This window comes from Osmerus eperlanus, chromosome 26, assembly GCF_963692335.1.
Source record: "Osmerus eperlanus chromosome 26, fOsmEpe2.1, whole genome shotgun sequence".
NCBI classification, from domain to species: domain Eukaryota; kingdom Metazoa; phylum Chordata; class Actinopteri; order Osmeriformes; family Osmeridae; genus Osmerus; species Osmerus eperlanus.
In genome coordinates this window covers 10,585,213-10,653,192 of record NC_085043.1, presented here as the reverse complement: position 1 = coordinate 10,653,192, position 67,980 = coordinate 10,585,213, and the positions used below count along the sequence as shown (strand labels likewise).

Genomic DNA, 67,980 nt, shown 5'->3' with positions numbered 1-67,980 from the left:
AGAGAGAGACACATGCCGTGTGTGAGAAAGAGAGGGAGAGAGAGACATGCCCTGTGTGTGTGTGAGAGAGTGAGACGGAGAGAGTGAGGGAGAGATGGAAAGAGAGTCCATGTGCTGATCATGTCTCCTGTGTACTAGAGGTCTTTGATCAGGCTGAGGTCAGGAGGACATCATCACCCCAGCTGCGCGCTTTCTCTCACTCACTCACACAGCTGAGATTCTGGGTGAGTTTATGAGTGTATAAAGTTGTGGTGTAGCAGGCTGTTGGCCTTAGAGATGGTGATCATCATAAATAATCTGGAAAGCACACACACTCTAGACTACACACCTCCACAGACTTAGATTACATACTGATCTGAAAAAAGTTTCTAAAGGTTAGAATTGTTTTTCTACAAAAGTTTCGAAAGGTGAAAAAAACATTTTCGAATAAAAGTTTTGAAAGGTTGTAAAAATATTTGCGATCAAAAAAAATTATAATAGGGTTTGCATCATTGATGAATACTTGATGAGGACTCTACTGTATTCTATTGTACTCTGCTCTACTCTACTCTGTTTTAGGCTTCTCTGTGTTGTCCTCTAACTTTGTGAAAAAGAGTTTAAAAGATATTTTCTACAAAAAGTGAAAAGTGAAAACAAAGTTGTTGAAAAAAGTTTTGGATGCAAAGTGAATAAAGGGGGATTTGAACCTGCAACCTTTTGATAAGCAGTGGAACGCTCTAACCACTGAGCTGATCCCTCCCAGGAGCTGCTGCAGCGTCAGGCCAGTCTGGGAGCCTCTTTCCTGTCGGTCAAACTGACATCAGTCAAAACACCCACTCTGGCACCTCACGGCTCTGTGTGTGTGTGTGTGGAAGAGAGTGTGTGTGTGTGAGAGAGAGGGTGTATGAGAGAGTGCGTGTGTGTCTAACATCTTGAATCGCCGTTTGGATGTGTTATAAATGGAGGAGTTTCCACAGAAACACATTCTTGTGAGACGCTCTCATATTTGTGGAAGGCCGTTTAGAGGGTCTTAAAGAGCCAGCGTGCAGAACTGCCCTCACCACCACACACACACCCTGCCCTCATCACACACACACCCTGCCCTCACCACACACACACACCCTGCCCTCATCACATACACACCCTGCCCTCACCACACACACACACACCCTGCCCTCATCACCACACACACACCCTGCCCTCATCACCACACACACCCTGCCCTCATCACACACACCCTGCCCTCATCACACACACACCCTGCCCTCACCACACACACACACACCCTGCCCTCATCACCACACACACCCTGCCCTCATCACCACACACACACCCTGCCCTGATCACCACACACACACCCTGCCCTCATCACCACACACACACACCCTGCCCTCATCACCACACACACCCTGCCCTCATCACCACACACACACCCTGCCCTGATCACCACACACACACCCTTCCCTCATCACCACACACACACACCCTGCCCTCATCACCACACACACACCCTGCCCTCACCACCACACACACACCCTGCCCTCATCACCACACACACACACCCTGCCCTCATCACCACACACACACCCTGCCCTCATCACCACACACACACCCTGCCCTCATCACACACACACACCCTGCCCTCACCACCACACACACACACCCTGCCCTCATCACACACACACACCCTGCCCTCATCACACACACACACCCTGCCCTCACCACCACACACACACCCTGCCCTCACCACCACACACACACCCTGCCCTCATCACCACACACACACCCTGCTGCTCACTTCAGAGGGAACACAGAGCACACACGAGCACAACAAACAAACACACATTCCCCGGAGAGAGATAAAGACAGAGGAAGAGAGAGAGAGGAAGAGAGAGGGAGAGAGGGGAAGAGAGAGAGAGGGGAAGAGAGAGAGAGGGGAAGAGAGAGAGAGGCAAGGCTAGCTGAGGACAGGATGTTGTGAAAGAGTCTGGTCTCAGGAGTAGATTTATTATATTTATTGCCAACAACATTATACACCATGAGACTGGAGGATCAGAGGGAGAGATGGAGAGAGATGGAGAGGGATGGAGGGAGAGAGGAGAGTGCGTGTGTGTGTGTGTGTGTGTGGGGGGGATAGAGACAGAGTGTGTGTTTCTCAGTAGCCAGGCAGCCAGCACCAGAGTGTATTAGCGTGTTGAGGAACAGTCTGTTCCTGTTGTCCTGCGTCTGTGGTGGAGCATGACCGGGTCACATGACTAGGCTGACTGAACTACAACACACACACTGACCTGGGGTGTGTGTGTGTGTGTGTGTGTGTCATACCTGGTTGAACCTGCGTGTGAAGGCCACAGCGTTTGGGGCGGAGCTGTGCTTCTCCTTCTTGTTCCAGCCACAGCTGGACAGCTCCTGAAACACACAGGTTCAGACCGGTTCAGACCGGTTCAGACCGGTTCAGACCAGTTCAGACCAGTTCAGACTGACGGGGGGTAAGAGGTAGGCGATGAGGTGAAGACACAAGTCTTCTGAGGAAATCTGCTTCCTTGGGGAAGGCCCCAGTTGCAACCGGCTACCTGGGAGCAAGCGGAGGAGAGGGAGAGGGGGAGGAGAGGGGGACCACACAGACAGGATGACCCAGACCCCTCTCAGGACTTGGATGTTGAGGGGGAGGAGAGGGGAAGGGGAGGAGGGGGGGCTGATGTAACGGTAGGAAAATATTGTGCAAGTTCCCCTCATCAGGACTGTCTTTAAACCCAGACAGTCTGGAAGATAAACCCCCATCACAACACAACACCAAGCTCTATTGGTGGAGCGTGGAGGGAGGGAGGACAGGGGTGGGGGGGAGAGGGGTGAGGAGAGGGCTACAGTGACTGACAGCCAGCTGAAGGGCTTTAGGAGGGTTAGGGGGAGGGAGTGAAGATGATGAGTTTTCCAGGGATGTTCTATAAGAGCAGATCTCATGTTCCTCCTCCCAGCAGACTGGATGTCACGCCTCTTTAAGAAACACCATCTCCTCTACCCAGAAACACCATCTCCTCTACCCAGAAACACCATCTCCTCTACCCAGAAACACCATCTCCTCTACCCAGAAACACCATCTCCTCTACCCAGAAACACCATCTCCTTGGTAACCCCAGATAGACAGCATGTACAGCAAAAGTAGGCCACGTCATACATGACCTCTACACATGTAGACTACAACACACATGACCGTCTTCACAGTGTGTGTGTGCGTGAAGGGACAGCTTCACATAGTGTGTGTGTGATCAGTTGCAGCTGGCATAGTTGAGTGTGGTACGTAAACAGCAATCTGAAGCTTGTTCCATGTTCCTGTCTGCCAAGACACTCATTCACACAGGCTTTCCTGCTGCCATAGAGGAGAGGAAAACAAGCCTCACTCCTCTCACCTCACCTCCCTCTCTCTCCCTTCCATCATCCATCTTTCTCTCTCTCTCCTCCTCACCTCTCTGCCTCCCACAGTCTCCTCATCCCTCTCTCCCCTCCCTTGTTCCTCACCCCTCTCCCCTCATCCTTCACCCCCCCCCCCCCCCCCCCCAGTCCCAGTCCCAGGCAGGAACTAACCTTTCAGGAACGTGTCCAGCGGGTATAAAAGTCTGCATGTTCTCAGTAGCTCTGCAGGGAACCCCCCCCCCCCCTCTCTCTTCATAAATCCAGATTTTCTATTCTTAGTTTTCCATTCAATAGAACTGTGGGTTTGTATGAGCTTAGTGGAGGGGGTGAAGCTTCTACACATCACAGTCCCAACCCACCATCACCACCAAACCCCAACCCACCATCACCACCAAACCCCAACCCACCATCACCACCAAACCCCAACCCACCATCACCACCAACTGGCCTGACCTTCACGCTGCTGTGAAGGTCAGGACATTCATAACCCCGGCTGGAGCCTGCGTCATCTCGGACGGATGTCACATATCTCCTGATCTCTATGAACACTGAGACTGTTTGTTCCTGTCAGAATCAGGGTCTGACTTTCTAAACCCTGACTCTACCGGAAAGGACGACTCTCAGTCACACACACACACACACACACACACACACAAGCTGGGGGGGAGGCTGGGGGGGGGGATCAGGGGGAGGATGGGGGAGGCAGACAGGCAGTAGACATGATCCAGACTGGTAGCACATCACAACATGTTTTCTGGGCTGTTGAACAGATGACAGGGCCCTGCTGACAGTCAGCCTCCGGCTAAATTCCTGGTCCAGTCACACACAGCTGATTTAGCACGCACGCACGCACACACACACACACAACACTTCTTCCCCTGCAGTTTCCTCCCCTCCCCTCCCTCCCCCTCCCCTCCCATCTCCTCTACTGTCCAGCGCTCAGAAAAGTCAAGAACCCAGAACGCTACATTGAGTTTCAGCGTGAGGGAACCTCATCACACGCCTGATAAACCTCCGACTCTGCAGACACAGTCTGCAGACACGCAGGCTCTGCAGACACGCAGGCTCTGCAGACTCTGCAGACACACAGACTCTGCAGACACGCAGACTCTGCAGATACGCAGGCTCTGCAGACACGCAGGCTCTGCAGACACGCAGACTCTGCAGACACGCAGGCTCTGCAGACACGCAGGCTCTGCAGACACGCAGACTCTGCAGACACGCAGGCTCTGCAGACACGCAGGCTCTGCAGACTCTGCAGACACACAGACTCTGCAGACACGCAGGCTCTGCAGACACGCAGACTCTGCAGACACGCAGACTCTGCAGACACGCAGGCTCTGCAGACACGCAGGCTCTGCAGACACACAGGCCTGGCGGAGGAACACACATCTCCTCTCTACAGTCACCCAGCCAGTCTTCTGTGACCAGCCCAGTGTGGTGGGAGGGCTGCTTTAACCAGCCCAGTGTGGTGGGAGGGCTGCTTTAACCAGCCCAGTGTGGTGGGAGGGCTGCTTTAACCAGCCCAGTGTGGTGGGAGGGCTGCTTTAACCAGCCCAGTGTGGTGGGAGGGCTGCTTTAACCAGCCCAGTGTGGTGGGAGGGCTGCTTTAACCAGCCCAGTGTGGCCGATACTAAACACTCACTCTGCAGGTCTGCTGTCAGGGCCTGTTTAACTGCAGCAGACACAGTCTCTCAAACACACACACTCAGTCATGGAGACGTGGCTTTCACTGGGACCATTCAGAAGGTGTGACAAGGAGCGAGTGTGTGTGTGTGTGTGTGTGTGTGTGTGTGAGTGTGTGAGTGTGTGAGTGTGTGTGTGTGTGTGAGTGTGTGTGTGAGTGTGTGTGTGTGCAGAACGGTGAGTGTGGACGTGTTAGCAGACATTACTCAGCTAATCTGAGTAGCTTCTAGGGATGTAAAAGCAGGCGTGAGGAGATGGGAGGTTAATGTGTTCAGCAGGCTGGGAGAGAAGACCAGCCCTGCGGAGCTCCGAGCTCTGAAACACCCCCTCACCTCCGGCTGGATGGCCTGGAACACAGGAGCGTCCATGAGGGTGATCTGGCCCTGCAGGAGAGAACACAAGGCAGGCTGTTAGGAGCAGCACCTCCAGGCACCTCCAGGCACCTCCAGGCACCTTCAGGCACCACCTCCACAACCCAGCTTCAGCCTCTTCATCAGCCTGGCCCAGGAGTCTTCAACCCTGGTCCTCAGGGACCCCCTGCCCTGCATGTTCTAGATGTTTCCCTGCTCCGACACACCTGATTCTAATGACTAGGTCGTTATCTGGCTCTGCAGAAACCTGATAATGAGCCTTCGTTGCAAAAGGTACCCCGAAAATCCCACAAATACCCCCCAAAAACAGCTCTCTAAGTTCATGTTCATTTAAGTTCATGGAGCTCCAGGTCCTCCAGGCAGGGGCAGCAGGGCGTGGAGCCCCACAGATAGAGCCCCTTCCTGGGGGAGGAGAGGGAGCAGCTCAGCCTCTATACATGGAGTGAGAGCGCCCTCCGCTGGCCTGCCTGAGCATGACCACAGAAACAGTGGCATGATGGTAACTACCCTTGGTGGGTTTTAATAATAATAAAAATAATCATAATAATAGTTTTTATTTGTAATGCACTTTACATTTGAAGCAAAGCTCAAAGTGCTACAGTTAAGATTATAAAAGCAAGGTAAGTACATCAATATAAAATACAAATAGACAAATGCAACGACCTGCATGTCGTTGCATTTGTCTATTCCTCTCCCCCAACACACACACACACCTCCCCTCTCCCCCAACACACACACACACCTCCCCTCTCCCCAACACACACACACACCTCCCCTCTCCCCAACACACACACACCTCCCCTCTCCCCCAACACACACACACCTCCCCTCTCCCCCAACACACACACACACACCTTCCCTCTCCCCAACACACACACACACCTTCCCTCTCCCCAACACACACACACACCTTCCCTCTCCCCAACACACACACACACACACCTTCCCTCTCCCCAACACACACACACACACACCTCCCCTCTCCCCAACACACACACACACACCTTCCCTCTCCCCCAACACACACACACACACCTTCCCTCTCCCCCAACACACACACACACCTCTCCTCTCCCCCAACACACACCTCCCCTCTCCCCAACACACACACCTCCCCTCTCCCCAACACACACACACAGAACTTACTGCATACTCCTCTGGAGTGACCTTGAGCACATCAAACACGACCGCATCAAAACTCTTCTTCAGCTCTGAACCCTTTTCACTGAGAGACTCAGAGCTGCTGCCCTTCTGGACACACACACACACACACACACATTAAGACTCATTTCTGCTAATATGACAAGGTGGTAAGTAACATACATGGCTCAGGACCAGCAGCTGGAGGTGAAGGATAAACAGGAAGGGGCGTGTCTCTGGGTGGATGAACAGGAAGGGGCGTGTCTCTGGGTGGATGAACAGGAAGGTGCGTGTCTCTGGGTGGATGAACAGGAAGGGGCGTGTCTCTGGGTGGATGAACAGGAAGGGGCGTGTCTGGGTGGATGAACAGGAAGGGGCGTGTCTCTGGGTGGATGAACAGGAAGGGGCGTGTCTCTGGGTGGATGAACAGGAAGGGGCGTGTCTCTGGGTGGATGAACAAGAAGGGGCGTGTCTTACCTCAGAGGCTGTAGCAGCGACAGTGGTGGCACCTGATTGGCCATTGGGGAGGTCCATCATGTCTCACAGCCCACCTCTCATCCTCCCCCTGTTAGCCTGCAGCCTTCTGCACACACACAGACACACAACATTGCATTATGTAAGCTTGTCAGTAAATATGACTATAACAGCTCAACTATAAGAGCGTCTGCTAAATGACTAATTGTAACTATCCCCAGTGTTCTTCCAGCCCTTACCATACCACAGTGTGGTATGGGGGCTGCACAGAGAGGGACCGCAAGGTTCTACAACCACACCTACCACACACGATGCCTCAGGAAAGCTGGCAGGATCTTAAGAGACTGTTACCACCCATCCTTCAGTCTCTGATGGGTTGCCTTGAACTGGAACTTAAAAAGCTCTACCCTGAGCCTGCAGCGCCACCCTGTGGTGAGACTGCAGAACCACACACCTGCATCACCACACACCTGCATCACCACACACCTGCATCACCACACACCTGCATCACCACACACCTGCAGAACCACACACCTGCAGAACCACACACCTGCATCACCACACACCTGCATCACCACACACCTGCAGAACCACACACCTGCAGAACCACACACCTGCAGAACCACACACCTGCAGAACCACACACCTGCAGACTGAGGGCGGAGGCTCTGGATAGACCAGTCCCCAGAACACACACACACGTAGACACTGACAGCAGAAAGGTACTAACCAGATGTTCGTCAGTGATTCATGATGCTGATGTTAGTCCTCACTTCTTATGGCTCTGGGTTCCCCCACTGTCTGTACAGGGGAGGAGAGAGAGAGGGAGGGAGGGGAACAGAATAAGTTATTAGATTAGTCAAGTAGATTGCACCAAAGCAATCAAAGGTTGCTTTATCAAAGGTGCTATTTTCCACATCCACCACCAGGGGCAACACAGCAGTCCTGTATTGTAGTCATAACCAGTCATAACCACCAGGGGGAGCAGTGCAGTCAGACATGCAAAGAGACCAAAACAGATACAGGAAGAAGGAGAGAGTCATATAGGGAGAGAAAGCCCTAAAGCTGGAAAAATATTCATCTGACGACAGTTCTACAGGGCAGACAGGCAGACTGGCAAAGAGAGAGAGACAGACTAGCTGTAGTTCAAGTGTGGAATGTTTACCAAAACAGCTGAGAGAAGGGTCTGAGAGATTAGGTGTGCGAGTGGTTGTGTGTGAGGGATTAGTGTTGTGTGTGCGTGCACATTCAATTGTAGGAGTAGGCTAGATCAATGGGAATGTTAGGTTGGAGGGAGAGCCGGAGGAGGAGGGGGGGGGGAGGAGGAGAGGGGGGGGGGAGGGGGGGGAGAGGGGGGGGGGGAAGGAGAGGTGGGAGGGAGCAGGAGGGGAAGACTCGTGTTGAGGCTTGTAGCAGGGGAAGTGCTGGAAGGCAAGGTGACTCATCCTGTACGGATAAGACTTCTTGATGGATTCCTCCTCCACCCCTCCTTCTCTCACTCCCTCTCTTTCTGGTTTGACAATCCCACGCTACGGCTTTGGCAACTGTTCTCTGTCACTGTGAGAACTGCTCTCCTGTTCACACGCACACCTGTGTTGAGGGAGCCATGGTGGGAGGGCTGGGGTGTTGGGCCAGGTGGGAGGGCTGGGGTGTTGGGCCAGGTGGGAGGGCTGGGGTGTTGGGCCAGGTGGGAGGGGTGACCCAGGGGGCAGATTCACGTCCGGTCAACGCAGGGTTAAACCCTTCAACACACCCCTCCGTGAGATCTTCTTGACTGGTTCCGATCACACGCATGTGACCCTAACTAACAGGGGCAGGAGAGAGGCACAGAGAGGCAGGAGGGCCAGGAGGAGGCAGGAACAGCAGGGGGAGGCAGGAGGCAGGCAGGAGAGAGGCACAGAGGGGCAGGAGGGCCAGGAGGAGGCAGGAGGCAGGCAGGAACAGCAGGGGGAGGCAAGTGAGAGAGAACATCGAGGGTGAGGACTCTCTTGTCACCATTAGCCAGTCGATGATGGACTAGAAATGGGATTACATGACTGTCATCTCTTATGTATGCTCTGGTGTCTAGTTTGTCCTGACGGCACAGACACACAAACACACGCACGCCTGTGTCAGTGTTGCCTAGCTACCACAGATCTGTTCTCATGGAAAAGCAAAGAGGGACAAACGCCAACAGAGAGGACTGGACCCCCCTCACAGCACGCACGCGCGCACGCACGCACGCACACACAGACCCCCCAGACCTCAGAGGACCAGACAGTATGTTGGACTGAACGTCCTCCCTGCATCATCCTCCTACAGGAGAGATCCCACTCTGAACTGCTCCTCCTACAAGTGCTGATCTGTGGGCATCTTCCCTGGGAGTTGAGGCTGGCTACAGGTGCTGATCTGTGGGCATCTTCCCTGAGAGTTGAGGTTGGCTACAGGTGCTGATCTGTGGGCATCTGTGATGTGCTGCAGATAGGATGTGGTGTGATTAGAGCCAGCAGCCAGGCTGGGACACTATGCTGCTCCTAATCACTGTCTTGGCAGCAGCTCTGACCTTGAGACTGAGATTTAGCCATATTTAGCCCCACACACACGCTCACGCACGCACACACACACACACACACACACACGACACAAACACACTCTCTCTGTCTCTCTGATTGATCATTAGATCTCAAGCTGTGCATGCAGTCTGTTCCTCCTCCTCCTCCTCTCCATCTGACACATTACTTTACAGCCTCAGTCCTAGTCAGACATGTTACCTCCATCTGCAGGACTAAATACTCACACCTCATTTAAGCCTAGAGAGACCAGAGAGAGACCAGACATCCAGACAGAGAGAGACCAGACACAGAGCGGAGACAAAGAGAAGAAGATGAGAACAGAGAGAGAGCAGAGAGAGAGACCAGAAAAAGAGACCAGAAAGAGAACATAGGGAGAGAGACCAGACACCCGAGATAAAGAGAGACCAGAGAGGGTAGAGAGCAGCAGTGTGTGGCCTGGTTCCAGGGAGGCAGGCTGACACGTGCAGGGCATGCGCTAGCCTACTGTGCATCCAGTCTGGTTGTCTGAGTGTGCATGTGTGTGTGTGTGTGTGTCTGCAGAAGGGTCCTGGGCTGATTTGTGATCCCCAGAGAGCAAGCCTGCCCGGGCCTAGTGAAGGAGGAGGAGGAGGAGGAGGGGGGAGAGGAGAGGACAGGACGCAGAGGGAGGAAGGCAGGAGGAAAGGGGGAGGAGGGGGAGAGGAGAGGACAGGACGCAGAGGGAGGAAGGCAGGAGGAAAGGGGGAGGAGGGGGGAGAGGAAGGCATCCACAGGCAGCAGTGATGATAGAGAGCAGGGTAACAATGCCAGCGCCAGAGAGGACCAGCTAATAGGAAACACACAGATCCTTATCTCTTCCTCGATGAGCCTGAGCTGCTGAAGGTTAGCCAGCATACCACAACTATGTAGACTCCGTCTCCCTGACTCTACCTGTCTGACTAACTGACTCACCATGTCACTCATGAGATCCAGGTTACAATAGAACACAGTTCCAGTCACTTCTTCACACGAATTGTTAGTCTGAAAACGCATATGTACACTCTCTCTCACACACCAGTTCCCAGGAGGTGTCTGTTGGCCCTTGGGGCTTTAGATAACCGACGCGCTAGAACCTGACAAAGCACAGACACAGAACCAGCAGTCAATCACCAATCCATAACCCTGTCTCTGTCTCTCCCTCTGTATCTCCCTCTGTATCTCTCTACGTCTCTCTCTACGTCTCTCTCTCTACGTCTCTCTCTCTCTACGTCTCTCTGTCTCAGTTCAGTTCAGTTCAAAAAGCTTTATTGGCATGAAAACAACAATTGTTCATATTGCCAAAGCAACGGTAGAATTACAGAAATATTCATCATGTAAATCATGGCCTTATATATACTTATATTTCACACACTCACATACAGAGAGACACACACGGCAGTTAAACATATACATACGTGTAGCTACACCACACAGGTGTACAACTTGTATCCATGTTATTATTATTCAAGTTGGTATATTATTAATGTTGCCAAATAATCGGTATAAATAAATACATAAATAAGTAAATAGATACACACACACACACATATATATATATATATATATACGCATACACATGTGTACATACACCCACACGTATATATACACACGTATATACCCATACATACACACATACACCAGGTTATATAATGATAATAGTAATAAGCAAATAATAGATTTGAAATTTTGAAAAATTACTGTAAAATTTAAACAAAATATGAAAACAAAAATGAAAACATGTTATGTTTGCCATATTATACATGTTTCTCATTGTGGCTGTCTCTAAGGCCATGACAGGCTGATACATACTTTGCTGCTAAAATACAGCAGTTAGGTATTTCTCCCAATAAATAAACAAGTCTCTCTCTATTTGTTACATTTTCAAATTCCTTGTATATGTTGGTAATTTTGGGAAGTATTTGGTTTGAATGTCTTTATAGTGGTCACATTCTGTTAGGAAGTGGAGCTCTGTCTCCACTTCTCCCTGTCTCCTGTCTCTCTCTCTGTCTCTCTCCCTCTGTGTCTCTCCCTCTGTCACTCCCTCTCCCTCCGTCTCTCTCCCTCCGTCTCTCTCTCTCCGTCTCTCTCTCTCTCCCTCTCTCTCTCTGTCTCTCTCTCTCTCCCCCCCCCCCCCGTCTCTCTCTGTCACACACACACCCGGAGAGAACAGTGACTTGGCGGCAGCCGGCACAAGGCTGTTACAGTGACAGGCTCTGTCCAGCTGTACGACTTCCTACCAGAGCACAAAGACTCTAACAACCTTAGAACACGGAGCCCTAAGACACAACGCTGGAGGGAGACATGAACCCAGACCAGCATGTCCCTAAGACACAACGCTGGAGGGAGACATGAACCCAGACCAGCATGTCACCCAGTACGAGTTCAAACTTTACACCAGGCAATGCAGAGATCATTTTCAGCATAGCTCTCTCTCTCTCTCTCTCTCTCATATACACACAAAAACAGGGCACAACTGGAGAGAGTGAAAGCAGAGTGGAGTGAGTGAGGGAGGAGTGAGTGAGGGAGGAGTGAGTGAGGGAGGAGGGAGTGAGGGAGGAGGGAGTGAGGGAGGAGGGAGTGAGGGAGGGCCTCAGATCTGGTCCCTGGGTGAAACTCCTCCCCATGGTCCATTCTGTCTTTCAAAAGCTGGTCAGCAGAGAGGAACACACACACACACACTCCTTTAGTCCTGTACGGGCTATCCAGTTCACGAGGTCACAGTGCACACTGCACAGGCTGTGTGTGTGTGTGTGTGTGTGTGTGTGTGTGTGTGTGTAATAGAAGACAAGCAACAGCTGAAGCAGGAACAAACAGATGTATCTCTTCAACTCCTGTCCTCCTCCCTCCCCCTCTCCCCTGCCCTCCTCCCTCCCCCTCTCCCCTGTCCTCCCAGAATGAGCCCCTCACACCCCTTGATCCCCCTGGTTCACAGCAACACATGGCCAGGGTACACATACACACACACACACACACACAGAACTTCTTTTCTCCTCAGACAAGCACAGACAGGATGAGCTTCCAAACATTCATTTCTATTGACTAAAAATAGGCAAGACATTGTTCCCTCGCCTGTCCCTCCAGCCTCCCCCTCTCTTTAATACAAAGGAAACTTCAGAAACATTCTGACTGTTAGAAGATGTATCACCCACCACTACACTACACACCACCTAGTGAGTGTGTGTGTGTGTGCGTGTGAGTGCGAGGATCCTGTTTAGGAGCCTTTTTAAAGGACAGCAGGAGCTCAGCTCTTATTTGATCCACTATCTACCAGGTTCACAGCCAAGTTCACTGCTTTCCATGACACAATCAGCTCTCAGCTCACCCAGCTAGCCAGACCCAGCCAGACCCTGGCCTTCACAGAATTGTATTGTGTCTGTAAGGTCCTGCTAGAGTCTGAAGGCGTATGCAACATGTTTCTGTAGTCATCTGAACTATTGGCCTACCACACACTCCCCTACCTCCCCCCCACACACACACACACACACCACGCCCGGGACGACCTTATAAACATCATTACATAACCCAGCAGCTCCCCTGGGTGAGGGTGGGAAGAGGGATGTGTCCCCAGACACACGGCTGAGCCCTGGAGCAAGACTTGGCCACCACACAACATCCAGCCCCACTCACCACACAACATCCAGCCCCACTCACCCCACAACATCCAGCCCCACTCACCACACAACATCCAGCCCCACTCACCACACAACATCCAGCCCCACTCACCACACAACATCCAGCCCCACTCACCACACAACATCCAGCCCCACTCACCCCACAACATCCAGCCCCACTCACCCCACAACATCCAGCCCCACTCACCACACAACATCCAGCCCCACTCACCACACAACATCCAGCCCCACTCACCACAACATCCAGCCCCACTCACCACAACATACAGCCCCACTCACCACACAACATCCAGCCCCACTCACCACAACATCCAGCCCCACTCACCACACAACATCCAGCCCCACTCACCACACAACATCCAGCCCCACTCACCACACAACATCCAGCCCCACTCACCCCACAACATCCAGCCCCACTCACCACACAACATCCAGCCCCACTCACCCCACAACATCCAGCCCCACTCACCACACAACATCCAGCCCCACTCACCACAACATCCAGCCCCACTCACCACAACATACAGCCCCACTCACCACACAACATACAGCCCCACTCACCACACAACATCCAGCCCCACTCACCACACAACATCCAGCCCCACTCACCACACAACATCCAGCCCCACTCACCACACAACATCCAGCCCCACTCACCACACAACATCCAGCCCCACTCACCACACAACATCCAGCCCCACTCACCACACAACATCCAGCCCCACTCACCACACAACATCCAGCCCCACTCACCACACAACATCCAGCCCCACTCACCCCACAACATCCAGCCCCACTCACCACAACATCCAGCCCCACTCACCACAACATCCAGCCCCACTCACCACACAACATCCAGCCCCACTCACCACACAACATCCAGCCCCACTCACCACACAACATCCAGCCCCACTCACCACACAACATCCAGCCCCACTCACCACACAACATCCAGCCCCACTCACCACAACATCCAGCCCCACTCACCACACAACATCCAGCCCCACTCACCACAAAACATCCAGCCCCACTCACCACACAACATCCAGCCCCACTCACCACAACATCCGGCCCCACTCACCACAACATCCAGCCCCACTCACCACACAACATCCAGCCCCACTCACCACACAACATCCAGCCCCACTCACCACACAACATCCAGCCCCACTCACCACACAACATCCAGCCCCACTCACCACACAACATCCAGCCCCACTCACCACAACATCCAGCCCCACTCACCACAACATACAGCCCCACTCACCACACAACATCCAGCCCCACTCACCACAACATCCAGCCCCACTCACCACACAACATCCAGCCCCACTCACCACACAACATCCAGCCCCACTCACCACACAACATCCAGCCCCACTCACCACACAACATCCAGCCCCACTCACCACACAACATCCAGCCCCACTCACCACAACATCCAGCCCCACTCACCACACAACATCCAGCCCCACTCACCACAACATCCAGCTCCACTCACCACACCATCCAGCCCCACTCACCACACCATCCAGCCCCACTCACCACACCATCCAGCCCCACTCACCACACACCATCCAGCCCCACTCACCACACAACATCCAGCCCCACTCACCACACAACATCCAGCCCCACTCACCACACAACATCCAGCCCCACTCACCACACAACATCCAGCCCCACTCATCACACAACATCCAGCCCCACTCATCACACAACATCCAGCCCCACTCATCACACAACATCCAGCCCCACTCACCACACAACATCCAGCCCCACTCACCACACAACATCCATCCCCACTCACCACACAACATCCAGCCCCACTCACCACACAACATCCAGCCCCACTCACCACACAACATCCAGCCCCACTCACCACACAACATCCAGCCCCACTCACCACACAACATCCAGCCCCACTCACCACACAACATACAGCCCCACTCACCACAACATCCAGCCCCACTCACCACAACATCCAGCCCCACTCACCACAACATCCAGCCCCACTCACCACAACATCCAGCCCCACTCACCACAACATCCAGCCCCACTCACCACAACATCCAGCCCCACTCACCACACCATCCAGCCCCACTCACCACAACATCCAGCCCCACTCACCACACCATCCAGCCCCACTCACCACACACCATCCAGCCCCACTCACCACACAACATCCAGCTCCACTCACCACAACATCCAGCCCCACTCACCACACAACATCCAGCCCCACTCACCACACAACATCCAGCCCCACTCACCACACAACATCCAGCCCCACTCACCACACCATCCAGCCCCACTCACCACACAACATCCAGCCCCACTCACCACACCATCCAGCCCCACTCACCACACCATCCAGCCCCACTCACCACACACCATCCAGCCCCACTCACCACACCATCCAGCCCCACTCACCACACCATCCAGCCCCACTCACCACACCATCCAGCCCCACTCACCACAACATCCAGCCCCACTCACCACACACCATCCAGCCCCACTCACCACACCATCCAGCCCCACTCACCACAACATCCAGCCCCACTCACCACACACCATCCAGCCCCACTCACCACACCATCCAGCCCCACTCACCACACACCATCCAGCCCCACTCACCACACAACATCCAGCCCCACTCACCACACAACATCCAGCCCCACTCACCACACCATCCAGCCCCACTCACCACACCATCCAGCCCCACTCACCACACCATCCAGCCCCACTCACCACACCATCCAGCCCCACTCACCACACACCATCCAGCCCCACTCACCACACCATCCAGCCCCACTCACCACAACATCCAGCCCCACTCACCACACAACATCCAGCCCCACTCACCACACCATCCAGCCCCACTCACCACACACCATCCAGCCCCACTCACCACACAACATCCAGCCCCACTCACCACACCATCCAGCCCCACTCACCACACCATCCAGCCCCACTCACCACACCCAGACAGACACAGGGAGCAGCATGTAAGGTAACCGACATAGCTGAAGTTCAACATGCTTCATAGGCCAGGATCAGCCCCCCCCCTGCTCACTCTCAGCCCCTCCCCCTGCTCACACTCTCAGCCCCTCCCCCTGCTCACACTCTCAGCCCCTCCCCCTGCTCACACTCTCAGCCCCTCCCCCTGCTCACACTCTCAGTTACGCAGGCTTGACCAAGTTACTGGGGGCCACTGGGGCCTGGGGGTTACACAGCTGCATGCCCCCCCATCCCCCAACCCCACACACACACACACTTCAAACAAACATAGCCACCATGAAACAAATATAATATTCTGCAATGTCATATCATCTACTGCTTGTCTTACAAGACATTTCAAGGTCACACACAACACATAAAAATAGAGTGGCACACATACACAGAGAGAACTCTCTTTCACACAGAGAGTGAGAGTGTGTGTGTGTGTGTGTGTGTGTGAGAGATGAAGGCAGATAGAAGGACTGACTACACCAGCACTGTCAGCTCAACACCACACAGCTGAGAGCTGTTTACACAAGACAGGGACGGAGAGAGGAGAGAGAGATGAACCAGTCTGACTAAGTAAACCTGATGGGAGAGAGAGGAGAGACAGACAATGAAAGAGATAGAGATAAAGAATAAGAGAGAGAGAGACAGACAGACAGAGAGAGAGAGACAGAGAGAGAGACAGACAATGAAAGAGATAGAGATAAAGAATAAGAGAGAGAGACAGAGAGAGAGAGAGACGGACCACCAGCTCCACTTCACAGCCTGAAGGAACTATTGTGCTACCTGTGTTTAACAGGGTACCTGCACGTATTCCAGTTGCCTAAGGGCATGCCTGGCCGGTTGGCTAAACATCCTCCTCCACAGGGGAGACACCAGCACAGGCCTCTCTCACTCAGGAACTGAGAGCAGACATGACAGGCTTCTGCAGTCCTGTAGCTCTGCAGCCCTGCTCTGCAGCCCTGCTCTGCTCCGCTGCCTGGCATGCTTTCAGATGTTAAGAGTACGGAAGTGTGATACTAGTGGCACACACACACACACACTCTCACACATGTGCACACACTGTCAGGCGCTAGTTGCACAAACACTTCAACAAGCTGCCAGAAGCCTCAGAAATACTTGACACACAGTGATTATGAAACATGGAGGAACATACTATCTCTGTTTGCTTCTGAAAGACATGGACACTGCACACAGCAAAAAACATGGCCAAATGAAAAGTCACACACACACAAGCTGACAGACATGACACAGCAGGGCCCTGGACACGTGACTACACATGGCCAGAAAGTGCCATATTTCAGCAGTTTCCCCTAGCAACCGCAGCACTGGCCTCGTCTGGAAGCAGACTGATGAACAGCAGCGTGGAGCCGTCTGACGGTGGAATGAACTGACAGAACCTGCTCATACAGGCCTCCCGTAACCACACACACTTTCTCATTGTGGAAGTCTCGTTTCACACACACATGTAAGATAATCTACACTCTAGCTAATCCTATTTGCGGGGCCAGAATGGGTTGGAGCAGATGGCCCAGAGCTGCCAAACAACACTGCAGCACTGGGATTAGAACCTATGGTGCTGCAGGTGGGCTGGACAGAGAGAGACAGACAGAGACAGAGAGATAGAGGCAGAGATATGGACAGACAGAGAGAGAGAGACAGAGATATGGACAGACAGACAGAGAGACAGAGATATGGACAGACAGAGACAGAGAGAGAGACAGGGTTATGGACAGACAGAGACAGAGAGAGAGACAGACAGGGTTATGGACAGACAGACAGAGAGACAGAGATATGGACAGACAGAGACAGGGTTATGGACAGACAGAGACAGAGGGAGAGACAGAGAGACAGGGTTATGGACAGACAGAGACAGAGAGAGAGACAGGGTTATGGACAGACTGCTGGAATGTGAAAGGTTTCAGTTTAGACACAACTGAACACAGTTGGTCAGTGCTACATTTTAAAGTTGCTAATGGTCAAGTATTCTGTTCCAATCCTCCAGAAGATCAACAACAACCAGGTAGCCAATTACTGCTGAAGCAGTCTTCAGCTACAAGTCTCATGTCAGAATGACACTCAAATCACAACCTGAAAGTGATGATTTTCACGGCCGGTCTCACTCCTAAACCCAAGGAAAACCAGGTCTCCACAACAACATACCCACGTACAAACAGCATGTAGCGAGTTAACGTTGAACAGGGGCATTGACAACATCAAATAAGAATGCAGGCATATCTCGTACTCCCAGCGTGCTTCCAGAAGAACATGTCACCTCTTTCGCGGTGGACGCGGCAGCTACACACCCTCATCCTAAATATCACGGCAGAACATTCCGCATGAATCTAGGTGATAGGGTCAGGCAGCGCCGCGTCACGCATTACTGGACCCTGACATGAGAGCCAAGCTCTAAGAGCCATGGTTCGACGCTAGGAAAACAAGCGTTAGCTAACAATAAGCTAACCGTGTTTGACAGCCATTATTGTTCAAACGGACATCTTGACTCAGCTGGGCCGCTCTGAATGTGCTTCAAGTGCATATCTACCAATTGCCTCCACTTTGTTTAATAAGGCTGGCAATAGGGCCTGAATAAACGGCAGTCGTAAACGTTAGAAATCTATATCCCTTATTTACAAACAGGCATTTATTTATCTCTGGGGATAGCTAAATAAACTAGACAGTAAAATGTAAGATTATACTGTACATCTAAGCGAAAATGGACAGCCAATAAATGATGACCCGTGTCTGGCTAACGGCCTGGGGAACATTTCTCTACTTCTGATCCTCCCCGCTGCGTCAAGCTTGTGACGGAACACTATTGAACTGTATTGACCGTTGGATGCGCTTGCTAGATCCATCACTGTAACTAGCTAGCTGTAACGTTACTGTTTCCGATCAAGACAGCTTGCCGGTTAACGTGGAGCCTCATGGCAGCACATACGGTCTGTGTGACACTCCCCAGAGCTACGGAGCCCGGTGTCACACCGATTAAAAATAGTTGACAAATACTATACATTGAGTGTGTCGAGTGTTGAAACCTTTCTAATGTCGTTTAACTCGTTGAGAGGAGTGAACGCACCCGCCGCACCTCACCGGAGACACTCCCCGGGTTCTGGGCGGGACCGGCATGGTTCTCACCGAGACATCCCGAGCAAAGCCGCGAGGGCCGAGCACCAGGGAGGACCCCACGCGCACAGGGCGCGCCAAGTCAGACAACTAGCTAGCTAGCTTCTAAACTAGAAGGGGAATGGTTGCTAGGCAACTTTCGCTAGTTGTTAAAAAAACGAACATGAGAATGAAGCCAGTTAACTTCTTAAAAAAAAAAAAAAACAATAACAGTAAGCAACTCAGGTCAACATGGTTTGTTCAAAGCGCCATTCTCCATCCTCCACTCAGACAGTGCTAGCGTAGCTTGCTAACTAACATCTACAGTAGCTAACGGTACGCTACTGTAGTGTCTAGCTAGCAGTCAGGATTGCTAGATTAAGCTAGCAAGCTAGCTGGTCTGCATACTCAACCGACCTCTTCAAAGCATGCTCACATGGCTCATAAACACTAGCAAACTATGATTTTGTACAAACAAATATGTAAACCATACCCCTCAATGATGCGTGCCAGTTTCCTCGTTCACAGTTTCAGCTGAAACAGCGGCTCTGTCTCCTCGCGTGCTGCGGAACGCTGCCTATCTCGGTGTGCCTGCAACAGCTGTGTTCTGTTTTGAATGAGGGAGTAGAGATGGGCTTGGCAGGGTGGAGCCACCGAGGAACAGATATATCTGGCACTGGTTGTATCTGTTTTAACGTATGGTTGCATCTTCTCATTTGGAATAAAACGTTGAATAATTTTGGTCTACTTGTTCTGCTTTTTCAAATATATTCATCACTAAGTTTAAATTTACATTAATGGTTCCGATTGAGAAATCTCGGTATCTACTCATCATTGCAAAACAAGCAGCGCCGTCTGAAAGACATGTACACTGCAGACCGCGGAGGGGGGGGACGACGACACATTTTCAAGACAGTAAACTGAATTGTACTGGGAACATAAGCAGCCAACTGAAACTTGAATTAGCTGCTCCTGCTGTGGTCTAACACTTTGACTTTAGCGCCTTCTTGTGGCGCATTTTAAGAACGTTATCTAAACGGGAATACTTTTAAATGGTCTACTTCTGTAGAAAAGTCAAATAAACTCACATTCTGCATTTTAAATCTGTATTTAGTTACAAATAACAATTTGAACTGGTCTGTTTTCATTTCTTTATTTAGACATATAATTTATAGAAAGTATTTACAGCAGGTCAAGAATCAGGCCTGAACACGATCGGCCACACTCCAACACAAGCTGCCTCATCACGGCAGCGTTCCTCCTGGAGAGTGAGAACGTCTCACAGCACGGTCACTCTCCGAACCTCAGCTGTCTCTCCTTCTCCTGCCCATGCAGCTCCCTCGCTCGCTCCTTCAGCTCCTCCGCTCTCTTCTCATCCTTCTCCGTCCCGTCCCCAAGTTTGTACATGCGGCTGGCGTTGGCACAGCCCCACACGTGTCCCAGCTCGCAGGCCCTGCTGGCGTAGCGGAGAGCCAGGCCCATGTCCTTCTCCAGGCTTGAGCCCTGGATGAACAGGGCGCTGAGGTTGAAGCATGCCGGAGCAAAGCCCCCGGCGCAGGCCTTGTCGTAGTAGCGGTGCGCCTGCTGCGGGTCGGGCCCGGCGTCCGTGGCACGGCCGTCCAGCGCCAGCAGGCCCACGTTGTGGCAGCCGTCCAGGGACTTCTTCCCCCCCGCGTCGCAGGAGCGCAGGAAGCAGGAGTAGGCCGTCTTCAGACACTCCGCCACGCCCCCTGGAGCACAGACAGAGGGCACAGACAGAGGGCACAGACAGCAGTATTATTAACAACAAAACAAACAAACAAAAATTAGGGGGAGGGGGGTTCTGTGTTCAGTGTTCTCGGTTCTGTGTTCTAGGTTCTGTGTTCAGCGTTCTAGGTTCTGTGTTCTAGGTTTTGAGTATGCACCTTTGCCGGTGACGTGGTAGGCTCCTAGCTTGTAGCAGCTCTCCCCGTGCCCGTGGGTTTCACAGTTGTGTTTCAGCACCTGAGCTGTGGACTCATAGTTCTTCTTCACACCCTCCAGGTAGTCAGCCAGCCTCTGGCATCCTTGCATTGGAAACATTTGAATATGTTTAAAATATATACGTCTATTGCAATAATACGTATATTGTAAAATGTAAATATAGGGGACAAACATATTAATAACGCATTCTAAAGTATTGTAATGAAGCAGAATAAACGAACATGGATTATAACATGTATGTACATATAGAACACATAGTAGAAGCGGGTGAATGTTGCCCGTCAACACTAGTATGTAACAAAACATTCTGGGTATTTCAGCACCCCAGACCCAGGGACAGCGCTGTACTCTTACCTTCAGGATCCTTCTCTCGGTAACACTGGTAGGTGTACTCCACGCCCAAGTTATCTAAAAACTGCTTCACCTCCTTCTCGTCTTCAAAGTTAATGAGTCCTGCCATTTTCTAACACGAAAGATTAGCTACGGCAAGAACAGTCACTTAACCCCACGTGCTGAGTGTCCAACTTGTGACCTTGGTGTGGAAGGATTCAGTCACTACGGGATGACAAAGATATTCACATGAAACGTAGTAGGTTGTCCACTTGTTAAAAAACATTTAACCCTGGTGTGTAAACATTGACCGATTTAAGTAAATAGCTAGCTAAATGTGAGATGATCTGTAGAGTTCGATTTTTCACTTCTTCCTACTTGTCTGCACATACGGCTTCCGTAGTCGTCAGTCCTCCCTCCCCCTTTTGGCCAAGTACTTCCTGTGTCGTAACCCTTGTTTATTATCGGCTAGCCTATCTGTCAAAATATTTGCTAGTTGGCAACAATATCATCAATGAAATCTTTTCTCGACAAGATTACTTAGACATGTCATGAAGCGTCTGAGCTATCGATTTGGAAATATGGTTCGAAAATGAAATTCAACACGGATCAAAATTGTCTAGCGGCATCAAGAACAGACGATTTTTTAACATCAACAAGTTAGCGTACACAGCAGAAATTGAGCTTGCTCGTTAACGCAGTAGATAGCCTCGCTATTTTCAGCAAGCTCTACAGGGCTTTGCAAGCAAATGAATTAAGGAAACAGAGGCGGGGTTACTTGTTTTGACCTAGCTTTATATAGATAGAAATATACACCGTTTTGTTTAAAACTCGGCCTTGAACAGTTGCTACAGATGGCCTGCAATTTTCTGACAACGGTAAGTCTATGTAGATCTTAAAGCAAATAAACGTTACGTGGCCGTATGGTATTTTCCTATGATCTTAAAAGAGTTGCATATTGCAACATTGACGAGGACAAGTGCTCATAATAAGTCAGTGCTTAATGAGATGACTAGATCTATTTTTCTATGTGGCTGAAGTGTAGTGTTTCTGTGTGTTGCAGGACGAGGCGTCTCCCGCTTCTCTCACGGACCTGTGTCTGTCGTACATGACCTGCAACCTCGAGCGCTTCTGTGTGAAACAGGCAGACGGCTCGCTCTGTCTTCGGGAGTCCCTGGTCTTCCCGCAGGAGCTCGCGGACCAGCTGCTGGCTAAAATGGCCACGGAAGGTGAACAAGGGGTTTCCGGTGGTGTGTCCCAACTGGTTTTAAAACAAACTGTTTGCCGTACATACGCCGGCGGCGTGTTCACCTTACAACAGCAGCTGTGGTCTGCCTCTGTCACCAGATTCGTCACAAATTCACAAACATAATTACTGGAGATTTTCCGTCCAGAGATGTTAACTCCGGCAGCGTTTCACTAGTGAAGTGCTTGTGAGAGGTATTGAGAGTGCTTGTGTGTGTGTGTGTGTGTGTGTCCAGGGCTGCTGAATGACAGCACGGTGGGGGTGTTTCGGAGCTGTGAGTACTTGCGTTTGAGGCGAGCGTGTATCCGCACGGCGAGGATCTCTGCAGAGGCGTTCCAGCGAGCGCTCTGCCCTCACAGGCTGCTGGAGCTGGACGCGGCCAGGGTCAACGCAGACCTCACCATCGATGACATACTGCAGGGGCTCGCCACCAACAAACACTGCCAGGTAAAGTGGCTGGAACCTTGGGGATAAAACTAAATACTCTCTCGCTCACTCTCTCGCTCACTTGCTCTCTCTCTCACACTCTCTATCGCTCACTCTCTCTCTTGCTCTCTCTCTCACAGTTTTTTTTTGCCCCTTCTCTCTTTCTCTGCCTCCATCTCCCCCCTCCCTCCCCTCCCCCAGGAGAGCCTGCAGCGTCTGGTCCTGACTGGTCTGACCATGTCCTCCCTGGAGGAGCCAGGCCACCATGGCTTCAGCTCCCTGCCCGCCCTGCGCTCGCTGTCCCTGGCCAGCGTGGACTTCTACGACGCGGGGCTGGTGGACGTGTGCTCCCTGGCCCGGCTGGAGAGCCTGGACCTGTCTAACACCTCCGTCACCAACCTGACGCCCCTGCTGGGGCTGAAGGCCCGGCTGCGTTCGCTCACCCTGCACCAGATGAAGAGACTGGAGATGAGCACCGCTCAGCTGCTGGCTGTCATAGGGCAGCTGGACGCCCTGCAGGTGTGTGTGTGTGTGGGAGGGAAGGGGCGGTATGAAATACAGACATTGTATGTCTGTATTTTTTTACTGGCAATCCTTTCACGGTTTTCCTGTATGTTTCCCTGTGTGTGTGTGTGTTTCTCTGTGTGTGTGTGTGTGTGTGTGCAGCACCTGGACATCAGTGATGATAAGCAGTTTACGTCTGATGTGGCACGGCAGCTGCTGTGCCAGCCTGGCATCCTGCCCAACCTGCTGTCCCTGGACGTGTCTGGCAGGAAGCAGGTGACCCGGCTGGGGTCAGGGGTCATGGCTGGGGTCAGGGGATTAGGGGTTAAGACAGATAACCAAAACACCTCCATACATACCAGTCATACTCCACAGAGAGTAGTAACCTGTGTGTGTGTGTGTGTGTGTGCAGGTGACTGATGCGGCGGTAAAGGCGTTTGTGGAGGAGAGACCTGGGATGACCTTTGTGGGGCTTCTGGCCACAGACGCAGGCTTCTCCCCCTTCCTGTCCGGAGAGGGCAACCTGCAGGTTGTACTACTGCTCTGCAGGGGTGTGGACATGCCTGGCTGTGTATTACATACTGACGTGTGTGTGTGTGTGCGCAGGTGACCGGAGAGGCTAATGAATCCCAGATCTGTGAGGCGCTGCGGCGCTACAGTGAGAGGGAAGGCTTCGTGAGAGAGGCACTCTTCCACCTGTTCAGCCTCACACACATCATGGAGAAACCACGGCCAGACATCCTCAAGGTGCACGCACACACACACACTCACACACACACTCACACACACACTCACACACACACACACTCACTCACACATACTTGCTAACTGTAGCTATCCCTTTCTCTCCTGATGCTACACCCAACATCCCTTCTCTCCCTCTCTCCTCTCCTCTCAGCTGGTGGTTCTGGGCATGACCAACCACCCTGCCACCCTGAACGTCCAGCTGGCAGCCAGTGCGTGTGTGTTCAACCTGACCAAGCAGGACCTGGCGGCGGGCATGCCTGTCAAACTGCTGGGCACCGTCACACAGCTACTGCTGGCTGCCATGACGACCTTCCCCAACCACCAGCAGGTAGGGCCAGGGGTCAGGGACCAGGGACCAGGGGCCAGGGGTCAGGTTTAGGACCTGCGGTGACCAGAATGTGGACCTTCTCTTTACAGCTGCAGAAGAACTGCCTGCTGTCTCTGTGCAGCGACAGAGTCTTACAGGAGGTGCCTTTCAACAGGCGAGTCACGCACACACACACACATGAACAGAAATATACACAGACACTAAAAACACACACACGTTCCAGAGCAGCCAACCAGAGGTGAAGGGAACATGATGGTGTGTGTGTGCAGGTTCGAGGCAGCCAAGCTGGTAATGCAGTGGCTGTGTAACCATGAGGATCAGAACATGCAGAGGATGGCTGTGGCTATCATCTCCATCCTGGCAGCCAAGGTGCGTGTGTGAGAGTGTGAGCTCATTCTGAGTCAGTATTGAATGTGTGTCAGTAATGATATGTGTGTGTGTGTGTGTGTGTGTGTGTGTGTGTGTGTGTGTGTGTGTGTAGTTGTCTACAGAGCAGACGGCCCACTTAGGAGCAGAGCTGTTCATAGTGAAGGTAAGATCCTGGAACACTCTCCCTGTCTCTCTCTCCTAACGCTCTCTCTCCTAACGCTCTCTCTCCCTGTCTGTCTCTCCCTGTCTCTCTCTCCTAACGCTCTCTCTCCTAACGCTCTCTCTCCCTGTCTATCCCTGTCTCTCTCTCCTAACACTCTCTCTCCTAACACTCTCTCTCCCTGTCTGTCTCTCCCTGTCTCTCTCTCCTAATGCTCTCTCTCCTAACGCTCTCTCTCCCTGTCTATCCCTGTCTCTCTCTCCTAACACTCTCTCTCCCTGTCTGTCTCTCCCTGTCTCTCTCTCCTAATGCTCTCTCTCCTAACACTCTCTCTCCCTGTCTCTCTCTCCTAACGCTCTCTCTCCTGTCTCTCTCTCCTGGCGGTCTCTCTGAGTAGCAGCTGCTTCACATCGTGCGTCAGAAGGCGTCCCAGGGCGTGGTGGACGCCACCCTGAAGTTCACACTGAGCGCGCTCTGGAACCTCACAGACGAATCACCAACCACCTGCCGCCATTTTATAGAAAACCAGGGTCTGGATCTGTTCATCACCGTTCTAGAGGTACGGAGAAACACACACACTCACACACACACACTTGACTCATCTTTCTTCTTTTAAACCTCCCTCTCCCTCCCTCTCTCTCTCTGCCCCCCCCCCCCCACACACACACACACACACAGTCCTTCCCTACAGAGTCCTCCATCCAGCAGAAGGTTCTGGGGCTACTGGTGAGCTTGGCTCTGTTCCTCCTGATGTTCCTCCTGATGTTCCTCCTGTCTACACACCAGCCAATGGGAACAGGCTCCTCTCAACCCTCCCTCCCTCTCCTTCCTCCCTCCCTCCCTCTCCCCCCCCTCCCCCTCTAGAACAACATAGCGGAGGTAGGAGAGCTGCACATGGAGCTGATGGTGCAGGGCTTCCTGGATCACCTGCGCTCCCTGCTGCACAGCCCGGAGGTGGAGGTGAGCTACTTTGCAGCAGGGATCCTAGCCCACCTCACCTCCCGGGGCGAGCGGGCCTGGGGCCTGGGTCTGGAGCTGAGGAACGCCATGCTGGAGCAACTGGTACGAGGGGGTGCCGGGTGTGTGTTTGTGCGTGTGTATCTTTCTTATGGACCTTAGTGACTGTGTGTGTGTATATCTCTTTCTTATGGACCTTAGTGACTGTGTGTGTGTATATCTCTTTCTTATGGACCTTAGTGACTGTGTGTGTGTATATCTCTTTCTTATGGACCTTAGTGACTGTGTGTGTGTATATCTCTTTCTTATGGACCTTAGTGACTGTGTGTGTGTATATCTCTTTCTTATGGACCTTAGTGACTGTGTGTGTGTATCTCTCTTATGGACCTTAGTGACTGTGTGTGTCCACTCCCCAGCACTCTGCCATCCTGAAGTGGCCAACTCCAGAATGTGAGATGGTGGCCTACAGGTGAGACCCTCACTTACACTTCCTGTCCTGTCTGAGCACTTCCTGTCCTGTCGGAACACTTCCTGTCCTGTCGGAAAACTTCCTGTCCTGTCTGAGCACTTCCTGCTTCCTGTCTTGTCTGAGCACTTCCTGTCCTTTCTGAACACTTCCTGTCCTGTCTGAGCACTTCCTGTCCTTTCTGAAAACTTCCTGTCCTGTCTGAGCACTTCCTGTCCTGTCTGAACACTTCCTGTCCTGTCTGAGCACTTCCTGTCCTGTCTGAGCACTTCCTGTCCTGTCTGAACACTTCCTGTCCTGTCTGAGCACTTCCTGTCCTGTCTGAGCACTTCCTGTCCTGTCTGAACACTTCCTGTCCTTTCTGAACACTTCCTGTCCTGCAGGTCTTTTGGTCCATTCTTCCCCCTGCTGGAGTGTTTCCACACTCCTGGAGTGCAGCTGTGGGCAGCCTGGGCCATGCTGCACGTCTGCAGCAAGAATGGTGAACGCACACACACACACACACACACGCTCACACATACTCACGTGTCTGGTGTGTAATGTGTTCTGTCGCCCCCTGTGTGCAGCGGCGCGGTACTGCAGCATGCTGCTGGAGGAGGGCGGTCTGGAGGGGCTGCGGAGGGTGCACACGCACCCCGACACACACCCCGACGTCAGGGGCCTGGTAGACAGCATCCTGCTCAACCTGCACACACACGCAGCACGCACCGGCCAGCACACACACACAGGTACACACACACACACACAGGTACACACACACACACAGGTACACACAGACACACACACACAGGTACACACGTACACAGCTGAAACACACACAGTGTGGGTAGACAGCATGATTGGTGTGTATATATACTTCTCTGCTCATATTATTCTGTGTATAAACTTGTTGTGTGTTTCTGTTCATCTCCCTACAGAGAGCCAAGCCCCCTAACCTCATCCAGACCTTGTTTAAAACTCATCCAGCCATCCTCCAGACCTCGTCCAAACATCCCCCAGACCTCATCCAAACATCCTCAAGACTTCATCCAAACATCATCCAGACTTCGTCCAAACATCCCCCGGACCTCATCCAAACATCCTCAAGACTTCATCCAAACATCATCCAGACTTCATCCAAACATCCCCTGGACCTCATCCAAACATCCTCAAGACTTCATCCAAACATCATCCAGACTTCGTCCAAACATCCTCAAGACTTCATCCAAACATCATCCAGACTTGGTCCAAACATCGGCACACTCACCCCAGAGTCTGAAGGCTGTGCGAGTGTCTTCACATGTATAATATGTATATATGTGTGTGTGTGTGTGTGCTGTTCAGTTAGGGCTCAGGGTGAGAGAGACTGTTGAGGTCAGCTGTTCACCAGGGTGGAGAGACACCCCCTCACAGCAGCAGATAAGCTAGTGACCGTGCATGATGGTGTTAGTGTGTGACGCATGCTGGTGTTTCTGTGAATGTTCCTCCTCTCCTGGGAATGTTTGTTCTCATATCAGAGTTCCTACCCACCCTACGTGGTCAGTCGTGTCTACAGAGGACTCCAGTGGCAATAAACAGCCAACTATAGCTGTGTAGACCTGTGTTTGAGAGAGACAGACGTGTGTGTGTGTTGGGGATGAAAGCTTGTGACTTTATACACTACAGTCAGCAGCACAATGAACTGTGTGTGTGCGTGCGTATATATTTATCTCGATAGCGTGGTAAATAAGAAACTGTTGCTGAGACGGTGTTAAGTGTCGCACGAAAACTGTTCTTTTAGTCCAAACACAGCCTAAAGGAACCGGTGCACTTGATTCGAGTCACCTACAGTGCAGCCCATGGATGGATCAGCCCCATACGAGCCGGCTGCAACACTGATCAAACGCTCCTCAACTGAGAGCTGTCAGCACCATGACACCTTCCTGTTGACTGACTGTGGGCGGAGCAGGAAGCCATGTTGCTGCTGTGGTCAGGGGTGATATAATAAAGAACAGACTTATTGATGGTGTTTCGTGTTCTCCTCATGGGTAACCTAGCAACCTGCCTCCTCCATGACAAGCATGTCCTGCAACAGTGACCTCACATTTAAACATTAAAATATACAGAATATAACACATTAAATATATAACAACCTTCTTTGCAAGTGATAGTTATGTGAAAAACATTTTATTAGTGATAATCTTATTTGACAATATTTATTTAAACTTCTTAGACATTTCCTTAGTTGGACTGGGTGGATGGATATGAGAGGTTAGTGTGTGTGTGTTTAGTGTGTATTTTTCTACTTAAGTTATAGTGGATGTGTTACTCGAAAGTGGTTATAGTGTGTGTGTGTTACTCTCCAGTGTAATGAGGTGGTCTCTTCTCTATGAAGGCTGCCATGCCCTCCTGTCTATCTCGAGTTGGTATGACCTGGGGGGGGGGGGGGAACTGCAGTTAGAGCTAGGTTTTTATGAACTCAAACAGCCAATCACAAGTGAGTTAGATGTTAGATGTGTTACCTGGGCATAGCACATCCTCTCTATAGCCATGCCTGTGGTGGAGTCCACCTGGGAGACACACACATATCAAACACACCCCACAGGAGAACAGGAGGTCACATAAGGATGTGGAAGAGAGAGAGAGTGTGTGTGTGTGTGTGTGTGTGTGGGGGTCGTACCTCTATGCCTCTGTTCATGGCCTCCTTGGCCATCCTCACAGCGATGGGAGCCTGGAGACAGGAGGGGGGTGAGAGAGTCTGTCTGGGATCAGATGTGTGTGTGAGTGTGTGTGTGTGTGTGTGTGTGTACCTGGGGTAGGATCTCCCGGGCCAGGCTGACCGCCTCCCTGTATGCTGCGTCTCCAGTCTGGTTCTGGGGCACGGCCCGGTTCACCAGACCCAGCTCCTCCGCTCTCTGGCCCCCTACCCTCAAACCTGGAGGAGGGGAGGGGAAGAGAGGAGAGGCGAGGGGGGAGGGGAGGGGAGGAGAGGAGGGGAGGGGTAACTGGTTATCATGAGGTGCTGTAGATCAAGGTCTGGGTACGAGCGTCCAGGTATCTTCATCACCTGTGAAAATCATCTCCTTGGCAACAGCAACACCCACAGCTCTCGGCAGGCGCTGACTGCCCCCTATAGGAGAGGAGGGTGGGCACAGGGGGAAACCACATCTGAGGCACACACACAGTATGACACTCACACATAGTATAACACACACAGTATAACACAGAGTGTGTGTGTGTGTGTGACCTCTGGTTGTTTTACCAGCTCCTGGGAGCAGCCCTCGTGTCGTCTCAATCAGACCCATCTGTGCAGAGTAGGCTGAAACACACACACACCAGAGGACAGATGAAGGTTGGAGCTGCAGTGTCATTTGACAGACGGCTCACCTGAACCAATCACAGGGCTGCCTGCTTTTATTGAACCAATCAGATTCAGATTCACGTCTGCCTCTATCTAGACATGAATCTGCCTCCAGCTCTGCTCAGCTGTCGTCTAGGTAACACCATGAGCTGTCTCTGTGATGCCCGGGGGTCAGAGGTGAGGGGTCGCTCACCGGCGGTGCGGAGGTCACAGGCCAGGGCCAGCTCCAGACCCCCTCCCAGGGCCACACCGTCCAGCGCTGCTACGGTCGGCATGGGCAACGAGGCTGGCAGGGAGACACACACACACAATCACACACGCCATCACACACACCGTCACACACACCGTCACACACACCGTCACACACAACCACACACTCCTCCTCACCTATCTCCATCATCAGTGAGCGCAGGCCGTGAACAAACAGGTCAGACTGTGTGTTGTTCATCTGAGCTCTCTCCTTCAGATCTGCCCCTGCAACACACACACACACACAGAACCATCATGCAGCCGCACACACCTTCATATTGTCCAACATCTATACTTTTACAATTTTACTTTTTACAATTTTTTACAATCTTACAATTTGTAATGATATAACAGCCCCTCAGGCTGGGCGTGAAGCGGTGAACACACCTGCACAGAACACGCCTGGAAGCAGACTCCTGAAGACCAGCACACGGACAGCCGCATCACAGGACACACACGCCACTATCTCCCTCATCTGCAGCACACATACCTCAGCACTCTGTCTGTGTGTGTGGGGGTGTGTGTGTGTGTGTGTGTGTGGGGGGGGGTGCTCACCTGAGACACAAACACATTCCCTAGAGCGTTCCTGGCTTTCTGCCGACACATCAACACTTCAGCTATACCTGCACCAGAGGAGAGGAGAGAAGGAGAGGGAAGAGGAGAGGAGGAGAAGAGAGGAGAAGAGGGGGAGGAGAGGGGGAGGAGAGGGGGAGGAGAGCATGGAGAGAGATGAGAAGAGGAGAGGGAGGGATTGACTGACAGGAAGAGTAATCTGTATGGCTGCTGAGAAAAGTATGGCTTTAGAGGAAGTGTGTGCATGTTTCTAACGCTTGTCTGATTAGCTACCTTTATTGAGATTTTAACTCAAATCATGCTTAAAGCTGACATTTACACATCAATCTGACACACACACACAAACACCAGAGATGGCAAAAGTACAGCCATCCTTCACTCAGGTAGAAGTAAAGATACTCATGTTTAAAAAGACTGTTAACAGAAAAATCTACTTAAGTTGATTCCCATATCTGACAAACACACAGGGTTATAATAGAGCGTGCAGTTATAAACCGTCTTACCGGAGTCTTCACCGTCCAGCTGCCGTAGATCCACCTCCACGTCCGGTGTCTCTCTGTGTAACTGACGGGAGAGCGTGACAGCTTGTCCCAGCAAAGGACCGTTGCTCCCGAACAGCGATGTAACGCCAGGCCGGTGTATCGAACCTGGGGCACTGAGACGGTGCATGATCATGTTACCTGAGGCAGGTATCAGCGACAAGTGAGCAGCAAGGCTGCGTAGCGTCAACATGCTGCTCAGTGTCGGTGTTGCTGAACGAGGAAGTTCTCGCGACTCGAGCCTGAGTAAAAAAAAACCCGGAAACGTGCTCCCTATTGTGATAGTTCGAACTTTCCAATTTACGAAATCAAACAAAAAGACAAACACACCTTCATAATATGTAGTATTTGTCGTTAACCAAATCCTCTTTCGCGTGAGATCGTTTCTTTCTCGGGAACTGAGAAGGACAGGAGGGGTTGAGGACTCGAGGACGGAGGACCCTAGCGGTAATCACCGGGAAATGTGTACAACAGCACGCACGCAAAATGTATGCAGGCGTGCGCCCATTAGTGATGCCTGGTGTCATCAAAAAGGTTAACCTCTGTCTGTCTTTTCTCCCTCTCTCTCCAGCCAGACAGACAGTGACGTGGAGTTTCCGTGTGTGTGCAGCCTAGTCTGACCGTGCATTATTCAACATGTCTACAGGATCATCAGGGTCCAGGAACACAACATCAGGGAACACTTGGTGTGTGCAAGTGTGTGTGTGAGTGTGTGTGGTCATTTGTAGGTTGTTAGTGGACAAATGAATAGTTTACAGAGGGTAGAGAGTTCCCTCTAAATCCTGTCTCCCCCCCTCCCCGTCTGGGCCGCGGCTAGGCTCCCTGCGGCCCTCAGGCCTGCCAGACCATGGGCTGGAGTAGGGAGGCAGGCCCAGACAGGGAGCACCAGCTGGGCATGAGTCACGGAGGACTTGCCTGACCTCACACTCAGCTCTGCACTGACCTTTCTCCACTCAGACCATGAGATGGTCACACACAGAAAGACACACACACACATGCTGGCTCACACACACACACACATGCTTGCTCACACACACACACACACACACATGCTGGCTCATACACACATGCTTGCTCACATACACACACACACACACACACACACACATGCTGGCTCACAAACAAATGCTTGTGTGCTCACACACACACACACACACACACAGTCAGCAGAACAGAGTTGGTCTAGGCTCATCTGCTTCATGTTTGTTTACTAACCTCAGAGGAAACAGCCACAGTGGTGTCACCCAGTGTGTGTGTGTGTGTGTGTGGAGGGAGAGATGGAGGGAGAGAGACAAAGAAAGAGAGAGGGAGGGGGGGAGGGAGGGGAGAGAGCGAGAGAGAGGGAGAGAGAGGGAGAGAGAGAGGGAGAGAGGAAGAGAGCGAGAGAGGGAGTGAGAGAGGGAGAGAGAGAGAGAGAGGGAGAGAGAGAAAGAGGGAGAGGGAGGGAGTAGAGGCCTCAGGCTCCAGTGACAGCTGACACCGACACACGCCCCTGTTAAATAATACACATTGTCATTGTGCACCACGCACACACACACACATGCTCACACACACACATGCTCACACACATACATGCTCACACACACACACATACATTCCAGGAAGCAGTCAAGAGGAAAGTTACACTAATGATTCCAATTGCTTCACTTTACTGGCACACAATACAGGACAACCAGAAACACTCAGACACTCAACACTCCCAGAACGAACGATACACTGGTGTGAGACAAGCAGACAGGCAGACAGACAGGCAGGCAGATAGACAGGCAGATAGACAGGCAGACAGACAGGCATGCTGACAGACAGGCTGATAGACAGACAGTGTGTGGTGTGTGATCTGCTGTGTGTGATCTGCTGGTGTGTGGTCTGCTGTGTGTGGTGTGTGGTCTGCTGTGTGTGGTGTGTGGTCTGCTGTGTGTGGTGTGTGATCTGCTGGTGTGTGGTCTGCTGTGTGTGGTGTATGGTCTGCTGGTGTGTGGTGTGTGGTCTGCTGTGTGTGGTGTGTGATCTGCTGGTGTGTGGTCTGCTGTGTGTGGTGTATGGTCTGCTGGTGTGTGGTGTGTGGTCTGCTGTGTGTGGTGTGTGATCTGCTGGTGTGTGGTCTGCTGTGTGTGGTGTGTGGTCTGCTGTGTGTGGTGTATGGTCTGCTGGTGTGTGGTGTGTGGTCTGCTGTGTGTGGTGTGTGGTCTGCTGGTGTGTGGTCTGCTGTGTGTGGTCTGCTGTGTGTGGTGTATGGTCTGCTGGTGTGTGGTGTATGGTCTGCTGGTGTGTGGTGTGTGATCTGCTGTGTGTGGTCTGCTGGTGTGTGGTCTGCTGGTGTGTGGTCTGCTGGTGTGTGGTCTGCTGTGTGTGGTGTGTGATCTGCTGTGTGTGGTGTGTGATCTGCTGGTGTGTGGTGTGTGGTCTGCTGGTGTGTGGTCTGCTGGTGTGTGGTCTGCTGGTGTGTGGTCTGCTGGTGTGTGGTGTGTGGTCTGCTGGTGTGTGGTCTGCTGGTGTGTGGTGTGTGATCTGCTGGTGTGTGGTGTGTGGTCTGCTGGTGTGTGGTGTGTGGTCTGCTGTGTGTGGTGTGTGGTCTGCTGTGTGTGGTCTGCTGGTGTGTGGTTTGCTGGTGTGTGGTGTGTGGTCTTCTGGTGTGTGGTCTGCTGGTGTGTGATCTGCTGGTGTGTGGTCTGCTGGTGTGTGGTGTGTGATCTGCTGGTGTGTGGTGTGTGGTCTGCTGGTGTGTCTGCTGGTGTGTGGTCTGCTGGTGTGTGATCTGCTGTGTGTGGTGGGTGATTTGCTGGTGTGTGGTGTGTGGTCTGCTGTGTGTGGTGTGTGATCTGCTGGTGTATGGTCTGCTGTGTGTGGTGTGTGGTCTGCTGTGTGTGGTCTGCTGTGTGTGGTGGGTGATTTGCTGGTGTGTGGTCTGCTGGTGTGTGGTCTGCTGTGTGTGGTGGGTGGAATAGTCAACACCAGGCATGGCTGCCTTCTACAGGAATTATGCAACATCAGTGTGAGTCACACGACCTCTGGAGAGAGAGGAGCCTCTAGCCTGCTGTTGAGGAGAGCCAGGGCTAGCCTGCTAACCTGCTGTTGAGGAGAGCCAGGGCTAGCCTGCTGTTGAGGAGAGCCAGGGCTAGCCTGCTAACCTGCTGTTGAGGAGAGCCAGGGCTAGCCTGCTAGCCTGCTGTTGAGGAGAGCCAGGGCTAGCCTGCTAACCTGCTGTTGAGGAGAGCCAGGGCTATCCTGCTAGCCTGCTGTTGAGGAATGCCAGGGCTAGCCTGCTAACCTGCTGTTGAGGAGAGCCAGGGCTATCCTGCTAGCCTGCTGTTGAGGAATGCCAGGGCTAGCCTGCTAACCTGCTGTTGAGGTGAGCCAGGTCTAGCGTACTAACCTGCTGTTGAGGAGAGCCAGGGCTAGCCTGCTAGCCTGCTGTTGAGGAGAGCCAGGGCTAGCCTGCTAGCCTGCTGTTGGGGAAAGCCAGGGCTAGCCTGCTAGCATGCTGTTGAGGAGAGCCAGGGCTAGCGTGCTAGCATGCTGTTGAGGAGAGCCAGGGCTAGCGTGCTAGCATGCTGTTGAGGAGAGCCAGGGCTAGCCTGCTGTTGTGTGAAACCATCCCTCCATGTTGTACTTTGTAATCTTTAACTTGTGCACACACACACACATACGCACCTTATGGTTACTGAGGTGGGGAGAGAGAGAGAGAGAGGGAGAGAGAGAGAGAGAGAGAGAGAGAGAGAGAGAGAGAGAGAGAGAGAGAGAGAGAGAGAGAGAGAGAAGAGAGAGAGGGGCCTAAATGTCAGGACAAGAGACACGTCCTCACCAGGAAACGCTTCCATGAGTTACATAAACACAACTCAGGTCTAGTAATGACAGCCTGAGCCTCTGGTAGATTCAGAGCGGAGACTAAAGACTAAAGCATTTGATTAAAGAATCTAGGAGACCTGTCCTGCAGAATTAGGTCAACTCTAATGTTAGACATCCAGGAAATATCACTAAAATGTTATACCTTTAAAATCAAACCCTGAAACAATGTAGAAACTAAATTCTAATTCAAATTGCTTTAACATGCTAAATGCTTTATTGGCATGAATGGTCAGGTTCTATCTATGGATCTATTTATGTATCTATCTATCAATCTATCATTCTATCAATCTATCAATCTATCAATGTATAAACTTTATGAAAGTATTTTAATTGTATTGATGTGTATGGAACAGGAATAAAAGGTAGCTAGACTTGAAGGGAAACTATAATATAGTTGACATACAATCTAAAGTTGTTTGTGGAGGAGCGCGCGTCAGGAAACAGACCGCAGCGTCTCAGATGCGCGTGGTCACCAGACTCCGTCTGCACCTGAAGTTAACCTGCGTCTGGGCGGACACAGACACCACCTGGTTACGTCACTACAGGGCTCCCAGCTCCTGTGACGGTGCTGGACAGAGCACACGCGCTAGCACGCACGCGCGCACACACACGCACACAGGCAGCAACAGCAGCATCATTGCTACAGAGAAAGAGAAAGGGGAGAGAGAGATAGAGAGAGGAGAGAGAGAGAGAGAGAAGAGAGACAGAGAGAGAGAGAGAGAGAGAGAGAGAAAGAGAGAGAGAGAGAGAGAGAGAGAGAGAGAGAGAGAGAGAGAGAGAGAGAGAGAGAGAGAGAGAGAGAGAGAGAGAGAGAGAGGGAAAGGGGGGGAGAGACAGAGACAGACTAGAGGAAGAAAGAGAGAGGGGGAAAGAGAGCGTGAGGGGGAGAGAGTTAAAGCGACCAAGCGCTCCAGCTCACATCCACATAGTTGTCTTGAGAAGCGAGATCGACGCAAGCCGTTTTAAGTCATATTCTCTAACGGAACCGCCGTTTGAACGAGGCACAGGCCACACATCTAGAATCGTCGTTAACGGAACGGAAACAAGTGTTTGGGCTAGAACGTCTCCTCTCGAGGGGTCACATCCTGGAAGGTGCGCATGTCTATTGTTTGTAAACTAAATTAACCACACATTCTGTCTGCCTGACGACTAACTCACTGAAATGAAAAACCGACGCGACGATTTCGTGCAGCAAGTGATCCGCTGTGGTCTGTTCAACCGGAAAAATATAAATCTGGTAAGCATAAACGATTCTCACTCGCCACGCGATTAGAAACGTCTCTCGGTCACCTTCGAAATTAACGAATGTCTTTTGGCGACGTGCGTGGCGCGAGTGAGCGCGTGCGAGTGAGTGACCGATAGTCCTTTTTGAGAACGAGAGAGGGAGCGAGGGAGAGAGAAAGACTGGATATAAACAGCACCCAGAGATCCAGGCAGCGCGAGCCAGCTCAGCCGAGTATCCGCTCAGCTACACTCCCACTCCCGCGTACCCATGCAGGATGTCCGGGCTGGGGCGGAGAGTCCTGGTCCTGCTCGGCCCGAGTTCATGACGCTCTGGGTGGCCTCGTCATGTGTCTCCTGCCCGGCCCCAGCGCGCAGTCCCTCCGTCTGCTGTTTCTCCTGGTCTTCGTGATGGGGGTGGCTCCGTCCCCGGCTCTAACAGCCGGCTGCCCCGACAGATGCGTGTGTGACGACCAGCTCGTGGTTCAGTGCGCCGGGCAGGATCTCACGCGCTTCCCCACTGACCTCCCTCTGGCCACGCGGCAGCTAATCATCTCCAACAACCGCATCGGAGACCTTCCCGCGCTGCAGCTTAACTACCTGTCTGACTTGGTGTACCTGGACTGCAGCAACAACTCTCTCACCGAGATCTCCGAGTCGACATTCGGGAATCTTCGGAAACTGGCTTACCTGGACCTTTCCTATAACAAACTTGCTCTAATCGAGGACCGGACGTTCGGGCCTCTGGCGTCCCTGGTGATGCTGCGGCTGACGGATAACCCGAGCCTGGCCGAGATCCACCCGGACGCGTTCGCGGAGAACACGGCCCTGCAGGTTCTGGATGTGTCTCGGAACAACCTGACCGGGCTGAACATCAGCACGCTGATCGCGCTGCCCGCGCTCCGCTCCCTGGGGCTGAGCGGGAACCCGTGGCGCTGTGACTGTGACACGGAGGACCTCTGCTTGTGGGTGCAGATCGAGGGCTTCAAGTTCCAAGGTGAAGATATCTGGTCTCTCTCTCTCTGTCAGCACGGCACTTTTTAGTTTAGGTTTTAACTCCTTAAAATGTTGTCGAAAAATGATAATCATGCGTTGATTTAGCAGACGTTTTTATCCAAAGTGACGTATAGAAGGAGGGGGAGCGGCGGCAGGGGGGCGGGGGGGGGGGGGCGAGTCTGCGACCTGTTAATATGCAGTCAAATGTTCTACCACAAAGCTAGCTACCCACCCAAATATGTTTACAAATGTAGGCTGTTTATATGCAGTTCCGGTCAGAGCGCTATGCTGGATGTTAAGCTGCATGGACGCTCTCGTGGTCTGGCCGTGTCGGCTGTTCGGTGGCAGCAGCTTATCTGGGCCGGACTGGCCGGAACACGTTCCTGCGCTGTTAATAGCACGCGCCAGCGATGCTGCAAGGTCTTATCCGTTGTTATTGTCACATCAACTCGTTTAGCTAATTTGATTGTGGGTGCTCAGTCAATAGTTCCTGACAGTGTAGCTCTGTACTTCAATCCCTCTCTCCTACACACACACTCACACACACACACTCACATACACACTCACACACACACACACACACACACACACTCACACACACACACACACACACACACACACACAGACACACACACACACCCTCCCTCCATCTCCACACCACCTCCTCCCTGCCCCTCAGACTGCGAATTATACAATGACAATCGGGGGGGTCAACTTCTTCTCCAGAGCGTGTATCGACCCCCCCACCTGTGGTTTTTACCTCTTTTGGGGGGGGTCCAAGTCTTAATTAGGGGGGTAAGACCCCCCCAAACCCCCCCCGTAATTCGCACCCTGCTGCCCCCCCCCTCCCCGGAGGACCAGCATGTCCCCAGTGAGGCGTCAGGACAGTGGGGGTGGCCTGACCCCTGCTCAGGACAGTGGAACAGGAGTGTGTGTGAGGATCTCAGATGATCCTGCCTCTCAGCAGGGCGACCCGCTGGAGGGTTACACCTTCTCACGTCAGTGAGTTTCTCCTACAGAGTCCAGACAAGATCAAGTTCAGCACATGACAGAGTTCATTTGCAACAAAATGTGTGATATTCAGGCTTTTCCAACAGTTCAGACAGGGATACGGCAGATGTGACGGTCTCTCCTCACGTCTGCCTGCAGTCTGGGAGGAATGATGGTCTCTCTTGTAAGTTCTCCTGCAGGTTCTAGAGGAGGAGAGGAGAGGAGGAGGAGAGGAGAAGGAAATACAAGCTACAGAATAACATCTCTATCATAATAACATCTCTATCATAATAACATCTCTATCATAATAACATCTCTATCATAATAACATCTTTATCATAATAACAGCTCATATAATACAATTCAGTATTTTGTTTCACAATTAAGACAGCTGCAGAAAAGCATGTCAAATACAAACAATCTCACTCTCTCAGTCTCTGATATGGTGACTATATTGACATGGCAGCTATAATCAAGTACAGTAACCAGACTGACAGTCAGGAGAGAGAGAATGGGGTCAGGAGTGTGTGTGTGTGTGCATGTGTGTGTGTTTTGTATGTGGGGCATGCTGTGAGTAGAAGGCAACAGTACAGGGTGTGTGTGCGCCCGTGTGTGTGTGGGTATGTGCGCCTGTGTGTGTGTGTGTGGGGGTGGGTGGGTCTGAAGCAGAGTGTGAGTTAGAGTACATTCTATTGTTTGGAATGCCCTCCATGGTGACTGCAGGGCTTACAGGGTAATATAGATTCCAGCTGTCCTAGGCTCTTAGCAGGCTGTGTGGGAGAGGGAGAGACGTAGAGACAGAGAGACATAGACAGAGAAAGAGAGACGTAGAGAGAGAGAGAGGAAGACGGAGAGGGAGAGAGAGGGACATAGACAGTTCCACCTGTGCTCTGAATAATCTAGCTCTCTGTCATCCTCCCTGCCTTCCTCTGATCATCTGGAGCAGAGCGATGAGGAGAGCAGCCAGGAGGAGGAGTCTCTGTGGGCACACCTGGGTGTGGAACGTCCCCCCTCCCCTGGGGTTCAGGAGCGTGTGGTTTGGAGCGCGGCCGGCCCAGGGTCACCGCAGTGCTTACTCAGCATGCTGCGTGGACATTGATTTGATTGGCAGAGAGAATCGTCTGCATGCTCCGTTGACAACCCCGCCTCCCCTCTCTGTCTCTGAGGCAGCCTCTCCATAGAGGGAGAGTTCGGACTGAGGCAGAGTGTGGCAGGGTGGGGCATAGTGAGGCTGGGGAGAATGGAGGAGGAGGCAGAGGCAGGGTGAGAGAGAGGGAGGAGAGGGAGAGAAGCATATTTGCATTGTGAGCTTTGAGGCAGAGCTCTGCCCCAAGCTCTGTGTGTTCCTGGTGGAAAGGAATAACAAGCTGGAGAGAAGAGAGAGAGAGAGGCTGGGGGTGGAGGGGGGGCTGGAGGGGGGTTAGAGGGTACTTAGGGATGGGCAAGGCTGTGGACGCTACTATGGGGGAAGAGGGTGGAGGGTACTGGGGGGTGGAGGTTGTAGGTCCAGGGTACTATGAGGGGAGAAGACACGGGGGGGGGGGGGACTTTGTGAGCAAAGCTCCCCCCCAGGCACAGAGCCAAGCTGGGGAGGTCGAGCGTGGAGGAAACGTTAAATATTCATAGAGAGAAGGATGGAGTTGAAGAAAGAGGGAGGGAGGGAGGGAGGGAGGGAGGGAGGGGAAAAAGACAGGTGGATGCATTCACATTGAGCATACAAGGAACAGAGTTAAAAAGATGAAGGAGGGATAGAGACATGGAAGGAGGGATAGACAAATAGGAGAAAGAGAGATGGAAGGAGAAAGATAGAAAGAGGAGACAGACAGATAGGAGGAAGGGAGGTGTGGATAACGGAGGAGATGGAGTGAATAAGAAAGTATGGAGTGATAGAGAGATGAAGAGGAGCGTATGGATGGAGGGGTGTGTTCACAGCAGGTATTGTGATGCCGAGTCATTGATAGCTCTTACATGCTCATGACGTTCATTATTGATGACCTGGAACAAGTAGACAACCACAGCCTGTAACTGAAGACTGGAGTGGTGTGTGTGTGTCTTCTTTCTAGTTTTCTAGGTGGTGGTGGAGGGGATGGAGGGATGGAGGGAGAGATGGTACAGAAGAGGGAGAGAGGGACAGTGGGAGGTTTCAGGGCAGTAGTCTGACTAACGCTGAGCCGAGAGGAGGCCTGTGTTTTTATCTTCTCCCTGATGTAGCAAAGGTCAACTATTCTTAGCTAACATATCTTCACTGTTCAGCTGGCCAACCAGAGAACAGTTAACATATCTTCACTGTTCAGCTGGCCAACCAGAGAACAGTTAACATATCTTCACTGTTCAGCTGGCCAACCAGAAAGCAGTTAACATATCTTCACTGTGTTCAGCTGGCCAAACAGAGAACAGTTAACATATCTTCACTGTTCAGCTGGCCAACCAGAAAACAGTTAACATATCTTCACTGTTCAGTTGGCCAGCTGAACAGTGAAGATATGTTAACTGTTCTCTGGTATAACGGATATGTTAACACTGTTCAGCTGTTCAGCTGGCCAACCAGAAAACAGTTAACATATCTTCACTGTTCAGTTTGCCAAACAGAGCGCAGGAAACTTTTCTTCTCTACTTCCTGTCATCTTGGTGAGGTTGGTTCTCCTCACACATACACTCACACACACACGCTCACACATGCTTCCAAAGCTACATATCTCTATACCTGCTGTTCATATTCTCACTCTTGGACACGCTTATACACTCACCCCCCCCCCACACACACACCCTTATGCACCCCCACACACACCCTTACGCACACACACACTTATACCCACACAGACACACACACACACTTATACCCACACAGACACACACACACACTTATACCCACACAGACACACACACACACTTATACCCACACAGACACACACACACACTTATACCCACACAGACACACACACACACTTATACCCACACAGACACACACACACAGAAAGCCATCTGTATTGGCATCATTAGTAATGTTATAAATATCATGTTGACTGTTAGAGTGGCCCAACCCTCAGGTTAATCCCTCTTACACCAGATCAGCTGTGTGTGTGTGGGTGTGTGTGAGTGTGTACTAGTGTGTGCGTGTGTGTTGGGGAAGTGTAGGTGTGTGTACTGTGTGTGTGTGTATCCAGGGTAGTTGGGTAGTTGTGGTGTTGTGTACCTAGAGGCCAGGCAGTAAACAGTGATATTTCTAACATTACTAATGATGCAAATGCAGATGGTAATCTGTGTGTGTGTGCGTGAGAATGTGTGTGTGTGTGTGTGTGTGTGTGAGAGAGAGTGTGTGTGTGTGTGGGAGTGTGTTCAGGGTCTTAAAGTTGATCAGTATAGAGAACAAGTGCAGAGGTCAAGGCATCACTAATGAGTTTAGTTACACAACATTCCTGGCTAGCTCAGAAGCATCTCTAATCTAGTCTCTCTATTTCTGCATCTGAGAACATCCTGAGTAACGTCGATATAAATGTCACTACGTACAGGATCTATGTATGTAAGAAGATATACATGTGGTCTGTGGTGTTGACCTGAACTAACCTGAAACCCACATGGTACCCTTCTCCTTCATCCCTCTCTTCATCCTCCTCCTCTCCTCCTCTTCTCTTCTCTCCTCCCCTCTTCTCTTCTCTCTCATCCTCCCCTCTCTCTTCCTCTCTCCTCCCCTCTCTCTTCCTCTCTCCTCCCCTCTCCTCCTCTTCTCTTCTCTCCTCCCCTCTCCTCTTCTCTCTCATCCTCCCCTCTCTCTTCCTCTCTCCTCCCCTCTCCTCCTCTTCTCTTCTCTCCTCCCCTCTCCTCTTCTTTCTCATCCTCCCCTCTCTCTTCCTCTCATCCTCCCCTCTCGTCCTCCCTCCCCTGTGTCGTATCTGCTGGGTGAACACATGACCATATTCATCCAGCTTCATGACCTTCCTCTCTCTGGTGGAGCAAGGGGTCATCACTAACTGTTCTCTCTGGTGGAGAACAGGAGCTAACCCGGGATCAGGGGTCAGGAGTCAGATCTGAACTTTCACTCCGGACAGAAGCAGAACCATGATGGAACCAGAGATCAGAACTCTCTCTCTCTCTCTCTCTCTCTCTCTCTCTCTCTCTCTCTCTCTCTCTCTCCCCCACACACTCCCTCAATCTGAACACTGGCTTGGGCTCCAACAACTATAAATCATATTTGGCCATTCTCTCTCTCTCTTTCTCTCTCTCTACTTCTGTCAGACCTTTGGCTGTATTGGAGGATGAGTGCAGTTTAATTAACAGTTATCTGGCCTGCACATATATCAGAGATGACAGTTCTCCCATCCAGACACACGCACCATCCTCTCTCCCCCCTCTCCCCCTCATCCCCATCTCTCTCCCATCCCCCTCTCTCTCCCCCCCATCTCTCTCTCCCCCCCATCCCTCTCTCCCATCCCCCTCTCTCTCCCCCATCCCTCTCTCCCATCCCCCTCTCTCTCCCCCCTCCCATCCCTCTCTCCCACCCCCTCTCTCTCCCCCCCATCCCTCTCTCCCACCCCCCTCTCTCTCCCCATCCCATCCCTCCCTCCCTCTCTTCCCTCCCTTGATAGACAGTATACTGAACAAGAAAAAACCTAAACTTTGAATCAAAGCTGTTTATAACATCAAGTACCAGTTATGTGATGCATTATGCTGTGTGTGTGTGTAGTAATCCACTTGAGTCTTGCAGTCTTAGACAGTCCAGACCTGAGGAGATTTGTAGTGTCTGAGGCTATCACTGTATTATGTGTGTGTGTGTATGTGTGTGTGTGTGTGTGTGTGTATGTGTGTGTGTGTATGTGTGTGTAGCTGTCTGTAATAATTGATTTCTCCTTTCTGTCCTGCCCTCCAACTTTCTTTTCTTCTTTACCCCCCCCCTCCCCCTTCTCTCCTCTCTCTCCCCCCCCTCTCCTCCCGCTTCCTCCCCCTCCTCCTCTCCCCCCTCCTCTCCCCCAGACGAGGGTCAGACTGTGTGCCAGGGGCCTCCAGACCTCTGGGGGCAGCGTCTGGCGGAGGTGGGCATGCAGCTGCGTGCAGACTGCCACCAGGGCCTGGGCTACTGGGACTACCTGTTCTTCATCGCCATCGGCTTCGTCATCTTCTCTGCGGGGACGGTGTCTGCCTGGGTGATGGGGGTGCTGATGGTGCTGTATGAGCGCTACAGCAGGAGGAAGGAGGACGAGCTGGACAGCGAGGACGAGGAGGGGGGCGGAGGGGGGGGCTGCGGGGGGGGAGGGGGGGGGCAACCAGGGGAACGGGGACCTGAACAAGCCCGGCATGCAGGTGTGAGGTGTGAACCTTCTGGAAGAGGAGGGGGGGGGGGGAGAGGAGGAGGAGGAGGAGGAGGAAGGAGCACTGAGGACTTGGATTTAAATATTTACTGGACTGATATTCTGTTCTGTGTGTGTATTTGTGTGTGTGTGCGTGTAAGTGTGTGTGCGCGCGTGTAAAATAGAGATACACAGCAATAAGGGGGAATATGCCTTCCACTTCAGAATGACAGAGTGACCTCTTAGCTATCAGGAGCAATAACATACAAACACACACTCAAACACACACATCCTAACACACACACACACACACACACACTGTACAGATCGTGGTGACGTGAGTCAGGGGTTCCAGAGTAACTCCCTGAGCTTAGAGGGTTCTAACAAAACTGGCTGATATACACACGTGCGTGTGCGTGTGTATGTGCGTGTGTGTGCGTGTGTGTGTGGGTGTGAAGGTCAGCCTCCAATGTCCATGCAGCACATTCTACCACGGAGCTCCAACAGATTAGAGACAGTTTTGTCGAGTGAGTCATACCTAGGCTGGGCTAGGCTGAGCTGGGATGAGCTGGGCTGTGCTAGGCTGAGCTGGGCTGAGCTGGGCTGAGCTGGGCTAGGCTGAGCTGGGCTAGGCTGAGCTAGGCTGAGCTGGGCTGAGCTGGGCTAGGCTGAGCTGGGCTGAGCTGAGCTGGGCTAGGCTGGGCTGAGCTGGGCTGAGCTGGGCTAGGCTGAGCTAGGCTGGGCTAGGCTAACTGCAGTAGTGTTAATGAAACCATAGGGAATGTGAGCTTCAGTAAGCTAACAGAACAAGCCAACACAGCATGGCCCAACCTCTAGTCGCTGTGGAGACGAAGGACTGCGTGTGTGTGCATGGCTACGCTTTCGGCCTGTATGTGTGCATGTGTGAGTGTGTGTGTAACTGGGGCAGAACGGTCACAGAGCCTTTTTCACCAGCGGGAATGAGTGATTCATCGGTCTAGACTCACCAACCAATCTTCCCTCCCCCCCATCTCTCCATCCATTATGAGAGTGATAGAGGGAGGGATAGATGGAGGGTTAGAAGAGGTGGAGTAAAGGGAGGGAGGGGGCTTCATTAACACAGCTCCCAACACCTGACAGCATAGACATAAGGAGAGAAAGAGGTTGTGTGTGTGATCCTCTGTGTGTGTGTGTGTAGGATTGTGTGTGTGTGTGATTCTCGGTGTGTGTGTGTAGGATCGTGTGTGTGTGTGTGATCCTCTGTGTGTGTGTGTCATTATTAGATGATCAGTTGTACTGTTCACCAGGAGGCTCATTTGTAATCAAACTCTGTCACACACCAACCCACCCTAACCCACTGGGACGCATCTGCACACACACACACCACACACACACACACCCACCACACACACACTCTCTTTTTCCTCTCAAGGGCAGAGTTAAAGTCAGAGCCTCAGGCCCCAGAACATTAACACCCTCCTTCCATCTGTCTCTCCATCCTCCCTCCCTCCTCCCACCTCCCTCTCTCCATCCTCCCTCCCTCCCTCCTCCCACCTCCCTCTCTCCATCCTCCCTCCCTCCCTCCCTCCTCCCACCCCCCTCCCACCTCCCTCCCTCCATTCTCCCTCCATCCTCCCACCCCCCTCCCTCCCTCCATCCTCCCTCCCTCCCACCTCTCTCCCTCCATCCTCCCTCCATCCTCCCTCCCCCCTCTCCCCTCCCTCCCTCCTCCCGCCCCCCTCTCCCCTCCCTCCTCCCACCCCCCTCTCCCCTCCCTCCATCCTCCCTCCATCCTCCCTCCCTCCATCCTCCCTCCATCCTCCCTCCCTCCTTCCACCCCCCTCTCCCCTCCCTCCATCCTCCCTCCATCCTCCCTCCATCCTCCCTCCCTCCATCCTCCCGCCCCCCTCTCCCCTCCCTCCCTCCATTCTAAGATGATGAGTCCTGAGCTCAACACCGGTCAACACACACACACGCACACACAACCTAAACTATCCGGTGTCTTTAGTGCATCATTATCAGATCGTTTATTTAGGAGCTGCTAAATGTGTCTCAGCAGCTTACAGGCTCAAACCTGAGGCTTCTCACACACACACACACACACACTCTCTCACACACATACACAGATCTCAGACTATACAGTGTATGTGTGAGGGTGTGTGTGCTGCTGAATGAAAGGACACCCTCATGTATGTTGGTGCCCCTCCCAGAATTATCCTCTCTCTCCTTGAACTAGAGGTATTTATACCTTCTGACAGGCAGACAGATATAAATATTAACACTGAGGACTGCAGTTCCTACACACATACACACACACACAGATACAGACAGACACACACAGATACAGGCAGACACACACACTGTGACAGCCGGTGATAGTTAGAGGGCTGAGATCGGTCATGAAGAAGTCCTCCTCAGTGCTGATTGGCCCCTCTGGCCTGTGTGCTTTACGTGATTGGCCAGAGGGGTGTTTGTGCAGGCGACTAGCTCTCTATCTCTCTCTCCCCCCCTCACCCCCACACAAGTACAACTGTACACGCAACAAAACACACACACCATGTGCCCTGAGAGCTGGTCTCATGCAGAGCAGACATGAGGAGACACCCTAGAGAGAGCCCAGTCTGTGTGTGTGTGTGTGTGTGTGTGTAGCACAGAGTTTAGATGAAGACAGTTTAAGCTAGACTAGACTCTGGAATAAATCAGTCGTCAGCCCCCCCCCCCCACACACACCAGAGGGGACACGGCTTAGAGCAGGAAGGCCAGGCTCAGAGACACTCCACTGAATGAACACATGTACATTCCTCCTCTCTCTCTCTCTCTCTCTCTCTCTCTCCTCTCTCTCTCTTTCCTCCTCTCTCCTCCTCTCTCTCTCTCTCTCTCTCTCTCTCCTTTCTCTCTCTCCTCTCTCTCTCTCCTCCTCACTCTCTCCTCCTCTCTCTCTCCTCCTCTCTCTTTCCTCTCTTCCCGTCCTTCATCTGTGTCCAGCCTCAGACATCACTGGAAGCTCTAATCCCTCATACACACACACATACACACACACACACATACATACACACACCCCTATACACACACAAATGCAAATAGTCTAATAAGCACAACAGAAACCAATGACCCAACATCTTATGCACAATAATGCTGTGTGTGTGTGTGTGTGTCTAACAACAACATCACAACATCGTACTGATACACAGAGACCATCTAATGCAATAAGTCAATTCCATGTCCCATCAATGCACACCACACACACGCACACCACACACAGGTACACACACAAACACACCTACACACCACACACACACCACACACACGTACACACACAAACACACATACACACCACACACACGCACACATACACACCACACACACGTACACACGCATACACGCACACACCATCTCTCAAACACACCTACTCTCTCACACACACACACTCTCACACACGCCATCTCTCACACACATGCACACACTCTCTCTCTCACACACACACACACTATTTACAGCATGAAGAGCCCACAGACATTATGTGAGAGCAGAAGAATGTGTGTGGGTGTGTGTGTGGGGGGGTGCAGGGGTGTGTATACTCACTACAGTGATCCTACACAGAACTCATTGGTTGATTCGGTGGTTCTGGCTATTTAAAACTGCAGTAACTTATATTAAGTAATATTGTATCTTTTATTATGAATAAACAATAGACTGATGTTTACCAATGTCTGTTTCTGTCTTTCTTGTCTCTGGTGTTTCCTGTTTCCTGTCCAGAAAAGAAAGGAAGAGAGGAAGGATATGGTAGAACAGAGAGCGGAGAAGATAGAGAGGGGGATTGGAGGAGGAGGTGGAGAGGGGGATTGGAGGAGGAGGTGGAGAGGGGGATTGGAGGAGGAGGTGGAGAGGGGGATTGGAGGAGGAGGTGGAGAGGGGGATTGGAGGAGGAGGTGGAGAGGGACACAGACACACACACACACACACACACACAGACACATACACACACACAGACACATACAGATACACACACACACACACACACAGACACATACAGATACACACACACAGACACATACAGATACACACACACAGACACATACAGATACACACACACAGACACATACAGATACACACACACAGACACATACAGATACACACACACACAGACACATACAGATACACACACACACAGACACATACAGATACACACACATACAGACACACACACAGACACATACAGACACACACACACACACATACGAGACAGTGAGTGAGGAGGTTCCACCACTGCAGGCAAAACAATGACATTTTTGTCGCAACCCTCGTCACTGAGTGTGACTGTGTGTGTGTGACTGTGTGTGCGTGTGACTGTGTGTGTGTGTGACTGTGTGTGTGTGTGACTGTGTGTGTGTGTGACTGTGTGTGTGTGACTGTGTGTGTACGTACACCAGAGCAGGATCAGAATAGCAGCTCAGTTATAGAGCCTCTCCTCTGAGACGCTCTCTCATTACAACATGACCCCCCCCCCTTACCCCTCCTCACCTGGCTGCCCCCCCCCCTTACCCCTCCTCACCTGGCTGCCCCCCCCCCTTACCCCTCCTCACCTGGCTGCCCCCCCCCCTTACCCCTCCTCACCTGGCTGCCCCCCCCCCCCTTACCCCTCCTCACCTGGCTGCCACCCCCCCCCCCTTTACTTCCCTCCTCCTCATGGAGAACCCACCATAAGTTACCCCCTCCTCCCTTCTCTCCTCCTCTAGGTGACTCCTGTCTTGATCGGCCAGATGATATGAGAATCACCTCCTAAATCTGCTCTGTTTCCATACTTAACCCTCCCTTGGGCTTCACACACACACACACATACACACACACACCCAAATGCTCATGCACACATGCTCGCTCACACTTTGGATTTCACAGCTCCCTTAATGAGTTTATGAGGTTTAATCATCACTCTTGTCCTCCTCTCTCTGGGTCCAGGTTAGAGAAGAAGGAAGAGGGTGAAGAAGGAGAGGATGCAGAGAGGAGGAGGAGAGGGAGAGAGGGAGGACAGGATAGAGAGGAGGAGAGCAGTTGTCTAGCTGTGAGCAGTAACAGCAGTCTGGTGAATGGGACATTGATGCTATTTCAGGTGGGGCTGTAGCCTCACTCCACTCTGGGGAAACGGACTATAACCAGCACACACACACACACACTCACTATATACACACACACACTTACTATATACACACACACCCATACATATTCTCACACTAAAAATTGTGAGTGTGTGGGATGTGTGTGTCTGTCAGGTGTGTGTGGGATGTGTGTGTCTGTCAGGTGTGTGTGGGATGTGTGTGTCTGTCAGGTGTGTGTGGGATGTGTGTGTCTGTCAGGTGTGTGTGGGATGTGTGTGTCTGTCAGGTGTGTGTGGGATGTGTGTGTCTGTCAGGTGTGTGTGGGATGTGTGTGTCTGTCAGGTGTGTGTGGGATGTGTGTGTGCTGCTAACCGTCTTGCAGTAAACTCAGTGTGTGAAGTGAGTATATTTCTCTCTGAGTCTTCCTGCGTCAGCACAACAGCCCTGAGCACACACCTCGCTCCCTCTTTCCTCCTCTCTCTCCCTCTCTCCTCTTCTCTCTCCCTCCTCTCTCTCTCCCTCTCTCCCTCCACTCTCTCTCCCTCTCTCCTCTTCTATCTCTCCCTCCTCTCTCTCTCCTCCTCTCCTTTCCTCTTCTCTCCTTTCCTCCTCTCTTCCCTCCTTTCCTCAGAACCAGAGAGCTGGACTCATGTTCTACACTGGTAACCAGAGAGCTGGACTCATGTTCTACACTGGTAACCAGAGAGATGTTAAGATGTTCTCAGATGTTCTCTGTGCTGAGAGGAAGGTCAGTGCCACTGCTGGAGGCAGCTGCTAAAAACAGATGTCTTTCTGTGAGATCCATATGAGAGAGATAAAAGAGGGAGGAGAGAGATAGAGGAGAGAGATAAAGACAGAGAGATAATAGGAGAGAGGAGATAGGGGAGGAGAGAAGGAGAGAGGGTGAAAGGAGAGAGAAGAGAGAGAGGAGCAAGTGAAAATATCCAATCCAAGATTGTACATGAGAGCTGAGTGTATGTGCTGTGTTTGTCAGAGAGATCGCTTATAGTGTGTCAGTGCATAAATCTGAGCGTGTGTTCGTGACTGTGACTGTGTTTGTCAGAGAGATCGCTTATAGTGTGTCAGTGCATAAATCTGAGCGTGTGTTCGTGACTGTGACGGAGTCATCACGGAGTCACCATGGTGACTCCGTGATTGACGCCACCCGAATAGTTTGTCCCGAGACTGCGTTACCAGGGGTTACCATCTGATTCACTCAAAGTGCACAGAGCGAGACTATTTCCTAAATACTTCAACCTCGTAAAAAACACAGTTCGACCACTCCACCGAATACCAACACGACCAAAACCATACGGAGAAGTCAGTGACACTTAAAAAGTGTTTTTTTAAAGAAATTCCCAGCTGACAAACGTGGACTGAAACATTTTTCACCGCGACATTCCTCCCAGAGCGCGGAGCCTAGTTGTTGTTGCTCATCTAGTCCTGAGAGCGTGAGGAAGTCCACCGAGGTAAGATTTTTACATAAAACCTCCACTAAACCCACATTAATCCCTTTTATTTTACACTACACATTTTGCTAAAACGTCACTTGACGTTAAGCCACTATAGGTGCCTCATGTGAAGCTCTGTGACATTGCTTGTAAAAAAGGCTATAAATAAAATTCGATTTGATTTTAAAGGCCGTCTTTTGTTCCAAAAGTTCCCGTTCAAATTCAGATTTCAGAAGACGGTTGAGTCTATCTTTGGTGTGTGGAGGTAGGAGGTAGCGGGCCTGGCTGAGCGCTTCGAGTGTTCCCAGAAGAGCTCTCCAGTTCAGCTGCAGCCGGTCACAACCGCAGATTGAAGCGTGGGAGTGGAGCGTTTTACTGTACCAAATACTTCTAGCTACATTAACTCTGAGATAGACGCTCTCTCCCCCTCCCTCTCATCCTCTCATCATCGTCATTTGAAATGCTAATTCCCGTTCTCCCGAGTCCCGCAGGTGTCCAAACTGTGTTTGAAACGGAATTGCTTGTCATATCAGGTCACTCACACCGTAATGAGTAAATCTGCTCTCAATTTGAAGTGTATAAGTGGTGAAATACGTCCAGTGAATGTTGGTTTTATATCAGCCTAGCGAGGTTACTCCAAGAACGTGTTCCTCCAAGCCCCCTTTACCGTCACGTGGCAGGAGAGAAGCAGGCTGCTGTTGTCATTCCATGTTGTGGCAGAAAACACGTTGGCTAAAGCAAAGGAATAAATCCTAGTGTAAATAAAGATCTAGCCACACCCCTGGACCAGGAGAGCTCTGGGGCTCTCTCAGCGGGGTATGCATGCAGGTCTCACCCCCGGAACAACTCCCCGGAATACAAACTGTGGTTCTGGGTCTGTCAGGGTTCCTCCGGTTCTCTAACAGGGCTGGGTATCAAGGTTCTGGTTCTCTAACATGCTTCTCTAACAGGGTCATGTAACGGGGTTGTGTAACATGGTTTTGTAACAGTAAAGAGAGCTCACACAGTAAGGGTATAAATACGGATGTGAATAAACTGGATGTCATTCTGTGATGAAATACGTTTACTGCGGAAGTACACCTCCTTACATTCTATCACCCCCCACACACACACACCAGCATGGGTTGGTTTTACTACCCTAGTGGGGGCCAATAATGCACTCCATTTGAAAATCCCATTATCCCCAACCCTAACCTTAACCCTTAATGTAATTCACACCCTGACACAAACTCAACCTAAAACCCACCAGAAACGGCACTTGAAGGACTTCTGTCCCCACAAGGCTAGTTAAACAAGATCAGCAACACACACACACACTGGCTAGCCTGAAGCAGAAAACTGCAGTCTGTCTGTGCTACCCAGGGAGTAGTTTCATACACTAGTGTGGGTGGAGGATACTACACACACAGTGATTTCACACACACACACACACATCATATAAGCATCTGTGTCTGAGCCTGTCTCTCTCTCTCTGTCTACCTCTGTGTGTCTACCTCTCTCTCTCTCTCTCTGTCTACCTCTGTGTGTCTACCTCTCTCTGTCTCTCTCTGTCTCTGTCTACCTCTGTGTGTCTACCTCTCTCTCTATCTCTCTCTCTCTCTCTGTCTACCTCTGTGTGTCTACCTCTCTCTGTCTCTCTCTCTCTCTGTCTACCTCTGTGTGTCTACCTCTCTCTCTCTCTCTCTCTCTGTCTACCTCTGTGTGTCTACCTCTCTCTGTCTTTGTGTCTACCCCTCTCTCTCTCTCTGTCTACCTCTCTCTCTCTCTCTCTCTGTCTACCTCTGTGTGTCTACCTCTCTCTCTCTGTCTACCTCTGTGTGTCTACCTCTCTCTCTCTCTCTCTCTCTCTCTGTGTGTCTCTTTCTCTCTCCCTCCCAGCTCTGAGCACCAGCTTGTCCAACTTTCTCAACATCCTTCTCTCCATCCCAACCTCCGTCATGCTCACACTTTAAGAGGAATAGACCCTCCTCTCTTCCCCTCCTCTCCTCCGCTCCCCTCCTCTCTTCCCCTCCTCTCTTCCCCTCCTCTCTTCCCCTCCTCTCCTCCCCCTCCTCTCCTCCCCCTCCATGTCACCCTCGCCACAGTCAGTGTGTCACAACAACAGCATAAAACACAGTAACTGATGCTACTGATTAGAGTCAACATGGTGTAACGTCAGTGCCTAGCAACACACCACAAAACACAGGTGAGGTGGGGGGGCAACAGAGAGAGGAGGTTTGGGATAGAGGGACAGGAGACAGAGTTTCACTGTGTGTGTGTGTGGCACATACTTGTGTGTCTGGCACATACTTGAGTGTGTGTGCAGCTATGCGGGGCGCTGAGCGTGGGGGGCTGTGGTCCAGGAGTGAGAGCCAGAGGAGAGGGGAGCGCAGGACCCGGGTGATCCTGCAGGGGGCGCTGGAGAGGCTGGACCAGGCCAGGGCCCTCCACATCAACACCCTGACCAGAGAACAGAGAGGCATCCACACTGACCTGCTCAACATCCACACAGGTGTGTGTGTGTGGTATGTACCTGTGTGTGCGTGTGTGTTAGCGCACCTGTCTGTTAGCGTCTGTGTTTGTGTCAGGAGGTAACCAGTGCTGTGCATCCTAGGTAGTAGGAGGATCCTGCAGCCTCTGGGAGCTGTGAACCATGGTCTCCTCCCTGTCCCCCACAGAACTACACTTCCCATGATCCCCCGGGCCGGACGGGAGCCTGCCTCTCACAGGTCAGCTCTCTCTTCTTGAACAGAAATAAGGTGACTCAGTGTAGAGGATGTGACATGTGACAGGAACAGGATGTGACAGGAACAGGAAGGTGACTCAGCAAAGAGGATATGTGCTTGGTGCTAATAGATGTCACAGTGTAGCAGAGTGAGGCTAATCTGCATGTGTGTGATAATGAGGAGAGCAGCTTCCTGGTCTAACTGCCTCGCTGGCTCAGGAAACGAGACTCCACCCCCCTCCACACAACATGGTCTCTATTGGTCCCTGCAGCCTGATGGTGATTGGCTGAGGGGCTGTAAGCCGCAGGACTGGCTGATTATGCTAATCCAGGAAAAGATAACGTTACACACACTCACACATAGAGATAACGGCAGGGTTTAAACCAGACAGGCAGGAAGAAGACTTTATCCCTGGAGAGAGAGAGAGAATCCCTCTGAAGTTCTCTGCTTTCTGTGTCTGTCTGTGTGTGTGTTTGTGAGTGTGTGTGTGTGTTTGTGAGTGTGTGTGTGTGTTTGTGAGTGTGTAGTCTTCATCTCTGCTCCACTCTGGTATAAAGCTGCTCTGCTCTCTGCACTTGTGGGCAGCTTTACTGATGCATGTTACACACACGCGTTACACACTCCTCTCACACACACACACACACACACACCTCCATGTGTTTGTGTGGCCTCCTCCTGTCAGGTATCCGCAGACTGATTCTAAACTCATTTTCTTTTACAATGTGCAGCCCTCTGCCAACATCTGTTGGATTTATAGTTCTCCCCCCCCGTCCCGTCCCCCGTCTCGCTCCCCTGCATGCTTTCCCTCCTTCCCTTTCTCTCTCCCTCCCTTTCTTTCTCCTTCTTGCTCTCTCTCTCCCTGTCTCTCTCTCCTCACTCCCCCTCCATCCCTGTCTTTCTCTCCCTCTCTCTCTGTCTCTCTCCTTCTCCCTCCCTGTCTCTCTCCTTCTCGCTCCCCCACAGCCACAGAGCTATCCCCAGAAGTGTTTGTGTGTATGATTGTGTGTGTGAGTGTGTGTGTGTGCTGGTACATGACTGTGCTGTAGGCTCTGTCTCACACCAGTGGCAGATCCCTGAAGCTGCAAATGTGTTTGTCTGACAGCAGATAGCACTGCTCTTAATGTGACCACCATGTAACTGTTGGCACTGAACATGCTGTCATTTATTAATTGGTGTGTGTGTGTGTGTCCAGGCCAGTGAGAGCTCAAGAGGAGGGGCTGCGTGCTGTGGAGAGAGACCAGGGGAGGGAGGACTCCAGTCATGCTGAGAGAAGAGAGGAGGGGAGGGAGGAGACAAGAGAAGGAGAGAGGAAGGAAGATGAAGAACAGGATCCTCAAAAACATGCCCCCCCCTCTCCTCCTCCTCCCTCTCCTCCCCCCCCCTCTCCTCCTGCCTCTCCTCCCTCTCCTCCCCCCCCCGCCACCCACCCCCTCGCCCCCGATGGCCTTCCCAGAACCCTCCACTTCCTGCCGGATTTCAGCCAATCCCTGCGCGAGGCTGGCAGGGCCCGTTACCTGCGTTACCGAGGACAACCCTCCTGTGAGCGGGAGCTGTCAATCACACAGATCTTCACCCACAGCACAGAGTCCCCCTCTCCCCCCTGCCCCCCCCCCACACACACAGCCTATCTCTCCTCCCTCACCCCCACAGCCTCTCACTCCTCTCTCACCCCCCCACACACACACTCTCTCCCCTCCCTCACCCCCACACACACACACTCTCTCCCCTCCCTCACCCCCCTCCCACACAGGACCTGAAGACCTTCCTCACCTTTCTCGAGGTTAAAGGCAGTACGGAATAAGTGTGTCTCAAAGTGTGTGTCTATATTTCGATATATATTGTATGAAACTCTATATAATAAAGCCACTGCTATTAGAATTAATAATGTATCAGAATTCAACGTGTTTACGTCTGCATTGAATAGATAAAAGAAAAGAAAAGAGGGGGGGGGTAAAGAGACAGAGAGAGGGGTAAAGAGAGAGAGGAGTAGAGAGGGAGAGAAAGGAAGAGAGAGATGAGTAGAGAGGGAGAGAGAGGGGTAAAGAGAGAGGAGTAGAGAGAGTATTTGTGGATGTGTAATTAACTCCCAACAGTCATCCTCTGCAGGCATGCAGCATAGCTCTGAAGTGCTGATTCAGAACTCAGAGAGATGGAGGGAGGGGAGGGGGGAGGAATGGGGGGGCAGGAGAGATAGCGTGGAGTGCAGAAAGGAGGTGAGCGTTAGTCATGAGGAGAATTGATGCAGAACTGAGGAATACGTCTAAAGTCAACAGAACCCAGATCTCTTCATTTCATGCGCATCACAACTTCTGCTTTCATTTCGAGTTAGACGGTTGACGGGTTCCTGGCTGGCAGTTCTTCTGCGGGAGGATGTGTGGAAGCTGCTCATGCACAGGAGAGCAGCTCCCCCTAGTGGAGACTAGGTGGAAGCTGCTCATGCACAGGAGAGCAGCTCCCCCTAGTGGAGACTAGGTGGAAGCTGCTCATGCACAGGAGAGCAGCTCCCCCTAGTGTTGACTGGGTTTCACAACATCCCAGTCAACACTGACATGGATGACACTAAGGAACAACCGTTTCCAAAGTTTCATCTGATTGTTTTACTCATTTTGATAAGAGGCAAATATACTGAAAACATTCTAATAAAAAAAAATTGTGCATTTATTTTTTTCACATGTTGATATTGTCTTTCATCATTGTCAACAAGTAAAACCTTGTCAGTTCTTCGATCCAACACTAAACATGACATCAGCATAACTGTCCATTTCACCATAAAATAATTTAAGTAGAGTGACATGCAGACACAGCAGATATCCAGACAAGCTTCCTAGAGGCAGTTTATCCCAGGGTACACCTGCCCCTACACCCTCCTCACCTGCCCCTACACCCTCCTCACCTGCCCCAACACCCTCCTCACCTGCCCCTACACCCTCCTCACCTGCCCCAACACCCTCCTCACCTGCCCCAACACCCTCCTCACCTGCCCCTACACCCTCCTCACCTGCCCCTACACCCTCCTCACCTGCCCCTACACCCTCCTCACCTCCACCTACACCCTCCTCACCTGCCCCAACACCCTCCTCACCTGCCCCTACACCCTCCTCACCTGCCCCTACACCCTCCTCACCTAGGCACATAGTAGCAACTTAAGAGTACACAGTTGGTAGACAGACAGACAGACAGGTAGACAGACAGACAAGTAGACAGACAGACAGGTAGAAACAGACAGACAGGTAGAAACATCGGTGGACATCGTCCATCCAGAATCGATCAGTTAGCCGTACCCTGTGTCTCTGTCCTGGAGGCTAGGTGGGTCCTGGAGGCTAGGGGGGTCCTGGAGGTTTGCCCCCCCAGGTGTGTAACCCCAGCCCCGCAGAAGCGCAGCACGCTGGGGGGGGGGCAAGGAGAAGTACTCCCTCTGTTTCTGGGAGTAGGTCTGGATAGGAGCCACGATGTTGCGGTAGCTCCAATCCTGCCAAAACACACACAAATTTAGACACAACACACACCAACACACCAACACACGTTCCCCCTGTGGTCTTACCTGCCAGCGCAGGTTGAAGTCGTCCAGCAGCTGAATCCGTGCGTCTCTGGAGGGGACACAGTCTGGAGGAGGGGTCTGCAGGAGCTCCACCTGCACCCCCGGGAACAGCAGCAGAGCCCGGACAGCAAACCAGCCGCCCAGCAGGGGGTGCACACACACACCGTACACCTTCTAGAGGGGGAGGACATGGAGGTTAGGTAGACTAATAGTGGAACCCCTCTGGGCTGCCCTCCTCCCTCCCTCCCCCTCACCTTGTCCCTCCAGAGCTGCCCTCCTCCCTCCCCCTCACCTTGTCCCTCCAGAGCTGCCCTCCTCCCTCCCTCCCCCTCACCTTGTCCCTCCAGAGCTGCCCTCCTCCCTCCCTCCCCCTCACCTTGTCCCTCCAGAGCTGCCCTCCTCCCTCCCTCCCCCTCACCTTGTCCCCCCAGAGCTGCCCTCCTCCCTCCCCCTCACCTTGTCCCTCCAGGGCTGCCCTCCTCCCTCCCCCTCACCTTGTCCCTCCAGAGCTGCCCTCCTCCCTCCCTCCCCCTCACCTTGTCCCTCCAGAGCTGCCCTCCTCCCTCCCTCCCCCTCACCTTGTCCCCCCAGGGCTGCCCTCCTCCCTCCCTCCCCTCACCTTGTCCCCCCAGGGCTGCCCTCCTCCCTCCCTCCCCTCACCTTGTCCCCCCAGGGCTGCCCTCCTCCCTCCCTCCCCTCACCTTGTCCCCCCAGGGCTGCCCTCCTCCCTCCCCCTCACCTTGTCCCCCCAGGGCTGCCCTCCTCCCTCCCCCTCACCTTGTCCCCCCAGGGCTGCCCTCCTCCTTCCCCTCACCTTGTCCCCCCAGGGCTGCCCTCCTCCCTCCCCCTCACCTTGTCCCCCCAGGGCTGCCCTCCTCCTTCCCCTCACCTTGTCCCCCCAGGGCTGCCCTCCTCCCTCCCCCTCACCTTGTCCCCCCAGGGCTGCCCTCCTCCCTCCCCCTCACCTTGTCCCCCCAGGGCTGCCCTCCTCCCTCCCCCTCACCTTGTCCCCCCAGGGCTGGTCCGGAACGTCAGCCTGCTGGTAGTAGTAAGCTGCTCCACATACGTGAGCTGCCGTCTGGGCCAGGAACCTGGGCTTCCTGCTGGGCAACATCTCATAGTCGAAACTCACCTCTACCTGCTCCTCTGGGAAACACTGCGGAGGGGGGGACGGGGACGGGGACGGAGTGTCATTACACTTCTTGAAAACTGCAAATCTGTCCCCCCCCCCCACACACACACACTTTTTATTTAAAAAAAAACAATTATATTTAACGGCCGCTTCCTCAGTTATTTAAAAAGCTGTCCCACCCACATTTGAAACCAAACTTTCCCCCATGCTGCAGAAGTTATTTAACGGCCTGCGGGACACTCGAACACCTGGCGCAGTCTGCTCGGCTCACCTGAGACACGGCGGTAGTAACGTTGTGCTTGACGCACTGGTCTATGGGGTCGGAAAGGCCCTGGCAGCCGTTGCTCTCCAGGAAAGGCAGAAAGGCGAGTTCGAACATGGACGGCGTACTGATCACGAGCACTGCCAGGGTATCGTCTGAGTGGGGCACGCGGAGGGCGGAGGGCAACACCGCATTGTACCAGCCGATCTGCGAGATTTAAGAGAGAAAGTAGAACAGGCGGCGTGGTCGAGCACATTTGAAAGATAAGTCGAAGCCACGATACCTTGAAAGGATGAACTTCAAATCCGAGCTTTGACAGTGAATCATGAAGCGGTCTTCTGAAATCCTCCACATTCACACGGGGAGTCGCCATTGCTGAATATCAACATAATGATGCATGTCGGGGAATGGTGTTCCAGTCACAAGAAATTGTATTCGCCGTCTAACTATTCACTACTACAACCCCCACAATCCTGAGCATTTACGTAGACAGTTGCGCTCCTGGATTTAAAAGTTGATTGGGGCTGTTGGTTTGTAAGTAGTGCTAGCTAATTAGCAGGCTACCTAACTTGGTTATACATTTATTTTATGTGTTTGCATTTCAAAATGTACGATATAAATAATGAGCTGATTTTGTCAAGTCAATTGTGCATTTTAAATGGGACTTCTGATATACATCTTTAGACAGATTGATTGGACTGCATGGAATGCCTGGTTCTCGATCTCGTCTCTTAGCAAGGTTCAGCCTCCGTCCACCACAGCTACTACTACTACTAGCTAGTAGTACTAGCTACTGGTACAGCAGCCTAGTAGGTGCTTAGCTCGGACTAGTCAACCCTTATAGTATGGAGCTAGGTTATTAGCAGGGTGTTTTACAGACGTAAATCAGTGCATTTGATCCTTTGTCACCGTGTCCTTTAGTTTTGAGTACATGACTGGTAGCTCTACTATGTCTGACTGAATGTGTAGTTGTTAGGTTAGGGTGTGTAACTGGTATCATTAACGATGTCTCGCTAGTAGCAAGGCTACTTAGCGTAGCTCCTTCGAGCCACCATGGCAACTAAACCGCTAGTCTAAACTAGCTAACCGCGGGCGGTGTAACTTCATCTCACACGCAGCAGCAAGTCGTCTTATCCTGTCACTATCAGCCAGCCACAAACACGTCGAGTGTTTAGTTTACTAGCATTGCAACGCTACGTAGACTATTTGTACAGTATACATTTTTCTAGCTAGCTCGATCTCCCGTCAACGAACATTGACTCGCCCATATTTATTATATACATATTTGATTTTAGCGGCTGAGGAGTCGAGATGAACTGGGACACCCAGCTGAGCTCTATTATGTCTGCCGCGGACGGCAGCGTAGCAAAGATGAGGGTGAGTACAGCGGTCCACTAACAGGTGACACGAATTGTGGTAAATTAACTTCACCACATTGAATTCTCGGTAGAGATTACCAGTAGATGGCGCCATAGAGCAACACAATACGAAGGGCACCTTGGAGAGAGGAAGAGCTGCTGACAATTTTCAATAATGAATCATTGATATGATTTCAATTTGAATTCCAGTTATTTCAGCCGTTGTCATGTTTCCACAGGAAAGACTGGCTACCTCACCAGGGAGGCTCCCTACAGGAAGACAAGGTGAGTGGAATCAGCCCATACTGATCTGACCTGATAGATCACCTCTGATACATGTCTATTTCTACCCCCCTGTCCCCCTCCCCTCTGTCTCCCCCCCCTCTGTCTCCCCCCCCTGTCTCAGATTCTGCTCTAGTGAGAGAGGTGTCTGGTGTGTCAGGCTTGGAGCCTCTTCCTCCTCTCCCTCCTCTTCCTCACCCCTCCTGCTCCCTCACCCCGGTGCTGCAGTGGACAGACCTGGCCGCCGTCCAATCACAGCTCCAGCTGCAGAGCCAGGTTTGTGTGTGTGAGTGTGTGTGTGTGTGTGAGTGTGTGACAGAGACATTGATATTTAAATGAGGCTTCTCACGTTGTCAGGCCGTGGAGTCTCTCTCCCAGCGGCTGCGGAACATGGAAGCAGAGAGACAGTCCCAACAGCGCCACCTGGAGGAGCTGCAGGGTAACTACACCCGTCAACATGTCACATGGTCATGAGCAGGTGTGTGTTCCTGAGAGTCAGCCCTGATGTGGCCCCCAGGGCAGGTGTCCAGGCTGAGGCAGGGGCCGGGCCGGGAGAGGGAGGAGGAGAGGAGGAGCCCTGAGGAGGAGAGCAGGGTGGAGCGATGGAGGAGGGAGGTGGGGCGCGAGCTGGCCAGCCTGAGGACGCACGTCACCAGGGCGACGTCGCTAGGAAACCTGGAGGAGAGGTGAGGGAGGCGCCACCTGGGAGGGCGAGGGGGAGTACTGGGCTCTCATTCTGACTGTCCTCTCCAGCTTCAGCTCCAAACTCCGCAGAGAGGAGCTGGACCAGCTGAGGAGAGAGGTGGACAATCTGAAGACACAACTACGTGAGAAACACACACAGATACACACACACACTCGCTCACACACACACACTCACACACTCAGACACACACACATACATACTCAGCATGTGTGTGTGTGTGAGACAGGAAGACAAGAGGAGGACATGTTTCTGCAGCAGTCTGAGTCCAGGGAGACCAGGAGGCAGTATGAACGCAGCTGCCAGGTGACCTCTGAACCCTCACCTTTCACCTGCGTGACCTCTGAACCCTCACCTTTCACCTGCGTGACATCTGAACCCTCACCTTTCACCTGCGTGACATCTGAACCCTAACCTTTCACCTGCGTGACATCTGAACCCTAACCTTTCACCTGCGTGACATCTGAACCCTAACATTTCCCCTGCGTGACCTCTGAACCCTAACCTTTCCCCTGCGTGACCTCTGAACCCTAACCTTTCCCCTGCGTGACCTCTGAACCCTAAACTTTCCCCTGCGTGACCTCTGAACCCTAACCTTTCCCCTGCGTGACCTCTGAACCCTAAACTTTCCCCTGCGTGACCTCTGAACCCTAACCTTTCCCCTGCGTGACCTCTGAACCCTAAACTTTCCCCTGCGTGACCTCTGAACCCTAAACTTTCACCTGCTTGTATCTCCACATCTGGACTCTCCTACAGTGTTTATGTCCTTTCTTTAACCTCTGACCTGTGACCTGTGTGTGTGCAGACGTTAGAGGAGCTGACCAGCAGCTACAGAACGCACAGCCTGGACCTGGCCAAGACCGTCTCTCAGTACACACACACACAGCAGGAGGTGCAACAGCTCAGGTGTGTGTGTGTGCACGGAAGGTGCCTTAGTGTGTGTTTATAATAGTGTGTGTGTGGAGGGGTAGAGCTGATACCCTGTGTGTGTACCATGTGTGTGTGTAACGTGTGTGTAACGTGTGTGTGTCTTGCTGCAGGGTGACTGTGACGGAGCTGAGGGAGGAGGTGAGGAGTCTGATTCTCAGAGAGAGACACTCCCCTGCTGCCCCCAAACACACACACACACCAGGTGAGACACACACACACACCAGGTGAGACACACACACACACCAGGTGAGACACACACACACCAGGTGAGACAGACACACACCAGGTGAGACAGACACACACCAGGTGAGACACACACACACCAGGTGAGACACACACACACCAGGTGAGACACACACTCACCAGGTGAGACACACACACACCAGGTGAGACACACACACACACCAGGTGAGACACACACACACACACCAGGTGAGACACACACACACCAGGTGAGACAGACACACACCAGGTGAGACAGACACACACCAGGTGAGACACACACACACCAGGTGAGACAGACACACACCAGGTGAGACACACACACACCAGGTGAGACACACACACACCAGGTGAGACACACACACACCAGGTGAGACACACACACACCAGGTGAGACACACACTCAAAACATCTGTTCTCTCCCTGTAGCAGCTTTAGTATCAGCTCCGCCCCCCAGGCGCCGGGTCAGAGGTCAGGAGGCGGAGCCAGACTCAGGCTCTGAGGACTTCAGTCCCACCCCCAGCCTGGCGGAGGTCAGCTCAGACGACCTTTCCTGGCTGGACGACCAAGACCCTGGTGAGGAACACACGTACACACACACACACTCAGGGTGCGTTGGGGGGGCAGGAGGGTGGTTGGGGGGCAGACATGTCTGTGCTAGGTATAAGAGCTAACATTTTCAGTGTGAGTCATTCACACAATGCGAATGACTCACACTGAAAATGTTTCACCACCGTGTGTGTGAATAAAACACCCCCACACCGTTAGAGAGAGACAAAGAGAAACAAACAGAGAGACAGAAAGAGAGAGACAGAGAGAGAGAAGAACCAGTCTCTTGCCTGAGGACAGAACATAGAAACCCTAATTTCCTCCTGACCAGTGTGAGCGTGTGTGTGAGCGTGTGTGTGAGCGTGTGTGTGAGCATGCGTGTGTGTGAGTGTGTGTGTGTGTGTCTGAGCGTGTGTGTGTGTATTCCCCTGGGCTGTACAGCAGCAGGTCAGTATTCCCGTACGTGATTGTGATCAGAGCTCTGAATGTTTCCCAGAGTGATTAGTACACATGCAGCCATGATTAGACACACACACACACATCTCTGTTACGAGAAGCACTTGAACCTTGAAGTTCTTCTCAGGACAGAAAGGAGATCTGGATCTCTCCTCCTCCCCCTCTCTCCTCCTCCCCTCCCCCAGCCTCCCCAGTCTGAAGCAGCTAATCTCTCTCCTCCTCCAGCTCCTCGCCACCGTCGCCCCCGGATACACCTCGGCTGCAGAGATCGGGATCTCGGAGTGGGAAGTGACGACGACGAGGATAACCTGGAGTTGGGATCAGAGCTCAGCCTTGATGACCTCTGACCAATCAGGAACAAGGAAGGGTCAGAATGCTGCTGCCTGCTGATGAACTGAGAGGAGGGAAGGGGAGAGAGGAGGGAAGAGAGGAGGGGAGAGAGGAGGGGAGTGTGTGAAGGAGGCCGGGGACAGATCAGACTTGGAACTGGTTCCACATGGCGAGGATGAGAAGCTTCTGGCATCAAGAGTGACCGTTATCTTGAAAATTGACTCAAAACCAGGGTTCTTCAGGAGAACCTCAACTGCTCCCTAACACAGACTGAACAGCTGCTCCAGGCAGAAGCAGATGTTCCAGTTCCCTGGTTGTGTCTGCTACAGAATGAATCAGGCCATTCTCTCCTTGTCGTATTGTCAGTGTAAAGTACTGCAGCATGTCAGCACCACACAGACCCACTGGACAGCCTGATAGAGTCCACAATAACATCTGTGTCAGCTCTGGAATAAAAGCTCTTGATTGGCTGAGTCTGCCAGTGTGTGTGTGAGCGTGTGTCTGAGCGTGTGTGTGTGTCTGAGCGTGTGTGTGTGTCTGAGCGTGTGTGTGTGTCTGAGCGTGTGTGTGTCTGAGCGTGTGTGTGTGTCTGAGCGTGTGTCTGAGCGTGTGTGTGTGTCTGAGCGTGTGTGTGTGTCTGAGCGTGTGTGTGTGTCTGAGCGTGTGTGTGTGTCTGAGCGTGTGTGTGTGTGTCTGAGCGTGTGTGTGTGTCTGCTACTCAGTCACACTGCTATTGAAGACAACCACTAACTCCAAACAATTCTAAATATTTTTATTAAAATAAAAAAATCAAACACAGCAGTAAAACCGATACAAAACGTCACAATTGGGCTCTAGTCTCCTAGATGCTATTGTTCTAGTCCCTTTTGAGAAGGAGGATGGAGAATAGGGTTGGCTTGTTCCTGTTGTCTCTAAAATACACACACACTCTCACACACACACTCTCTCTCTCACACACACAGCTCTGAATGAACTGGGCTGGCACATGCTTCCACACAAGAACACCGCATGATCAATGGCACATTCTGCTCATGAAAGCGTTAAGTAACAGTCTGGCAGCATTGGCAGCGCTGTAAGAGACAAGCTTGGGGAGGGCAGGAAAGCAGAGACCGTTAGCCTGTCCCAGCATGCACCTGGGCCTGTGTGTGTGTTGGAGCCCTCCACACAGCACATCCTGTAACTAGCAGAACGAATGTAACAGCAGGATCTTCAGAATGTTTTTTGTTTACATGGAAACACAATGATAATCATCACGCAAACACACACGCTCTATTTCACTCACACACGCTTTCTCTCACACACACAAATAACCAATACAACGTAAAGTGCATCTATACTATAACTCAGACCAGACACCACTCAGTCCAGTCCTGGTCTCTACCTCCTGGTCTCTCCTCTCTCCTGGTGTCTTCTCTCCTGGTCTCCGTCCCTCTCTGGTCTCTCCTGGTCTCCTTGTCCTGGTCTCGTATACGAGTTGCACATGAGAGAGGAGAGGAGGGGAGAGGTGAAGAGCAGAGAGGAGGCAGGGTCGCCCTGACTCAGTCCAGCAGAGAGCACCAGGAGGTGCAGAGTTCCAGGTCAGTAGCTGTACAGAGGTGAGTCCTCCATCATATCATCCTGCAAACACAGGACACACCGTCACACACACTGATGTCACACACACACTGATGTCACACACACACTGATGTCACACAGCTACACGGTTACAGGAACCAGATCGGGACCAGATCAGGACCAGCCTAGACCAGATCAGGACCAGCCTAGACCAGATCAGGACCAGACTAGACCAGATCAGGACCAGACTAGACCAGATCAGGACCAGATCAGGACCAGACTAGACCAGATCAGGACCAGATCAGGACCAGACTAGACCAGACTCACCATGGGGAGGTCCTGCAGCCGGCGGAACTCTGGCCGGTTGTCACGGCGCCGCAGCTTGATGAAGACGAGGAGGGTGATGATGATGGCGGTGATGATGAAGGCTGCGACCAGGCCAGCCAGCAGGGGGTCCAGACTGGGGGCGGAGCTTACCGGGTCAGCCTCCGCTGACGCACATATGAACACATGAACAGGACAGAAAACTAAAAATGACACTGATGTAGTATACGAGCATGTTTGCATGTGTGTGTGTGTGTGCGCAAAGTGTGTGTTTGTGACCCCGGGCTGAGCTGGCATCTCAACAAAGACCATGTTGTTCTTTGTTTCCTTGTACAAGTCTGTTCCTGCCTCGACACACACACGAACACACACACAGATTCCCAACCCAGTAGATCTGAAGCTACCATCGCACTAGCCCACAATCAGAGCTATGTTGTGTTGAGGAGGGTTAGGGCTGGTTTCCCCAAAAGTTTTGAAAAAAAAATTGAAAGGTTAAAAATATATTTTTGAAAAAAAGTTTACAAAAAAAAGTGGGACTGTTCTACTTGAGTGAGGGATGCGTGTCTCTGCTCACCATCCCCTACGTTGAGCTGAGGGGGGCTGTCGTCCTGGGTCTTGGCCTGGGCTGGGGGGCTGCTGCTGGGGGGGTGGGCAGACTGCTCTGGGCTGGAGGTCTGGAGGGCGGAGGGCGGGAGGTCCTGGGGGGAGGTGGGGGGAGGGGTGGCCAGGCTGGGGGAGGATGTGGTTGAATGTTTTTTAGGAGGGTGAGGCGGGGGGCTGGGGTGTGTGTGTGTGGTGACAGTGTGGGGTGCAGGTGTGGGGCGTGTGTGTGTGGTGACAGTGTGGGGTGCAGGTGTGGGGTGTGTGTGTGTGGTGACAGTGTGGGGTGCAGGTGTGGGGCGTGTGTGTGTGGTGACAGTGTGGGGTGCAGGTGTGGGGCTGTGGGGGGTGTGGGCTGTACGGTTAACAGGTGTGGAGGTTTTCTCTAATTCATCTGTTCCCGAGAGCCCCCCCTCTGGGGAGGGAGGGGGGGCAAGGGTCATCACACCTGGAGGAGAGAGCTCAGGGTTAGGGTCAGGGTTAGGGTCAGGGTTAGGGTCAGGGTTAGGGTCAGGATGGGTGTGCCGTTCAGTATGCTCGTTTGAATATGTATGTGTGTGTGAAGGAGTTCAAAACAAAACAAAAATCAACATTTTCCCCATTTTTCTTCAGGTTTACTTTCGTCCATATAACTTTCACATCCTCATGATTGGGTGCAGCCGTTCTGGAGTGTGTAGAGAGGTGGTGTGAACCAGAGCTGTGTGTGTCTGAGTGTGTGTGTGTCTGAGTGTGTATGTGTGCACGGCAGGCTCTAAAAGTCTCACCTCTCTGTAAGAAATCACACTGTATTAAATCCCAGCTCCCCTCCTCCCCCTGCCCCTGTCTCTCCACATTCCCTCCCCTGAATAAGCCTCAGCTTACCTGGGGTGTTACGGTCCTCCTTTGGGGGGAGGGGGGGCTCCACTGTTGCCATGGTGCTGGTGTTGGCGATGTTGTTGGTGATGTTACTGGTGATACTGGTGGTGTTACTGGTGATGCTGGTTATGTTACTGCTGGTGATACTGGTGGTGTTACTGGTGATGCTGGTGATGTTACTGCTGGTGTTACTGGTGGTATTTGTGTTGTTGAGCCCCTTAAAGGGAGAGAGGGACCCTCCAGAGGGGGAGCTGTCAGCATGGGGTCTCCCCAGGACACGGTGCTCTTTCTGGGGAGCCACACTGGGGTCCTGGCCTGGAGACAAAAACACAGGTTGGTAATCATGTGCTTCACTTAGCTGATGCTTTTATCCAAAGCAACGGGGGGATTTGAACCTGTGACCGGCAGTCAGATGTTCTACCACTGAGCTACACATCTAATTCAACTATCTGGCTCTGCTGCCTGTTTGAAGAAGAACACAACACTGATGTCATTAATGCTCACAGACCAGAGTCATGGTTCCTTTCATTCTCTTCCTCATCACTCACACTCACACACACGCACACAGATCATAACACACACGCACGTGGCTGTATAATTTGTGCCCCAACTCCTTTTGTATACATGCAGACATCGTAACACAAATCATAAGACCCACAGGCGAGTAGTGGTACAATACTGGCCTTGTTCCTTCAACTCCACTACAGTGTGTACTTGTGTGTGTAGGGGACGGGAAAAGCATAAAGAGAAATTGTGTGTGTGTGTGTGTGTGTGGATGTTGACCCAGGCTGCAGGATGACAGACCTACCCACATTTGGAGCGGAAAGAGTTTTTTGAACCCACGCAGCACGAAGCCGCTGGCAGACACGGATGTTGCTGATGTCTTACAACACAGTACAACTCCGCGCTTCTGATCGGTGATCTTCTAATAGGCTACTTACTATACTCACTGTGTTGTTTATGTCGATTTGAATAAAAACGTCAGCTAGGCCTATGTAAACGTAGGTAAATGATTACAGCTAAGGTAACCAGGAACTTAAACTGTACCTCTGACATACTTTACTTAATCACAGAAAACACGCATCACACATTAATATGTCAAATGTCATTCATGCGCGCCTTTTTCGCATTTTAAAAGTGATCCATCTACACTAGAATCAAAGCTGTCATATTTCCTGTACATTGAAACGAAGCGTCTTACCTGTAACCCGCGAAACCAGGCTGAGGAGCAACAGCGCGTGAAGAGCGGCGTGCACTGTGTTCTCCATCGTCCACTTTACAATCACAAATAAAGTATCGTTGACTATTTCAGGACTAAAAGCCGCAAGTCTCTGTGCGTCAGCAATAACCGTCGACTACGCTGAGTCCGTGAGACGTCGCCGGGATTCAACTCAGCTTGTCAGTCTGCGCGTGTGGAAGCGCCAGGGCTGCGCTCTGTCCGTTTTACATAGACTGCCACGTGTTCCGCACTCCTTTCAAATTTGACAAACTGTTCAGCAAGTTCAAAAACCGTATGTCCTATGTGCGTTGCAATGTTAAAGGCAGACCTTCCGGTTCGGTTTTGTCAGTTTAGTCTGTTTTGCCCAAGCTTCATATTCAGACAATAACGTTACAGTTACCACCTAAGCGCGCGCGTCACCCAATTCTGAAAGGTGGTTAGTTTGGATCACGGAGGAGGAGCCGTGACGAGATGCGCTTTCTCTAAGTTTAGGCTACTAACTAATGATATACCATCCTACAGTAGCCTAGGCTATAGGCTATGCTGTGTATTAGCGTCAACATATGTGTGTGTGTTTATTTTAC

The 67,980-nt window shown here is 52.1% G+C and overlaps 8 protein-coding genes across 11 annotated transcripts in view; 3 read left to right on the top strand and 5 right to left on the bottom strand.

Moving 5' to 3' along the window:
- ralgps2 (Ral GEF with PH domain and SH3 binding motif 2) overlaps positions 1 to 7,163 on the bottom strand; it is a 9,683-nt gene extending 2,520 nt beyond the window's left edge. Inside the window, exons 1-4 of the mRNA XM_062452788.1 lie at positions 7,062 to 7,163; positions 6,591 to 6,695; positions 5,406 to 5,456; positions 2,302 to 2,385 (exon numbers count right to left, since the gene is read on the bottom strand). Of these exons, the coding sequence (XP_062308772.1) occupies positions 2,302 to 2,385; positions 5,406 to 5,456; positions 6,591 to 6,695; positions 7,062 to 7,121 (300 nt within the window). The 5' untranslated portion in view covers positions 7,122 to 7,163. The remainder of the gene's footprint in view (positions 1 to 2,301; positions 2,386 to 5,405; positions 5,457 to 6,590; positions 6,696 to 7,061) is intronic.
- Positions 7,164 to 20,481: 13,318 nt separating this feature from the next.
- Positions 20,482 to 23,004, bottom strand: LOC134012765 (cytochrome c oxidase assembly factor 7). 2 transcript variants are annotated; one of them, XM_062452324.1, is made up of 4 exons: positions 22,730 to 23,004; positions 21,661 to 21,861; positions 21,249 to 21,389; positions 20,482 to 21,074 (listed from the first exon to the last, which is right to left on the bottom strand). In XM_062452324.1, the coding sequence occupies exons 2-4, from the start codon at positions 21,764 to 21,766 to the stop codon at positions 20,635 to 20,637; spliced, it is 687 nt and encodes a 228-aa protein (XP_062308308.1). In that variant the 5' UTR covers positions 21,767 to 21,861; positions 22,730 to 23,004; the 3' UTR covers positions 20,482 to 20,634. The 2 variants fall into 2 exon arrangements, with proteins under 2 accessions (XP_062308308.1, XP_062308309.1); XM_062452325.1 differs by lacking the exon at positions 22,730 to 23,004 and adding an exon at positions 22,015 to 22,080.
- Positions 22,073 to 28,826, top strand: zyg11 (zyg-11 family member, cell cycle regulator). The gene is made up of 18 exons (XM_062452322.1): positions 22,073 to 22,514; positions 22,700 to 22,865; positions 23,118 to 23,329; positions 23,510 to 23,827; positions 23,975 to 24,088; positions 24,225 to 24,341; positions 24,419 to 24,559; positions 24,711 to 24,887; positions 24,977 to 25,041; positions 25,157 to 25,256; positions 25,369 to 25,419; positions 25,814 to 25,975; positions 26,095 to 26,142; positions 26,281 to 26,478; positions 26,790 to 26,842; positions 27,223 to 27,320; positions 27,406 to 27,567; positions 27,757 to 28,826. The coding sequence occupies exons 1-18, from the start codon at positions 22,491 to 22,493 to the stop codon at positions 27,771 to 27,773; spliced, it is 2,223 nt and encodes a 740-aa protein (XP_062308306.1). The 5' UTR covers positions 22,073 to 22,490; the 3' UTR covers positions 27,774 to 28,826.
- Positions 28,827 to 28,955: 129 nt separating this feature from the next.
- On the bottom strand, positions 28,956 to 31,962 carry echdc2 (enoyl CoA hydratase domain containing 2). Its single transcript, XM_062452323.1, has 11 exons — positions 31,484 to 31,962; positions 30,963 to 31,030; positions 30,795 to 30,882; positions 30,546 to 30,632; positions 30,352 to 30,444; positions 30,060 to 30,116; positions 29,865 to 29,927; positions 29,608 to 29,732; positions 29,478 to 29,528; positions 29,320 to 29,367; positions 28,956 to 29,230 (listed from the first exon to the last, which is right to left on the bottom strand). Exons 1-11 carry the CDS (start codon positions 31,710 to 31,712, stop codon positions 29,153 to 29,155), a joined length of 987 nt encoding a protein of 328 aa, XP_062308307.1. The 5' UTR covers positions 31,713 to 31,962; the 3' UTR covers positions 28,956 to 29,152.
- Positions 31,963 to 36,223: 4,261 nt separating this feature from the next.
- LOC134013120 (leucine-rich repeat-containing protein 52) lies at positions 36,224 to 43,806 on the top strand (the record flags this gene model as incomplete). The annotated part of the gene is made up of 2 exons (XM_062452904.1): positions 36,224 to 37,583; positions 43,541 to 43,806. Coding segments are annotated over exons 1-2 (915 nt in total), but the record flags the coding sequence as incomplete, so codon positions are not given.
- An 11,910-nt stretch (positions 43,807 to 55,716) lies between these two features.
- Positions 55,717 to 59,193, bottom strand: mmachc (metabolism of cobalamin associated C). The gene is made up of 6 exons (XM_062452742.1): positions 58,298 to 59,193; positions 58,024 to 58,221; positions 57,624 to 57,776; positions 56,624 to 56,794; positions 56,207 to 56,551; positions 55,717 to 55,954 (listed from the first exon to the last, which is right to left on the bottom strand). Exons 1-5 carry the CDS (start codon positions 58,385 to 58,387, stop codon positions 56,354 to 56,356), a joined length of 810 nt encoding a protein of 269 aa, XP_062308726.1. The 5' UTR covers positions 58,388 to 59,193; the 3' UTR covers positions 55,717 to 55,954; positions 56,207 to 56,353.
- LOC134013010 (trichohyalin) lies at positions 58,464 to 63,318 on the top strand. 3 transcript variants are annotated; one of them, XM_062452740.1, is made up of 12 exons: positions 58,464 to 58,548; positions 59,310 to 59,391; positions 59,612 to 59,657; positions 59,779 to 59,930; positions 60,012 to 60,093; positions 60,172 to 60,340; positions 60,408 to 60,481; positions 60,587 to 60,663; positions 61,163 to 61,263; positions 61,398 to 61,489; positions 61,942 to 62,085; positions 62,740 to 63,318. In XM_062452740.1, exons 2-12 carry the CDS (start codon positions 59,326 to 59,328, stop codon positions 62,859 to 62,861), a joined length of 1,125 nt encoding a protein of 374 aa, XP_062308724.1. In that variant the 5' UTR covers positions 58,464 to 58,548; positions 59,310 to 59,325; the 3' UTR covers positions 62,862 to 63,318. The 3 variants fall into 3 exon arrangements, with proteins under 3 accessions (XP_062308724.1, XP_062308725.1, XP_062308723.1); XM_062452741.1 differs by having other exon boundaries at positions 58,473 to 58,548; positions 59,313 to 59,391; positions 59,791 to 59,930; positions 61,939 to 62,085; XM_062452739.1 differs by having other exon boundaries at positions 58,476 to 58,548; positions 61,939 to 62,085.
- Positions 63,319 to 63,595: 277 nt separating this feature from the next.
- On the bottom strand, positions 63,596 to 67,903 carry LOC134013047 (uncharacterized). The gene is made up of 5 exons (XM_062452786.1): positions 67,379 to 67,903; positions 66,184 to 66,492; positions 65,297 to 65,770; positions 64,726 to 64,889; positions 63,596 to 64,461 (listed from the first exon to the last, which is right to left on the bottom strand). Exons 1-5 carry the CDS (start codon positions 67,443 to 67,445, stop codon positions 64,423 to 64,425), a joined length of 1,053 nt encoding a protein of 350 aa, XP_062308770.1. The 5' UTR covers positions 67,446 to 67,903; the 3' UTR covers positions 63,596 to 64,422.
- Positions 67,904 to 67,980: the final 77 nt, after the last annotated feature.

Bases quoted from the DNA above. Each gene is read 5' to 3' on its own strand.
- LOC134013010 (XM_062452739.1), top strand. From the start codon at position 59,326: ATGAACTGGGACACCCAGCTGAGCTCTATTATGTCTGCCGCGGACGGC. The intron at 59,392-59,611 runs GTGAGTACAGCG...ATGTTTCCACAG, and splicing joins GCAGCGTAGCAAAGATGAGG to GAAAGACTGGCTACCTCACC. The intron at 61,264-61,397 runs GTGTGTGTGTGT...GTCTTGCTGCAG, and splicing joins CAGGAGGTGCAACAGCTCAG to GGTGACTGTGACGGAGCTGA.
- echdc2 (XM_062452323.1), bottom strand. From the start codon at position 31,712: ATGTTGACGCTACGCAGCCTTGCTGCTCACTTGTCGCTGATACCTGCC. The intron at 30,883-30,962 runs GTGAGCACCCCC...TGTGTGCTGCAG, and splicing joins GGAATGTGTTTGTGTCTCAG to ATGAGGGAGATAGTGGCGTG. The intron at 29,368-29,477 runs GTACGACCCCCA...TGTGTCTCCCAG, and splicing joins CCATGAACAGAGGCATAGAG to GTGGACTCCACCACAGGCAT.
- zyg11 (XM_062452322.1), top strand. From the start codon at position 22,491: ATGGCCTGCAATTTTCTGACAACG. The intron at 24,560-24,710 runs GTGCACGCACAC...CTCTCCTCTCAG, and splicing joins CACGGCCAGACATCCTCAAG to CTGGTGGTTCTGGGCATGAC. The intron at 24,888-24,976 runs GTAGGGCCAGGG...TTCTCTTTACAG, and splicing joins CCTTCCCCAACCACCAGCAG to CTGCAGAAGAACTGCCTGCT.
- mmachc (XM_062452742.1), bottom strand. From the start codon at position 58,387: ATGGCGACTCCCCGTGTGAATGTGGAGGATTTCAGAAGACCGCTTCAT. The intron at 58,222-58,297 runs GTATCGTGGCTT...TAAATCTCGCAG, and splicing joins TTGAAGTTCATCCTTTCAAG to ATCGGCTGGTACAATGCGGT. The intron at 56,795-57,623 runs GTGAGGGGGAGG...CTCCCCCTCTAG, and splicing joins ACCAGCCCTGGGGGGACAAG to AAGGTGTACGGTGTGTGTGT.
- LOC134012765 (XM_062452324.1), bottom strand. From the start codon at position 21,766: ATGGCAGGACTCATTAACTTTGAAGACGAGAAGGAGGTGAAGCAGTTT. The intron at 21,390-21,660 runs GTAAGAGTACAG...TTCCAATGCAAG, and splicing joins CCGAGAGAAGGATCCTGAAG to GATGCCAGAGGCTGGCTGAC. The intron at 21,075-21,248 runs GTGCATACTCAA...TCTGTGCTCCAG, and splicing joins CTACCACGTCACCGGCAAAG to GGGGCGTGGCGGAGTGTCTG.
- LOC134013047 (XM_062452786.1), bottom strand. From the start codon at position 67,445: ATGGAGAACACAGTGCACGCCGCTCTTCACGCGCTGTTGCTCCTCAGC. The intron at 66,493-67,378 runs GTAAGACGCTTC...TTTTGTCTCCAG, and splicing joins CCTGGTTTCGCGGGTTACAG to GCCAGGACCCCAGTGTGGCT. The intron at 65,771-66,183 runs GTAAGCTGAGGC...TCTCTCCTCCAG, and splicing joins GGAGGACCGTAACACCCCAG to GTGTGATGACCCTTGCCCCC.